Below are 66,944 nucleotides of genomic sequence, written 5' to 3' on the forward strand. Positions count from 1 at the left end.
TCCAGCCAGGGAAATGCTCCTGTGGTGAGGTACAGAGTAGTTTGGCATCGCTGCAGCAGTGCAAAAGCAGAAGGGTCCAATTGTAGTGGTCAAAGATATGTTTTAGACTAACACTGTATCCTCCCCCCTTTTCCAAGTATGCTCTCTCACTTAAAAAAAGATCAGATTTTTGTTTCAGAGTATGCTCATTTATAATCTGTATGCCTGAGAAGAGGTCTAAGCTTACATTAAAATGTCCTTTTCTGAGCTGGATGGCCCAGCACCAACAAGACAAGAGTGTATATTTCATGTGTGTCCTTTGGTACTCCCATTGGCTTCCATCCTGCAGAAACCCTGTCAGCTCCAATATCCCCTCATCTCACGAAGGGAAAGGTAGCCAGAGAGGCAGAAGGACCACATCCTTCTCAAACCACATATGGCAAAACAGCAGACACCACAAGCTCAGAATCATCACTGTGCTGCCCAACATCCACAGATTTCCCTGGTTATGAGTGTGTGTTTTGTGGAAAAGGAATGTCAAATCTTGTGACTGTCCCTATAAAAGTGAATAAAAATAAAAACAAAATATTTTTATTTATAACAATTATAAACCAATAAAAACATCATGAATGGTATTAATTCAGCCTATAATCAAATGCATACACTGCAATTTGGAATTAAAAATTGCCTTCTTGAGATGTAGAAGTCTACTTTTGCTATCAAATTGCTGGATAGAAGATGTTTGAAATACACCTTTATAATTTTTTGAAAACAAAAGTGCTCATTACATAAAACATTAAGACAACAGTTGTGTTTGCAGAACAAGGAAGGCACCTGCCCTGCATTGTCCAAGGTACTAATTCAAGGTGTTAATTACTGCTAACATGGATAATGATGCTGCTCTAGGCGATTTCCACCCAGCATTTGGATGAAAAATTCAGTTTGAATCATAATCAACGAAAGTATTATGTAAAACTGCTTTACTGCAACTGCATACTTCACTCAGTACATATGATGATGTTGGTTTTAAAAATAGATTAGGATATGTGTAAGAGTCTACTAGGCTTAGGAAACTGTTTTTATTACCAAAACCTAATAGAGCAGCAGATGGTGAACTGGCTCCAGAGAAGCTGCAGAATATTCAGTACCCTTTTTTCCAGCTTTGCCTTTTCATATGAATCAGGACTTTATCTGGAAGAAGAGGGTGGAACAAAATCTATTTTCCCAACTAGTCTTTGGATTAATGGAAAGATAGAAGAAATAAATGATATTATCCCTCATCTCAGAAAATATGCCAAGATTCTGAACACTCTCTCTGGGCAGAATAAACTGGTTTGCTTCTCCAAAAAGGAAGGGAAAAACAAATGCTACTGGGGCAGTCTCCTGAAAAGGCCAGAGGTTCAGTATTGAAAGAAAAAAGGAGTTGAACTTACCAACCATCAACCATTCAAAGATTTTTTTTCTCTGTTGTGATTCCTGGTTTAAATACACATAACTTAGCCCAAAGCAAGGTAGACAGATGAGGCATTTCAAGATTTTTGAAGTCTGCATTTGTAATACAATCACACAATGCTAATATTTTTGCCTATTTTCACTGATCCTGTGAAACCATCATCAATTTAGCTGTTTTGCCACATCATGCAAAGTAACCATATGTATTCCTCTGGCAATTTGTTTCTATCTTCTTGGCAGGTTTTAAATTAACGCTTATGATTAAGAACTGAAAATAAGGTAAAAGGACATGGTAAGCTTATCATGATGCTGAGGTAATGCATTTTGACAAACCTTCTGCTATTATCCATTTAAGACTTTAAAACAAAAGCCATTACTTTCCTATGGCTTCAGAACACAAATTCTCCAATGCTGTAACGCAGGTTTGCAGCTGGAAATCCAGATGATAGGGCTGAACATATCAATGGCTGGCAATTCCATACATACTGGAAAAAAAAATTGATATAGTCATATTACAAAAAAGGAATTGCTGTAAAGAAATATTGCAGATTCCAAAAGGGCATAAATCTGTAACTAAGGAAAAAAGACACCACCTTTCTCAAGCAGCAGAAGTTTGCTGGTGTTAGATGTGATCTATGTAGTCTTGAGAAGGCAGCAGCAGTACAAAAATAACTACCACAGTCTGGAAAAAAAATCGCTCTTCCTCCTCTCATAACAACATTTCTTTTCTGGGTTCTTAACAGCAGAAAACTGTCAGCTGCTGCAATCAGTACCCAGGCTTTATACATCTCTCTCTTTTCAATCCATCGCACAAAATGAACAATACAGTTCATTACATGGATTAATAGAATTTGCACCACGTCATACATGTTTCTGAGCAACATAAACTGCTACATTCTCACCAAACTTACTTCAGCAGGTCAAATTCAGTCAGGAACCTTTATGATTTAGTCTCTGGTTATACGATGAGGGTAAAACTCTTCCAGTTTTGAATTTTGAAATTTTGAAGAAGGCTAGAAAAGTGACTGATAGAGTTGAATGTCTTAAAAGAATTACATTAAATAAAGCATTACATTATTCTGAGATAAATATCAGAATCTGGTAACATAAGAGACCCACAGACACAGTCTTCAGTAGGTATTATTTCAACGTAAACCTTTTTGTGTCCCTGAACTGCTTTTTATTTTTTAGTACTTTTCATATATAACCCTTTTGCATTTAACTGGAATGCAGTCTCCACCATTTCTACACAGCATCCCATCGTTTGTTAATTCTAAATCTGTTTCTCTGCTGCCTTCTCTCGGTCTCAAATGCTTATTCATACTGACAGCACTTTCTCCAGGAGGAGTGGCAGTATCCCATCACTTCCCTGCCACGTCTGCTTCCATGCCCCTCCTATACCCAGCACCAGGAGGTGGTGGTGCATCCTCCTGCACCTTGTTCTCTTGTCCAGAGGGCTCTGAGCTCTGCTCAGTGCATGCAGCACAGAGACAAAGCCTGTGTGCCTCCAGGAGCAGAGTATTGCTGAGACGAAGAGCTGAAGACACCTTTCATTTGCAATGGTGTTGCTGACTGCTTCAAAACAAAGAAGGGCTTTTCCAAGGCAGCTGTGGTTGGAGTGTGCTGGCCAGGATGTTGAATATTGAAATTGTCTGCCAAGATAGAGAATTACCAGAATTTATCTGAGTGTGTGACGAATAGGAAAATGTTTTCTTTTGCTTTTTTTGTTACTTGGAGAGGTTTTTGGAGACGGATTTTTTTGGTGTCTCCAAGGGGATATGATGTAGTAAAAAAACCCACCTCTTTGCTATGATAATTCAGTTTTTTCTCATGCTACTTCACAATAGCTAGAGCAGTTGGATTTAAACTTCCAAATAGAGTCTGCACCCAAACAGTGACTCAAACAGCCTATAGTTATGACATAGCTGCAATAACAAAGGAATTGGATGTAAATAAATAAAATGCAGACTGCAAACACAACTTCGGTCTGAATGGTCTTGTCATATTTCATACCCTCATTTTAATGCAGTGCTAAGCAAAGCATGGAAATGTTTACCTTTGTGTGATCTTTAATTCCCTAAATTTATGTGGAATCATGCACAGATGCTCTGGAAAGCAGCATGGAAAAGCCTGGCATTTTAATTGATCCCAGAGCCTCTTTCCTCACAGCCCCTGCTGCTACAAAGTCTGCTTCTTGCTCCAAAGGTTTGCCTGGTCACGGCAAGCAGCCAGGCAAGGTGCAGAGATCCAGGGAAGGAAGTAACCAATCAATTTTTTAATTTCCCTATGTAAACAGCAGCAAATCAGGATGGATTTTGAAATCTCATTAGTGGGAAGTGAGACGCATTGTGCACATTTTAACATATGTATTAGCTGTATGCAGTGGCTTGCAGACAGGAATCATAAGCCATTGGGTTTGTTTCATAAAAATATTTTTTTTTCAAAAGAAAACCTGAATATGTCATTTAATACTCTGAATGCTTTTTGGAGGGTGGGAGTGGAAATCATTTTTACTCCTTCGTCACTACTATCCTATTAATTTTAATGTTTTCTTGCAGTTAGCTAATTATGTTGTAAGTAATACACCTTTTTTATGCTTGAAAGGATAAATATTGGCAGAGTTAGGAGGATGATATGTAGAACAAGGCCCTGATTTTAAGAAGATTTATTAGAAAAGGAAGAACTTTACATTTGTCCTCAAAGATTTTCTATTAGTGTTGTCATGGCATATGAGTAAAAGTCAGTCCAAATTCATCACTGTCATATTTGCAAATCAGTGAGTTGTACGATCCCTCTGCACCTTCCCTGTAACAGGCTGGTTTGTGATTGTTTCTGGGCTTTTAAGAGGTTGCTTTGCAGGTTTGCCCTTCTGTGACAACTACCAACAAGTGATTTTTCCAAGGTATTCCATGCCCCCTGCTATGCCACCTTAGTAACTTCCATGGGCATGAGCAGATAATTTGAAAACACTAACTCGTTGCTAATTTCAATAAAAATATACATTCTGCTGTGCCACTAGTAATGAACTACTTCTGCCTCTGAGGTCCCTGCTGCCTTAAGGTAGCTCAAAGCTGGATCCAGGTAATAAAGAGTCTTACATAAAATATCTGAATTTATCATAAGATAATACAAGAATTTGTTTCAGTGATATATTTGGAACTGGAGAACTGATGCACGCCTCAAACTATTTACTCCATAAAAATTAAAAATAAATATTATATAGACATAAATAGAAAATAGACATAATTAGATGTATATTATTTATGCATATGCAGTAACTTTGCAGGGAAAAGGCTTTCAAACTTTTAATGGGAAAATATAAATTTGCTTCAGCAGTTCCTAAGAGAAACCCTTTTGGCACAGTGAAAGGATTAAACATGGACATTAAAGATTTCAAAGAACAATTAATTTTTTCAAAAGTCTTGAAAAGAGAGAGAATTCCGAGACATACTCAGCTACATATAAGCTTTGCCACTGAGTCAATGCTTTCAATTAAGTTCTCATGGCAGAAAAAAGAAATAATATCATTAAGCATTAGCTATAAGCAGCAAAATACTTTTGTTTGCATTACTTAGCTCTGATTGACACTACAAAGATACTAATTTGATTATGAGGGTCCCTGAATGTTGCTTTATCAGGCATAATATAAAACTGTTCTTCTATCCACACATTTTCCTGTCCTGCTGTCTCAGTCCTTGCTTGGAGAGAATGGGGAGCATGTAGGAAAGGACCCTAGAAGGATTCTCAATAGGCTGTGCTGTCCTTGACTTCTTTGTTCTTGCCTCCATTCAAATTGACAACCCAGAGATAAAATGTAGTAATTTTTGCTTGTAGATGAAAATCCAATAGGGAAAAATAGACTTCCTTGTCTATTGTTTAGGAGACCTATGACTTCTTGAGTCTTCAATCACTATCAACTCCAACTAATTTTCAATGCAAAAGTCAGATGAGACCAGTGTCTCAAGGACACCAGAATAGAATATTTGCTCTTTGTCAAATAGATTTGCAAATAAAAATATTTAAAAATTTAAAATTTAAAAATAAAATCAAAACGTTCAGGTTAAAAATTCTTTTGAATAAAAAAAAATTCCACACTAGCTTTTTTTTTTTTTTTTTTTTTTTTTTTTTTTTTTTTTTTTTTGCTTGGAAGTATTTCTTTAAAGTGAAAGAAAGAGAAGATAAAAATATCTTTTACTCAGAGATCATACAGATGTCACAGTTCAGGCATTTATTTTATTACCTGTCGAATAGCACAAAAACTCTGGTATCTTTGATCAGTTCTAAAACTTGCAGTCCAAAAACTGGTAAGGATCTTAAGACAGAAGTTTAATTTTAAAAGACCAGGGTTTTTTTTGCAAATTCATTGCATTAGTCTGGGGTGTTGTAATGAGGAGTAAAACCAAAATTAATTTGCTTAAAAAAACAAAACTTCTGCAGCAGTTTGAGGACCTGTATTTTAGAGTTGCTCCCTTTCCTATTACAAGTCCAGCCATTAAATATTTCTTCTCTCCTACAACTTTTCACACCAGTTTCCCAAATGGATTTTCCACCTCTCTGCCTTTTTGTCCCTACTAAAACATTAATTTTCCTCCCATTTCATTGTTTGCAACTAGAGAAGTGAAATAATTGCAGATGTTCCCCTTTTTTTCCTTGTGGTAAATAGGAGGACTCTTTCCATGCTGACAACATACTCACAAAAAGCTGGACTTTACTTGTTTTAGCAGACATTTGCTTTTTAAAACTCTCAGAGGGCCTGACCATATGTTCAGCTCACATTTATACAGCCTGATTAATTTAACCCATTGCAGTCTCATAACTGGCTTGAGAAAATAGAATTCATAAGTCTGGCAGGCCTGCAAAAGTAATTCTATAAAACACAAATAAATTCGCAGTGTTAGGACACTCAATATAGGTTTTCAGTTTAAAACATATTTATATTATAGGAATCACATAAAGGGGCAGGCCAGAAACAAAAAAAAAATCCATTTAAATAATTTTGCAAGCACTGGAGGTCCTTTGCAGCTTTGATACAGCAACAGTGGAAAATGGACTGTCAAAGTATTTTTATTGATCTTTTGGTAAATGATGCTTTTCTTACAATGATTTATTTGATTCATAATTGCAGATGTCCAAAACAGTAGCATTTCTTGTGTCACCACCATGCCATTTACGTGTTCTGGAGAAGTCCTGGTTCCTCCCCAGCACTGTTAGCAGCATTTCTTCAGAGAAGGGGAAAAGATGGTGCCAAAGTTGTCCTTGTTCTTACAGCTTTGAGATGAGGTGAGAACTTTGCCAACAAATGATTCAGAAATTGTTGGAACCCTGGAAGTTGGGAAGTTTAGGCTTTCTGTTCTAGCAGGCACTGACCACCAAGAAAACATTGCATTTGACCTGAGGCTGTGGAACAGCCCTTGAATTCTGAAATTGAGTGATAGCACTGGGATTGTGAGTGTGTGGTTTGAACAGAAGTGTGTGATACCACAGGGTGGAAAACTTAGATTTAAGATTTTAGTATACAATAATATATACAGAGCAAGATGGAGGATTTTGGATGTTGGCTAAGTTCTTCTTCTTTCAAACCATCTTCTTCTGGGTTTGGGTGATGTTTTCTAATTGGGTGAAAAGGTCCTCATTGTGGACCACGGGTGGTTGGTTATTGGGTTAAAAGCAAAAATAATAGAGGTGTCATCTCATTATTGGACTATTAGTGCTTAAAAGGCCTTGGAAAGAGTTAGAGACAGAGCCATTTTCTGCCTTGTTAGCTAGAACTCATAGTTTGTGAGACTGTACTGTAGATAAGAGTTAATAAACATCTGAGTCCAAACACGAGAAAACTGCGTCTCCTGTGCTTTAATCCTGGCTCTAACAGGAGAAAAGCAAGATAAAAACCTCACATTTATTGACCCTTGAATCTCTCTTTTCTATATGTAAAACCTTTTGGGCTCAATTTAAACAAAGGATATATGTCAGTACGTGGGCTGGGGAAGGATCTCAGTCAGCTCCAAAGCAGACTGAATTAAACACCACAGTTATTACGTGGCTGCCATTGTCCCAAAGTAGGACTTGGCACTTGTGAGTTTATATCGAGGGAGGCAGGCTTCATATTATGTGAGACTATTTTTATCATCCCAACGCTGAGATTTCCCAAAATATGTAGTCCTGGCCTTTGTTTCTTTCTATATACTAAGTGGAAAGAGAATAAGCTGACACCAAACACTTTAAAAATCCTGTCTTTCTGTTAGTTTACTTATTCATGAGAATACAACTCTGTCATGTGGAACTGAAAATAGTGATAATGTTGTTACTAGTTTCAGTAAAACCTGCAAATTGTGCAGGCTTCACAAGATGCAGGCAAGAACCATCCTTTGCTGAAAGGGTTCCAGGAGAGGGGGCAAGCAGGTGGGAGAGAGAAGGTAGCATCTCTGACAAGTTCCTCAGATGGTAAGAGACTTGACTTAATCCCAGTCCTGACAAAAAGCATACTGAAGCCAGTTTAAAATCTTGCTTTTTGGATTAAACTCAGATATAGAGGGATAGGATGAAATAATTTGTTTTTACAAGTCTTTTAAATTAAAGTGCACTTCCACTTACTTTCCTTAGCTGAAAAGGACAGTTGGAATATGCTGCTGTACCTCATTTTGGACAATGGCTTTGCAGGCTCTTTTGTTAGATATTTCTTCAAGAAACAAATGAGACAATAGTAACTGAAAAATATTTTAACCTCCTCAATACCTCTCATAAGTGAAAAGCAGAAAATCTATTTCATAGGAATGTCTTCTTGCAGAACTTCATCTAAAACTCTCATTTTTCACGGCTAAGGTTTCATTTTCTCACTTATGCCAGCAACTAGGTAACAAATCTTAGGTACATGCTCAGGTTACATTTCTCTGTTTCTTGCACATTTTTTATTCATTGACTTAATCCTCAAAGTAGTTATGCCAGCAGAAAAGCACGCTATCTTTCCAACTTATTTTCTCAGTGACGGTAGATAGGCATGACAGGGATCTGGTCCCAGCCACTCACACATTGAAGTCAAAAATGTTTTAATTTACAAGACTGTTTGAGTTTTTTTCCTAGCTACAGGAGAAATTGGATGAGACATGTCATTTAAATAGCATTCACACCACCTAGGTTTGGAGAATCGATTCATTCTACTCCTATATATGAGTATTTATACACTCAAATTGGAAACAAATCAACTCGGAAGTTCTCATTTCCTCACGGGTAGTATACAGGGTGATGCAAGATGTGCTTCCAACCTATGACAGCTGCACACAACTATCAAAAATTTTGGTAGCAGCAGTATTAATTACCCTAGATTTTTCTTGGGGCCAGCAACTGCCTGAAGCACTTTGTTCTCAGCCACAGACTGAAAGCACAACACATCAGGTGTTCAGCAGAAGGCAAAGCACGGGAAGAAAAAGGGAAAGAAAATTATTCCCCCCACAAAACGTTTCTGTATGAATTTCTTGATATGTGAAAATTATGGAATATGGATGCTGCCTCTTATTTGGCCAAGACAGCTAAGAGGAACAGTAATTTTTTCAGAATTCCTTCAGAATCTCTTGGGGGGGGGGGGGGCATTCGTCACCCAAGATTTAGGTTGTTTAAAGTCCTTGGCCCTCTAAAAGCCCCGAGTCACGTCGGTATAAAAAAGCAGAGTCTTTAAGGTCTGTTTTCAGGTTTCTTGTGTTGTTTATTATTTGGTATCTCAGAATTTTCTCTGCTCCCAGCCAAGGTCCGGACAGCGGCTGGGACACGAGGAGACTGCCCCCCGATGGGATGTTCCCTTACATTTAGACATTTATAATGTATTGGTTATTTACTATTTTGTACCAATACCTAGTGCCCACACTAAAAGTGTCATTTCTACTTTGATCCAACCCACTCTAACTACTTTGTGCCATCACCACCCCAAAAGATGGAGGACAAGGAAGAAGGAGAAGTACATGAGGTACGACCCAAATTCCACCATCTTGTCCCCATTTACTTCTATTCTATAAACTCTAAAACTACTGAATTCTGTATCGTCTACTGTACTAAACTACTGTTTTCACATCCCGGTGATTTGCAATTCCTTTCTCAGTGCCAGAAGCCTCTCCCATGGACGAAAATCAAACCTGGTGTTTTCCTGGGCTCTGTGCTAAGGTCTCTGAGCCCCCTGTCCAGGGCTCAAATTCTTTCCTCGGGTCCCAGGTCATCCAAGGGGATGTCCTGGACTCCAACAAGAATCCAAAAGCAATTCTGCTGTTCTTGTCATGACTTGTTTCAATATATCATTATATTCTAAAGGAAAAACTTCTACCCTTGCTGATCATTTGGCTCACCGTGATTATTCTTCAATCCCATAATAGAGAGCAGCCCAACACTTCACAGGAAGTGCTATTGTTGGAACCCTGGGCACTGAGAATTTCAGACTTTCTGTGCTGTCAGGCACTGACCCCCAAGAAAACACTGCATTTCACCTGAGGCCGTGGAGAAGGCTTTCAAAATTGAATGACAGCACTGAGATTATGGATGTGTAGTGTGAATAGAAGTGTGTAATATCACAAGGTGGAAAACTTGGAGTTTAAGGGTTTAGAATATAGTAATATATGTATTTAAAGCAAGATGGAGGTTTTAGGGTGGAGGCCAGCCTTCTTTTACACTTTCTTCTTCATGGGTCTGGGTGGTATTTTGTAATTGGATAGAAAAGTCCACATTGTGGGCCACAGGTGGTTGGTTATTGGGTTAAAAGTAAAAATAATTGAGGTGTCATTTCTTAGCTGGACAGTTTATCCTTAAAAGGCCTTGTAGAGAGAGAGAAAGAGATAGGAGCCATTTTTAGTTTGTTGGCTAGAAGTGCTGTAGAACTCACAGCTTGTGAGACTGAAATGCAGATAAGAATTAATAAACATCTGAGTACAAATGCAAAATACCATCTCACACATTTAATCCTGAGTCTGACAGAGAAGAAGATAAAAAAGCAACAAGCTATGACCGGTAGTTGCAAAGTCTGCTTCAGTGCAGTGGGTTTTCTCATTACTGAGTTGTATCATAGTATCCCACAGCACGTAAACCTTGCTGTATGGCCCAAATGCAATATTAGTGATTCAATACTGCTCCACACCTGGCTATCTAAATGCAGATCTTGGCTGAAATTCAGTTCTGCAAGTGCATGCCTAAACAACTAAACAATTGCATGCAAATCTTGCTAGGTGCAACTTCAAATATTGCTTAGAATATTGAAATTTTAAGCCCTGATTCTATCTCCTCCCACTGACTTCAACAAAGCAGGATCAGGGAAAAAAATTACCAATTATATTTGATTAGTAAATCTCAATCTGAATTCCTACTCTTCCACTGATCTCTAGTTTACTTTGTGGCTTTTAAATCAGATTATTTTTGCCAAGCCTTTCAGAAAATGCTTTTGGAATCCCATTTCACTGTCATCCAAAAGGGTGGAGCAAAACCCTGACAAATAAATTGGCTGATAAAAACATGAGATGTTTTTGCCGATAATCCGTGAGATTGGACTACAAAAGAGCATCAGGGTTTATGAATCTACCATTTAGAGTAATAAATGAGGCAAAAATTTCTACCAAAAATCACTAATTTGGAAAACAAAAATACAAGAATGTTTCACGCCACAGTACCAGAAAAGCTTTGTACACTTTACAGGTGAATTTTGCCCACAGATAAAACAATGAAAAGGGTTCAAGTAATAGAATGCTACTTTTAAAGACAGTATTTTCTATTAGAGATAAAGTTCAGGAAATCTCTGTTAATTCATCAGGGGTTTTTCAAGACAACCCCTTATAATATTTATAATCTACTTGCTGAGTATTTTAAATCACTGATGAAGAAGTGGGGGCAGGCATGAAGCAGTTCCACAAAGTTGTCTCTAATCTCATCAGTGAGTAAAGTCTTAAACAGAGGAGCCTCAAATCCAATCGGAACATACAAAGGCTGCTCCAAAGAGTCCATAATCACCACACCAGCATAATTTATAACTCTTCTAGAGTAAAAGCAGAGAATTTATATATATATATATGTGTGTATGTGTGCATTTATATATGTGTATATATATATACACGTATATTTATAGGTATGCATATATTTATATATTGTAGACTAATATATGTATATATATACATATATTATACATATATTAGTTTATAATAACTTACAACAAAGAACTATTAGAAGAATATATGTCTTTAACTTTTCCATTTGGAAACCTAGTTTACAACGCTGATAAGTATTCACAGAAGTAGGGCTCAGCTTAACCAGGTGGTATTTTTGATCTAAGACTGATAAAGTAGAATGAGAAAATGTGGGCTTTGACCTCAGTTTTGGTGGTGGTGGTAGCAGCAGTATTCTTTTCATTTGTTCATTTGTTTTTACAATTTCTAGAGACAATTTGGCATTAATTTGAAATAGATACTGGGTAACTTGGCAACTGATCCCTAGATCAATTTTATGATCAATCCCTATTTTCATTTTAGGTGTGGGGACAGGCATGAAGCCTGTCCTAAAATGAGCACACTGCACCTACCAGTAGGGGTGGGAAGACTGAGCACTGGAACAGGCTGGCTGGAGTGGTCATGGAGGTCTCCCACCTTGGAGATATCCAAATGCCATCTGGACAACATCCTGGGCAGTTTGCTCTAGATGACCCTACTTGAGAAGTGGGAGAGGACCCTGTGACCTCCAGAGGTCCCTTACAAACTTCACTTCTCTGTGATTCTGTGAGTCAAGTTGGTAGAAGGTGAGCAGACCCTGGTAGAATGTTTCCTCATCGTTTGTGTTATGGTGTTGTTGCAGCTGGATACTGGGGACAACTACAGTGCTATTGCCTCCAAATGAGAAGGATGTAGTAAAAATTAATTTCATCTCAAGCAGCATCAATAATACAATGTTCTCAGACAGCATCAATAATGCAATGTTCTCAGAATAGAGCATGTTTGGCTCTTCACCTTAAAAAGGTATTCTGCTTCACCCTGACCACGAGTTTCTTTCAAGCTGGCAGGACTTTGCTGGAAGCTCTCTGGATACTCAGCAGATCTTCTGCATTATGTATGAGCAGAGCTTGCAAACAAAAACTGTGTAAAACAAGTTAAGATTTTTTAAATTAAGATAAATTTTGAATTTTTGATACTGTTACATACTTCAGGGAATCCAGACCCTTGGTATAGGGTTAGTGCATCTTTGCTTTAATCTTTATTTTGGCATTTCTTCTGATAGTCAACAATGAGATACTGTGATTCTCACTGAAGAAAAATTGCTTCTTTAAGATTAGTAAAAATTGGATCTCAAATACAAGTGTGAAACAGGATGAAAATATTATCAGTATTACAATATAATCACATTTAATAATCATGGAGCTGTGGTTGCAATCTCTACATTTCCCATTGCCTAGGAAAAAAACTTCAGATAATATTACAAGCAAAATTTAAATGTTCTATACTCCCATAATAGCATCATTTCTCTTTCTATGTCTTGCCCAAAATCTCTTCATCTTCAGCAAGTGTGTCAACGCATAAAGTTAAATTCAGAAGGTCATATTCAAGTTTTATTCTGCAAAAATAAACAGCAACAAAAGCTGGCAACACAGACTGATTTTGGGGCACATATTAATGCAGAGTTTTGGATGAATACAAATTGTCACAAAATGTCCTGGAAAGACCAGTGTTTCTGCATGTTCATGAGGTTGTCAAACTAAGGCAGCATTAACATTGTGTAGTGTCCAATAATTCTGTTCTCCCCATGGACAACAACTGTGCAGAAATAATTACTTGGCAATCACATGCACTTCATCACTTCCAAATTAGATTTTAGTGATCTACCGCTTTATTTCCAGAGTAATCTAATTACTACAATGGAGTTGCCTTCACCTTTTTTTTTTTCTTCTTTCATTTGATATTTATTGCCACAGATGCAATGTGAGTTAAACACAGCCAAGAAAAACATGATTTGGGGAGAAGCAGTTGGATAATGTGTTTTAAAATATAAATGAAAATGATCCTTTAAATCTCTATTCCAATGTAAACACATGCAGTAAATCAATGGTATATAAAAAAAGAAGAACCAAAATGTGTATCTAGAGAATTCCTTGAAGTAACAGATTTTGAAAGAAAAAAGTTCTGATCACATAGAAATATTTCTTTCATTTTTAACAGTACCATTAAAAAATAATTCTGAAAAAAAAAATCAGTCACCTTGGAAAACTAAAGAAAATTTGGTGTCTAATGAAAGGCAATCAGACTGGTAAAAGTTCTAAAGCACAAGTCTGATAAGGAGCACCTGAGAGAGCTGGGGGGCTCAGTCTGGAGAAAAGGAGGCTTGGGGAGACCTTCTCTCTCTACAAATACCTGAGAGGTGGAAGCTGGTGGAAGTTGTCCTCTCCTCCCAGGTTGCATATAACAGGCCAGAAGAAACAGCCTCTAGTTGTAGCAGAGGAGGCTTGGACTGGATATTAGGAAGAATTTTTTTCACCCAAAGAGTTGTCAAACATTGGAACAGGTTGCCCAGGGCAGTGGTGCAATCCCTGGAGAATTTAAAAGATTGGCCTCAGGGACGTGGCTTAGCAGTGGACTTGGCAGTTCTCAGTTAAATGTTGGACTTGATGATCTTAAAGTTTTTTCCAACCTAAATGATTCTCTGATTTGCTCTGTTGATACCACCAGAAGGATAGTCAACTCTGGTTTTTCCTTCCAATAGATAATTGGCATGTGAGAATTTCAGCTGCTTGTGAGCTCTGGATGGTTCTTGATGAGGCATTGGCCCACATTGATCAGGCTGTGACTATTCCTCACAGTATTTCATCAAGTGCTTAAATTTAAGAACACAAGTCTCTGGCTACTGAAAGACACCTAAGAAGATACTCACACAAAAAGTTATAGTTAAAGGACTAGCTAAAGCAGATGTATTTGGGTATATTTTTCATGCTCAATGTTCTGGCATATTTTGTTCTTTATTTTCTGGGCTGGGGAATCGGTTGAATCAAACTTAGTGAAATTAACACCAGGCCTTGCAGATCCTCATTATTTGTACAACAAGCTGGTGATTATTATTGAATTTTTTGTCCTCTTTTTATGGGCTTTAAGAAAGATGTTTTTTTTCTGAGTAGCAAGGCTTGGTGCTTCTAAAGTCCAATAGGATCATCTACTGGATGTGTGTGCAACCACCACTAATTTTATTGGACATTTAGGCATTTAGGTAACTTGACTATACTCAAGTCTCAGTATGTCTTTTACAGATAAATTAGGTCCTGTAATGCTAAAATAAGCATTTTTAGCATAGGATTGATCAGTTTTTACAGAGTTTGGACTTTTTTTTTCAGGAAAAAGGATAAACAGTGTTCTTACTGATATATTTTCAATTAGAAAGAAAGGTAGCTTTATGTTTAAAACACATAATGATGTGTTGTCCAGAAGCAGAGTTCTCCAGTGCTTGGACCTGTGATATTAATGCACTGAAATATTATATTGTACTTATTTGTGAATGTACAGCTAAAAAAACCAAGGTGAAATTAAATTCCAGAAATCAGTATTCTTGGTAGACTGGGTATTTATTTCCACAATGTTCAAAACCTAATGCTTCAAATTACACATCCTGGTTATTGGCTATGATAGCAGAATCCATGCATCTCTCTTTTGCCACTCTAGTGCCTATTCTAGTCCAGAATATTTCTTATGCATATTTCTTCAGAGATTCAGTATCACCAGAGTTTCACAGCTCAGGACTGGGAAAACAACGACATTCCGTATTATTGCCACACGTTTTTTTTTTTGGATTTTCACTCTACTCTCTTGTGCATCTTCTGCTAGACAAAGGTATTCTCTGACATCCTTTGGGTTTGGTTACTTACTGAAAAGGACACCCTCCAGGGCTCAGCTTACTCTGGCTCTTGTGTGTCGTGAGGCCACAGAATGGAGACTGCAAGGCTGAGACCATCAAGGTGAACCTTGCAAACTCGGGAATACAGAGCAGATCCTCATGGATGAGGGGCTGGAGAAACTCTCTGAGCAGTACAGAAAAGCTACAACTCCTTTTGAATGGTAAGTACACTCCCCACAGCTAAAGATATTTCTTTCCCCCAACACTGAGAATAAAAATCCTGGCTTTATCATCTAAGCTTTGCTATTCCTAAAAGTGGAAACAAAATCTCATTCTATTAGGTGCTCCCTTGTTTGCAAGCACAGCTGAATCAGCATTTGCATTCAAGTTTAGGTTGCAGTATTACCACTGCAACACAGAGAAGCAAGCAAGGAAGTCCATATCTGAAATCTGCCCCAACCTTTTTAATGAGCACCTCTCATTTCTGGCAGCAATTTAGGATCAGATTTTCATCCCTCAACTTAAACGCTGATACAATCACATTAATTGCAATTCTATCTAGAAAAAAAACAAACCAGTCAGAATCCTGTCTCTAATCATAATTTGTGTTTTCCACTTTACACTTGATCAATAAAATCGAATGCCACAAACTCATGTGCTCAAAATGTCTGTTGGCAGAATTAGCAAATTCATTTGACTCCTGTGGGAAGAACTGTGAAAGAAATGGGTTTTAACTCTTGCAAGCCTAAAGTCTAAATTACACTTTCTGGTATGATATACCTAGAAGCAGATATTTTCTCATTAGACATGTTTATTAAAACTGGGCCAAAATCGTGCAGACATTTTGGAAGAGACTTGTACAACATAAAAGAACACTGTTTTAAGGCAAGGGAAGTTAATGCAATCAGTCCAGTACAACCAAACATTTTGGTGCTCTCTAGTGGCAGAACATCGAGATGTACAATAGCTTTGCTATTTATTTGCTATTTAAAATCCTGGAAAAGACAGAATAATTTTTTTTTTTTCTGGAGGTACAGGTAAGTAAATTGCCCTGTATTATATTTGCCTAGTGTTCCCCTAAGTGGGGAGAGTGAAGCATTCCTAAGTGTCAATAAGAGACAAAGGAGCTTTGATTAGTGATGTCTTGTAGTCAAGAGACTTCAGATTTAAGGCTTCAACCCAACACAGGTGAGGAGCCACTTAAATCTAAATCACACTGATTTATACTCCAGAACTCCTTCCTCTAGGAGTCTGTGGGCTTTGCCTCTCCAGGTTTTATGACTGATGGCTACTAGTACACAGCTGATGTTACAGGCACATGCAGATGTGCATATGTAGATACACTTGCATTCAACCATGCCTATAAACACTTACATTAATAATGATATTAAATATTAATTTTAAAAATCAAATTATTTTAAATTAATGTTAATTTAAAATTAATAACATAACCAGCCAAAGGACTGCAAGAGAGGAAGGGAAAAGAAAACGTGTCTGCATACCAACCAACAGTAGCCCAAACGTTCATTAATTAAACAGCAGAAAAAGTAATGAAAGAGAAAGCAAAACTGTAGTTATTCTGTATCTGCTCAAAAAGCAACAAAACAATAAGCCATTATGATACCCTGAAGCTTTAAAATTCAAAAGTAGTGACAAAATTGCACTAAAATACTGTATGTGCAAGACTGCCATTGCTAACAGAATGAAATGTTTTTTATTAAAAAGTCACTTGCTTATCTTTAATTGCTAAACGTGGAGCTATTAAGAAGAATATATTTCAAATGTATTCAAGAATATTTCAAACATTTTGAGAAGATGAAGAGGGGATGCTCTAGCCCTACAAGAAAAATGGAACAGAATTTCTCAGCTAATACTCTGTCACATGGATTGCACTGGACCCTTGTTCATATACAGGGAAAGTGAAGGGCACAAAGATGAAGTGACTTGACCAAATTAATTTCACTGCCTAATGGCAAAGTTGGATTAGATCTGAGTTTTTCTGAGTTCCTCTCCAGTGCTTATCCAATAAAGAATCCTTCTCAGTGAAAGTACACATCTTATCCTGGGAACATATGGAAAGGTGTTTCTTTATATGGAAAGTATATTTACAGTAATCACTCCAGCCCAGGGTATTTTACTAAAGGGTTCTGAGACGAACTCATGTTTAGAAACTGCTATATGACACAAGATAGATGCTGCTGTTTGAGAATATTAGATGAATGTGTATTAATATAATTACTCAGGAGAGTAGTTGCATTAGGACAAAATAAGCTGTGTGACCCAAGCTGAGACATTACATGACTTGTCCCTTTTTCTTGAATACATAGACTTGATATTCTTTCACTTGCTAACCTCTGAACTCTAGGTACTGTTCAAAGTATTCTGGTTTCTCTCTGTTACTCATGATAAGAAAAAAATAATTGACCTTCTAGATCTCCTTAAATATCCTACCACTAAAGCTATAAGTCAGGAAGACTTAACTTCATGAAGTCTATGAAAATTCTGAGAACTCGCAGAAATGTATAAACCTAGAGATTACAATAAATCAGTCAGAATATAGGACAAGAGCTAAACAAAGATTCCCTGCTTGAAGTACAGAATAAATTTTAAAGCTACTTGCACGCACAGAAGTCAGAGCAGCTGATTTTCCAGGAGTAAATATAAAGACTGCCTCTCCTACATCATTGCTCCTGAAGATTATGTCTACTTTGTAATATAAAAACATGATCAGAACTTCTGTTGATGTATGTGAACCAGGTGTGAACCAGCTATTTATGTGGATAATAAGAATAATATAATTTGCCTGGTTCCTGAGGTCTGTATCCTGTAATGAACGCCCATGGCACAGCATCTGCAGTGTTGTCAGTACCCAGATTACACTGTGGAGCTCTATACAAGGTGCAGTCAAAACTTTGGACTAAAACACTGGTATTATCTTCACAGAGTTTCCCATCCTTTCAGTTTCAAAATAATAACTTGCACCTACCCAGCAGAGGTTCATTTCAGGTACTCCTGAAAATCACGAATGCATCCACTGAAACCAAAGGAATGCTTCAAAACCAAAACAGAGGAAAGTATGACTTGTTAAATTGCAGGTCAACCAAAAGAATTTCATTTCTTTGCCCAGATAATTACAGACACAAGTTTGCTATCATGGTGTTCCTTTACAGCATCATGGCCTGATACTTCCATCAAAATATAACTTCAAAAGGGAAAAATCTTCATCAGTAAGTTGATTTTGCCAGTCAGATAAAAGTTGCACTCTTGTGTTATTTTATGAAATTGCAGTTGTTCACAATTGTTTGCCTGCCTCAAGTTCTCAGAAGGTATGAAGTGACAAAAAAGTTTCAAGACCATTTTGAGAGGACTCTTGAATATATATATATGCATCAGTAACTTAAACCCTTCTAAATATAAGGTTTTTCTGCTATTCTTGTAATTCCTGATCATGGAACCTATATTGCCTTTTCCTGTAGAAAGTGGGCAAAAAGAAGCAGTGGTCATATAGGACTTTCTCTTTGTCCTACACTACCCTATTGTTCCCCATCTTCCATATGGTTTTTAACTGGGGAGCAGAACAAGCTGTTTGTTGAACTTGCCTCACATACCAATTCCAAAATAATATTTCATGCCATCTGGACTTTGCCTACAGGTTGGTAGCCATCCAGACTGGTGGGAGGAAGTCAAGGGCTGGTGCTCCACTGGTGATGGTATGAGACAAGCAACAAGTGCTTTATTCACAGAGAATGAATATACCAACTATACCTAAAATTTGCTGCTTTTAGAAAATGCATTTCCAAGCTGCTTTGCAGGCTCTGAGAGCACCATGAGAACTTGCCAGCTACAAGAACAAGGGAATATGTCCTACTCAGAAGGAATGTATGACTTCACCCTAGAGTATTTAAAAACAATCAGTTCACAGAATGGATCAGAAAGTTTAAAGAAGGAAGAGGCTTTGCATTTGTACATGAAAAAATGAAGAACATTACTTTTCTTATTCAACAGTATTTGTGTTCGTGGTAAGAGCTGTTTCAAAGCACATTTAAGCACATTTGTCCCTCTTCTGAGATTCAGTGGAATAAAGAAGTTAAAGCAGTCGGCCCAAGGTCTATTACTGTAATTGGTTTTAACATAATTTCAGGCTGGGGAATGCCCACAGGACAATTGAGTGTTCTCTTGCTTCTGCTATGCAAGTGACATTTTTCACTGCTTGAGGATTGTAAACTGCACAAACATCCCCTGGATATCTGCCCTACTCAAAAAAACTCAGTGAATTCCCTGAGCTTCTCCTGTGTGGAAAACATCTCACCATCCAGACATCACAGTAGACACGAGTGAAAACTAACAAAAAGATTCTCTTTGCTTCTGTAAGGCTTCGAGGTAGGAGAAGGAAGATCTGAAGACCATTGATTCTATTTTTACTCTCTTATGTGTTTATTTAAAAGGAAATAGAAGTCATTATTATATTTACTATATTGATGAAAAAACTCAATTTTTTTTCCTTTGCTAAAGCAGAGGAATGTTTTCATTAAAAGAGGCTTTGAGCATGAGGGTCAGGCCTAGTGACAAATTCAGGTGTATACATATTGATTAAATGTGAAAATACTGCTCAGGAAAAACAGAGATGCCAACATCCCTAAAGAAAAAGTCCCAGATGATTACACTTGGAATACTGAAACATAATGAAGAAAAAACAATTATTCCTCTTTTTTTTTTTTTTTGTAACAAGAACTAAAATAAGCTTTTAAGAACATGATCTCCACCCTGAATAAAATTTCACGTTAAATAAATGTATATTCTACAAATATTCACTCTATTACTTGGTATTTTATCACATGAGTAGGAACATGCCTATTACATGATAATGTTGAGAAAAGCCTTTCTTCCCCTTTTTGGACATGACTTCAGTGGAGGTGAGACTGTGCTCAGCTGGGGTACTGGAGCCCAGCATGATTTCTGGTTTAATAACCATGGCTTCATTTTACACTAGGAAATGTCTCAGGTTGCATTATTTTCCATTTCATAACGCTGCACTACTGCCTTTTAAGTGGCTGCTCTTTCATTCCCAGAGTGTTTTGCTTTGGGGGTTCCAAGTCACAGATTGATGACCCGGCTCATTTGCTTCTGCAGGTGTTTGTAATAGGAAGCTACAAACTTTGTCTGGCACCATCTAATTGTGCTGGACAGACAACCCAGGAGTGGCTGCTGACTCTCTGGAGAGGACAGTGCCTGTTCTTGGGTAGCTGCAGGATGAGGAGTCCCTCAGACTGGGGAAGCTGACCCTGCAGCAACAGCAGGAAGCACCAGGCAGGAAAACAACCAGATAAACTGAGTTTTCTTGAGGCCTTCTGCCTGTATTTATTTTTGTCATCTCCCAGAACAGGGAACAAAACACTAGAAAGAATACAGAATAATTTCACATCACATCGGAAGCAATTTTAGTCAAAGACATTAGAAATACATTAGACGAAAATTACATAAAGGTAATTTAGGATCCAATCTGACTAATTTAATTACAAAAAGACCCCTACGGCTCTGGTTAGAGTTGCAGAATCTAGATATATCTAGGCAAAAGGAGACAGTAACAAGAAGTGCAAAACTTAAAAGGAATATTCAAGTGCAAAACCAAGCCCTCCCTCACCTTGTATTTCACCCGATGCCTGTGCTCAACAAAGCAGCAACTCTGTCCTCAGCACCTGCACTTTAAATTCCTGCCAGTCACCTCACACCAGAAGTCAGTGAATTTCTAAAGGCCCTAAGGCAGAGGAGGTCCCACTCCAATATCAGCATATATTGTGATAAAAGAACTGTGTCAAGGCAGCAGAAAACAACATTATCCAGAACACTAGTACAGAAGTCTGTGGGTACAGAAGAGCTGTGATTTCAAATCACCACCTCAAGAAATCACTGATAATTTAAAATCTTAACAAAACATAGTAACCAAAGTGCAATTAGCAGAAGGCAAGTTTATTTCTTAAGTACTGACAATAAACTAGTGAACCATTTCAGGTAACAATGCAGAATCATTAGTGAGCTTAAACCAGATGGTATCTCATTTTTAGCTATAGGCAAAATGCCAAATGACATGACTAAATAGAACAAAATCCCTACAGTATTGGATTTTTGTGCCGATTGAGCACAGAGACTGAAAGGCAGGAACATTTTTAATAACCTTTCTTTGACAAGCTTAAAGCCATTTACTGCTGAAGCCTGTCTTCGACATAAAGCCAGGAGAATAGGCCTCTAGAGAAAGCTCACTGCTGCACAGCTTCACCTTCCAGCAAAACACATTATGCAACAAAGACCCATAATACTCACTTCCATTAATAAAACAGACCCTGACTGGCTATTGCAGCAGCGACCTTTCCTTCCAGGCTTCTATAGTATTTATTGGCTGAAAACTTGTTTCTATGAATAGCAGTTGTCTGATTTTAAAGCTGAAAATCTTTTATCTGTTTCAGGGAGCAGCATTTGCAAAGGCAATGGCATCCATTCTGTGAGAAAAGAAAGGTAACCCAAAGTAATGAAGTGCCAAGCACCAGGTGGCATTGAAAAATATTCATTTTGCTGATACAGCAACTTTCATTAGAGAACCTTATTCAAATGCAAAGGCTCTCCATATGAAAGAATTCCAGACATGAAGGTTTCACAACACTTTGACAAACACTTGTATGACAGATGGGCAAGTCAATTAGATAGCAGGCCAGGCTCTGGACTTCATTCTGGACTGCTGTTTTTTTCTTTGACACTAGGAAGAGGGCAAAAAGTAGCTCGATATCTCTCCCTCTTAGAATGCATGTGTCACTGAGATGTCTCCAAATGACCTAAGTGTCACCCAGCTAGCACTCACCTGAGGCAGGACACCATGGGGACATGGGAGCAGCAATTTCCCAGCTGCTGCATGGCCTATTCCAGGCTGGCAGGAGGAAGGCTGGATGAGAACACCATCAAAACTGCTGGTTCTCAGTAAGGCTACAATATCCACTAGAACTTGAGACCATTTTTGTGACTTTTTGCACTTAAAAGACCAGTTTAGCAGGTCGTATACAGGCAACACTTTAGAGATTTAGGGCAAAAAGATGATTTTTTTTAATCCAGATATTTCCCTTCCAATTCAAACCATTCGATGATTCTACGACTAGAACATTCTTGCACAGTGCTTCTTTACGGTGGAGCTACGAGAGCTCAGCAGAGTCCTACCAAAATAATAAATTTGACTCCTACAAATGTATGCAGTAAAATATAAGAGAATCACAGAATTCACACAGAATGACTAGGTTGGAAGAGATCTTCAAGATCATTGAGTCCAACCCATGCCCTAATACCTCAACTAAACCACGGCACCGAGTGCCAAAATCAACTGCATTTAGGCAGTAAAAAGCTAAGAATACCATGATGAAAAGAGGAAGTTTCGTAGACCAAAAGTCAGAATTATAGAAAAGATGCAGAAAGGCTGGAGAGGGTCGAAAGGAGGAACAAAAAGTGTCAAAGGACAGTGGCTCTGCCATTTGAGGGAAGGCTGAGAGAACTGGCTCTGTTCAGACTCGAGAAAAGAAGATTTAGAGACCTGTCTCCATGCCCAGTGTTTCAAGAGTGGCTACAAAGAAGATGTAAAATTGGAAATCAGTTTTGCCAGATCCTGTGATTTTAGTCAAAAATCTTGAGTTATTTAGTGATTTATTGTTAATTTGTTAGTTTGTTTGTTTAAGAAATACCAGGCTCATATAAGTTTATCAAGTGAGAAAATTTGTTTTTTTAAACTTGACCTCTGTGTGTAGGAAAATAAATCTAAGAAACAGAAGCCTTAAGGCTTTAGCACTGAAAGGGAAGCTGAAAACAGAAAATGTATCAGTTTGAAATACTTAGGCATTTAAGCCAAACTTATATCCAGGATTTAGATTATAATCTTTAAATGTTAAAACTGCAACTATAGAGCATTAAATATAGTAATAAATATAATTATGAGTAATAAATATAATTGGAACAGGACTTTTTTTTATGCTGGGAATTTTATGCAGTTTATGTACTATTAATCATTCTACAAGCATGGAACAGGGAATCCTCAAAATTAATGTGTTAAAATTGGGGGAGTTTCCCAGTAGAGGGTCTAGCACCACTCAAAACAAAAATTAATATGCTAGCAATAGCTTTACTCCTGTGAGCTCCAGCTATTGACAAAATTTTCCAACAAACTGTGCTTTGTTTTAAAGGTTTTAGTGAGGAGGAACACTTAAATAAACGTTGGGCATTTCCCTTTTGCATTAAGGATTCCAACATGTCTCAGCTGTTTCATTTTCTTTTCAGCAGCCCACAATGTCCCTGCTATAATATCGATGAGCTCCCAGGTCTTAGGTTCCTTTTAAGGGCACCGAGGCTACTTTCATTCAGAGGGAGTGAGTGTTTCATTTAACCCTTACTGCATTAATAGGATACCCAAACTCCCGCCCACTCCCCCCCATCCACCTTCAAAGGCAGGAAACACCTCTGTAAAGGTTACCAATCATTTATTTCATAGGGTGCTTTGTTTCAGCTGTACACAGAAAGCTTTCTTGATTCTGCCACCCTGGATCAGAAAGGGCAACATGTTTTGCTTTTCAGTGTGAATGAAAGGGATTTGAAATACTATTAGATATTGAAGCAGTACAGCCTGATGTGGCCCCAGAAATGTAAGCATATGCACAAGAAGGATGGTGGAATCAATTCAAGTTTTTCCACTCCACTATGTTATTGATCACCTGCTGTAGTGGAAAGTGTAGCAGAACATTTTCAGATTCAAATGACTGCTTTATTTTATTAATACTAATTTGACTTTTGATTCATTAAATTACATAGGCGTACTGAATTTCATAGGATCATTTTCAGAAAAGCTCTTTAAAGACACCACCTTCTGTATTTGAAAGTACCTCAATAATAAAAGCCATTTAATTTTCCCAAAAAATATATATTATACTGTGCATGTTTATGACATATTTAAATTTCTCAATATTATTCACAGTATCTGCTAACTTCTGTGTTCATGACTACATTGTCTTGTGATTGAGATGTTGCTGTATCTTAGCCAAATGTCAACATTATTTGGGTGAAAAGGGACCTTTGCTGACCATCTTGTCCAGCCAGTCTGTCATGGGCATGGACATCTTTCACTAAGTCAGGGTGCTCACAATGAACACAATAAAACCAGAAATCAAGGGCAAAATGTAGCCTCCTTAACCTGATGGTGGGTAAGCTGACTGTGGGTAAGATAAGCTTCACAGGACACAGAATATCTTTTACCAGTGGAATGTCAGAACAAGTTCTGGCATTGGGTCTGAAAGTTCATCAGACAGTACAATTACAATTACGATTACAATTACGATTACAATTACAATTACCATTACAATTACATTGCTTGTGGTAACCTACAGTGCAGAAAACTAGGTGTCAGCAATGCCATCCCTACCACAGCAAATGTCCTGCTCCAAAGAGAATCCACGTGGAGCTGCACTGCTGTTCCAGAAAGGTAGCTAGCTTTATATAACTTCCTTTTTTGGAGTTTGTTGACTGGTTGAAACTAGGCTCTAAATACAATGGAGGGTTTTATCACAGGCAACTGGCAAAACAGGAGTCCTGATCAAATGCTTTGATGGGTTCTGCCTTGTGCTTATGGCTTCCAAAGTGCCAAGGAGTTCTGAAGGCTCTGCTCTTCTGCATCTTTCCCTTTTAAGCACACTTCCAACCTCCATTAGCATTACAACAGAGTAAAGGAACTTATCCCTGTCTCCTTTGCAATCATAATAAACAGGTTATTACTCTCCAGCATTATGCTCTTCAAAACCCTCTAAGGTGCAGCTGCAGAGTATTCCCCACATCACATTAGGAAAGTTTAAGAAAAATCATGTAAATGGAAGCCTTAAACACAACCCCAAAACAAAAGCCCCACAACAACAAAAGAACCAACCAACTAAAAATTTTTGTACCTAGTAGAAGTGGAAAGTACATAAAAGCAACATAGCTGTTGCCAGTGACCTCCTGAACAGTAGCTTTTAGAGAAAGAGAAGGAAGAAATAGGATGAAAGATAGGCCAGGCTTGCATCCACCCCAAAAGCTGATTATGTGACTTGGCAAGTAAGAGGAAGCATGACAAAGACTTTACAAAAAATTTAATGCTTTAATGCAGGAGCTACATAGAAGAATTTTGGCTCCTAGGGACTCCCATTTCCTTGTGATCCCATTATCCTTCCTTCCAGTATGGGAGAACATGGTCCTGCTTCTAACTATACTAAAATTACAACAACAAAGAGATAACCTGAGTATTTTACCTAACTTTCTACATCTCAGGCATTCAGACAAGAATTTTAAATATTAAAAGTATTGGAATTATCTATTTTTTCTTGGGTAATATTATAACAGATTCATTTATCCTGTTATTTAAATGGCTCCACTCTGATATACTGAACTCCCGAGGTCACAAACAAGAGCTTTTGCAGTAAATTTTACTTTTCCTCTTTCCTCTTCAAAATGTAAAGGAGTATAGAATTCTTTTATACCTTGTGGGGGTTTTTTTTCCCCCAAATATAAAATCTGTTGGTACTGCATTTCACAGATAATGCTACAAAAATGGGAAAGGCTGGAAAATAAAGACATTTAAGAAGGTGCTGCACTACCCTATTATTGTGGAGGCTCCAAAAACTCCCACTGAAGAATTTAACAGTATTAAGAGTGTCTTCTGGAAGAGGGATTTGAGATAAATAACTTTGTATTGTTTAGGGAAAGTGAACCTTTTCTATCTCCTGGGTTTCTGCACTAATTCTTTTCTTTCAAAAACAGGTTGCACGAGTACATGCTGTCTAAGATATTTCTCAGTGGCAAAGACCTGGAATGACAGGAGCTCTGTTCTCTGCCTCCCAGAATATAAATCTGCATTAAAAGATCATTTAGTCTGTTCACTCCAAGTATAAGGTCTGTGGCAAAGGATTCAGCTGTCTATCTGGTAAATGTATTAGATGTCTCATATTCTCTCAAAATGGCCTATTTACCAATGAAGCTGATTATGAATCTTAGAGTGGTAAAACACAGATTCAATCCATGTTTCAATATCATATTTATTTATCAATTCAATTATATATGGCACTAAAAACCTCAAGAATCTTGAACCAAAATGTTAACTTCCATTTTTCTTTACTGAGAAAGTATGTGAACTACTTCATATATCCTCAACCTTTTCCCAGATGAAGCTGAAGCTATGATCTACAGTTCCATTCTTAATATAAATTTGTTATTCTTTCCTCTGAAAAAGTTGAATTATTGAACTTTTAGTCACCTGTACATTTTACTATTATGAAAGAATAAATTACACCTTTAGTTTAACCAACATGCAAGATAAATCAGAACAGTAATCCTGAAAATAAGATTTTTTTACGCCTAACAGATATTAACTGATAAATTCATAAAAGCTATAAACATAAATGCTAGTAAATGGGTTTTTGTGGATTTTCATGCATTACTATGAATATATACTGAATCTGACAAGATGCACCTAAGCCCACTATTTACCCCAATATTTTAGCAAAACCGATTGTTTCATTAATGAATAGTAGTTTTGTAACATTTAAGGATTCCAAAGCATATTGTAATAAATTAATCTGGAGCCACAAGCCCTCGAGGGAACACAGAACATATAACCAACTTTTTATATGTTAGGAAAATAACAAACCAACAGACATTAAATAGCGTGTTACAACACACAGCTAGTTCCTACAACTGCAGAAAACACAGACTTCACCTGTATTTAAAACTGGGTTTTCAGAACATAACTCAAACACTCAGAAAAGGGTTAGTGGCTACCCCCCATGCTTATGTCAGCCTTTGCTCAGCAGCTCTGCTGGCCACCAAAACAGCTTGCCACACAGAGCTCTTTTTTGCCATGTGTCCACAGCTATGGAAGACCAAAGTCCCACATCAAGAAAGAGCTGTCTGTATAAAATGTCTCTGAACAATCACAGTCAATAAATTGCCTCAAGCCAATAAGGGCACAGCATGAATGAAAAATGTACAGGTGTGGAACAGATCCTAGCACAGGAGGAGACTCAAGCAAGTGGTGAGTGGAATTTTCTCTACATTTGGCAGAATGTTTATAGAGAAAACACCATGGAAAGTGAGGAAAAAGTCAGAATACTGAATGTATTTTCCAAGTACCTGTGCCAAAAGCAGTAAAAATTTTGATTATTTACTTTATAATGCTTGTCATCGGTGCAAGACCGATGGCAGGCCTAAGGCAATCATATTAATTTTAAGCATTATTATACTGTAAGCATGAACCATTACTCTTTCCTGTTTACTCCAGTCTAATAAAGTAATCTTATCAGTATAATAAATTATACCATTTATCATTAAACTATTAATAAAAAATCATTATTTCTATTAGTGGACCTATAGATTAATGAATGAATCAATAAATCCCTACATTTCATTATACATTATGGATATATACACAGAGCAACTTGAAATATTTTTTTAATTAATAAACACAAAAACTTTTTTAACCTGAAAACTAAAAACAAAAGTCAAATATGAATTAATATTTTTGGCTCTACACTTGATCTTGGTGCTAGCACAGTGTGTCTCAGCAGTAAGAGGTTTTGGAAGGGAAGATAGGATGTTGGAGCAATATCTACACAAGGTAAAACCTAATAGGCTGGACTGTGTTTGAAAGTGTCCTATAAAGATAAGATCTACCTCAGTCCTTTAACTAACAATAAAGAAAAAAAACTGTGTTTCCTTAACTGAAGGAAACAAAATAAAAAATGAAAATAAGCACAAATTATGAGTTATGAAACCTGCCTATTTGCATTGTCTTTAGTCAAGAGGTGCCACGTGAATAAGAGAGACAGGCCTGGTGATAAAGCCAGAAGATAAAAATGACTGTTTGCCAAAAGACTAGATTGCCAAAAGTCTATTAGCAAAAGCAATGTGATGCGTGAGTTTCTGCAGGAGAATGAGCCCAATACAGTAAAAACTAAATGAAATTCTGCCTACATCAGGTGACTGACTGGCTAATAGAAGAAGATTTCTCCTACCTATATTGCCTACAATTCATTTCTGTAATTCTGCAGATGATATATTATCAATAGCAAGAGTTATGAAGTAGTGTTAAACCCAGAGATGAACATCAGGTGAAGGAACAGCATTTGAGGGAGACAGGAAAGCATAGTTTGCTAACAGATACCTTGAGTCTCCCAGATGTCTGAAAAGAAAGAGTACATCATCAGTCAAAACAAAAGCCAGTTCATGAACTGTTAAACCAGAAACTGAATGCTCTTGACTTCATGCCAGAGAGGATGCAGTTCATCACAGCTCCACATACTTAATCTCTATCATTGCACTCAATACTGTGAAACCTTAGAACAACCCTTCTGCCCCAAGGAGTTGATCATTAAAATTAACAAAAAGCAAGTCAGGTAGACAATGAAGTTCAAAAATAACACACCATATTTTATGACACAGAGGTATTAAAAAAATTGTAATTTGATATTCAAACTAAGCACTAAATTATTTGGGATCTTAAACCTGCAAAAATGAAGAAATCTGTGAAATATTAAGATTCTAAAGATTCTCTGATGTAGAAACATGCCAGCAGGCAACTCGAAGGGAGTGATACATGCAATTGCTATTGATTTCAGCTATGCAAGGGTGACCCACAGCTGCTTTCAAGATACCCATCCTTTTTTTGCTTTAGCTCTGCAAGAGGCCATGATCTTAGTGTACACAGACCTTCTAGAAGCAAGATTCTGTACTTCCCATTTAGGGTGTTACCACTGAAATCCTCACCAGGCCATCGAGTAAGGAGAGAAATGATTTATTATGGCATACTCCCTTAAGAGGGCAGCTATCCTAAAAGTTTCAATGAACAAAAACTGGAAAGTACTCTGTGCTAGAAATAAGCCCACAGCTATCATTTTCTTGTTCCTTCATCACCTCTTGCTATAAACCCACTGCAGATATACACATTTAAGATGGCTGCTCTTTACAACTCAGGGTGGATGGTGACACAAGACAGTTTTCACAGATGTCAGATCACCAGCTATGAAAGGAAAAATATGGTTGCAATGGTGGGAGAAAAAAAAATATCTGCAGGCCCTACTTTCTTAACACTAGATTACTTCAACAAGTAAAGAATTCCAATGCTATTCAGAAACTTTCCTTGAGTATAAACCATTCGTAACTGCATTCACCCAGCTGCATGCCAGTAAGCTCATAATTTTAAGATGTTTGTAAAAACACAGTGCAGCTGGGAACCTTAAAGTATTTATAATGCAGCTGAGAGACGAGAAGTTATGAACAGTTATTTGTAAAGCTGCAGCCTAAGCAGAGAAATGCCAGGCAAATATCCCTCAGTGACTGCCTACTAGCCCAGTGGCAAAAGGAATAATTGCAATGTTTGACATCTGGAAGATAAAAGAGATTATTCATCTCTTTCCAAAAGGCTCAAAACTAAAACTTGCTGTACAGTGATACCTAGAAGCTTAAAAACATTTTGGGGAATTGTTTTTTAAATGAATTTCTGTTCATGATTTTATTCCAACAACCTCAAAGAGAAGAATGATATTTCCCTTTTTTTTTTTTTTTTTTTTTTTTTTTAAACTTCATTGACCCATATTAGGCCTGAGTTTGGCCATCAGACTTTAGCAGAGTAGTACAACAAACATTGCAGTAGTCCACACAAAGAACTTGCAGCCACACACCACCTTGCTGGTTCCTAATATAAAAGTATTGCATGGAATTGAACTGTGAATGGGGCACATTTATGCCAGACAGATACACACTGAATCTCTGGTACTTCAGCAAATAATTTCATAGGAGAAGCTACTAAGGAAGGAATTACGTAGAATACTAACCACAGTACATCTTAATGCATATTTCTCATAGCCTCCTTGTGTGATACGTAATTTCTGACATGAATTACTGTAAGCTTTTTCTTCCACTCATTAAAAAAATGGTCCAAAAGCCTGAGCTAGAAAGATAAACAATGATTTCCTGGAAATGGAGAAATCCAGAGCAGGTGAAAATGCAAGATGATCAGCTTTGACAGACACAATACGACGTGCTCTGGTAACCGTCCTCCCACACACATCCCCGGTGATTTAGCTCAGCAAGTCCGTTCATTTTTCACGTCCAAGTGCCAAACTACTGCAGAATAAATATTACACAGGTTTTCAATTTGGCTTTTGTGAAAGAGGGAAAGGTCTGCTATGCAGCACATAAATGCCAGAACCTCAAAATAAAATCTCTGAATATTGCTGACAGAAAATCAGCGCCTTTCAAAATCTGAGGCACCCAAAATTCATCAGTTACTCTCAATAACTTTTCCCACAAGTGTTCATCAATTGTAAAACCAATCAAAACTTATCAACAGAACTTATTGATAATTAAAAAAAAAAACCAAACAAAGCACCTACAGACAGTAACATATCACAGTGCTAAAAATACATTTCCTGTTTTTGAAGAGTTTGGGACTAGGAATTTATCTACAGAGTGGTAACCAAGATACAGAGACAAGTGTACCACATTTTCTTGTTGTGGATGCCTGCAATTATCAGCTATCAATAATATAATATCAAATGACTTTCCAGATGGGCTAAGAGTGTCTGTCTGGTCTGGTAAAGAGTCTTAGATAAATAAATGCAGCTTATTTTTCTGATGAAAACTACTGTGGACTTTCTATTCCTAGAGTAAAATCTCTGGTAGGATAAATGTAGAGATGCTTATGGCCTACCTTTTTCTTTTTGTCTTCATTCATGCTATTACGGTACAAGCAGCAAAGGTGGCTTGTCCAGTGTTATCCTTCACTAAGAATATTTAGGACTTACCCTTCAATTTTACTTCATTTTCAATAGATATCAAGCTCTCTTCCATTTACTAAAATCACTCCTCACAGGACAGAGTTGTCACTTTTCTGATATTCACTAAAAATTTCAATGCCTGTCAGCTGCAGGACCCCCACGTTGGCTCTACATCAGATCTGACTGGTCCCAGCCTAGAGCTTCTCTCACCAAAAAAGATGTTTTGGAAGGGATAATAGGAGACAGAGTTTGGGGCAATGTCTGCACAAGTTAAAACCCAATAGGCTGGGCTATATTTGAAAGTGTCCTACAAAGATGAGATGTACCTCTACCAACTGGCATTAAACAGAAGATATAATAAAGAACCTTCAGATATTATGTCACAGCAACCTATTGGTATGTCTTGATATATAAAAAAATTACTACCACTACTACTACTACTACTACTACTACTATTATTATTATTATTATTATTATTATTATTATTATTATTATTATGTTAGCTCTATCAGGTTACCATAACACAATTCAAACATCCTATTAAAAGGCAGGTTAGCACCACTGTTTGTCTTTATGTGGCAGTCTAAACAGTCTTTAACTGCCTGTCTACTTTTAATCATATACTTTGATTCTGTTAAATTTTATTAGCACAGAACAACTGAAAGAGAAATATTACTTCCAGAAGTAATATTTTTCCATAGAGAAGGTGCTTAGAGTGGTACTCTTATAGAAGTACAGCTAAGCTTTTAAGATAATAACAGTGTAACTATCCTAGGTCAATATTTTGATTACAAATTAAAAGCAGCTTCACATTATTTAAAACATTTTTTTATTAGAAACATGAATTATAAAAAAAAAATAGGAATCAATTTAAGGGAGAATAAAAGCATCTGAAAAGAGTTTGCAACATTTAATTATACTGAAATAACTAACTGAAAATTTACGTGTTGTCTTAGTCTGTTGGCCTTTGTTCTGGGTGGGAATGTTCTAACTGTAAGAAATTCTCTGCAAAAAAAGGTTCTTTCAATCTGTCCCAGTCAGTAGGGTCAGCTGAAGATATTAATGTAATATATTTCATTATCATCTTTTACACAAGATTTGTTCCTATGAGCAGTATTAACTGTGCAGACAAAAGGCATGTGGAAAGGGCCATGTCTTCTCCTCCCACTGCAGTATGAGCAGCTACTGTGCAATGAACTTCAGTTGTCTTCCTTAATTCATGAGTAGTAAATGTCACAGTATTAGTCCACTACTCACTAAGACCTTTCCAGACAAAATTAAAAACATTAATTTTTACTATTCGATAGGGAAAAAAGGATACTACCTGAAGCCTACAATGAGCCAGATCATGAACCAGTATAGCTGTAGCCTTTGTTTGTTGCATCAGGGGTTGTTTTTCCTAATAGGGGAAAACATCTCCCTGCATCTGGAACATATGATTTGTCCACACTGCATTTGTAGGGCAGACTTAAGCTCCTGTTAAACCTAATTAATCTGCACCAAAGTAAGCTATATCTGCACAGCACAGCTCTTTGTGACAATGTGCATTTTATTATCAATACTGAAAGCATAGAAAGTTCAATGCTTATTAGGTCCTTGTTTATAACATTTTCATGGACACTTCTCCATATTAGCCTGGATAGTCTCCAGTCCTCTCACACTGGTTTGTGTCCCAGGAGAAGAGATCTTTCTGAAGCCGTCCAGAATTCAGATCTCAAACCCTTTTAAAAGAGGTGCAAACTGCCAGAGCTTTCTCATCAAGGCTACCCATAAAGCAGAAAATACACTGCAGGAGCACCCTAAAGGCTCATCACATTATGACACCCAAATAAAAAGGAAGTAATTTGGAAATTAAAAAATAAAACAAACCCTTTCAATCTGCCAATACCAGGAGGAAGCCAAAAGTTGCAATCAAAATTGAGGAGAGAAACTTTTTTATTGTAGATTTGAAGCAAATAACTGTGAGTACTACCCACAAGTCCCACCCATGCCCAGTGGGCATAATCCATCAGAAGAGAATCCATAATGACCCAGCATTTAACAATGCTGAATTACAGAGGAAAAGAAAAACCCAACAAAATGTAAATTTAGAGATCACTTAGAACATGGAAAGCAAACACAGACGTCATAAAAATGCATAAGATTCCTCTGGTGTGAGTAAGAGGAATCAGCTACTCTCGTTCTCACTTTGCTCAGGAATTGGCTCAAAGAATACCATAAAATTATGAAAAAGCGCAGAGGCCATTTCTGAAGATCACCAACAGGCAGGCTGGCTTCATCAAAAACTCAGCAAAGACACACTCTTTCAGCAGAGCAAAACAGCTTCCTGGAAACCCCAGACCACAGCACTGCTCAGCACGAGCTGCTGCTCTCCTCCACTCCCAGTGCAAATCAGCACCCACCTTCCCAGCACCCAAACCTAGCAGCATTCCAGCATGGATATTACATGTAACAGGAACTTGTCTTAGTTTGGAAAGACAGGTGTTTGCCAGGGAAAGGCAGAGCTTCTCTTGGAATGTCAAATGTAAACCCCCTCCATCTGAATTACTATAATTTTGAAATGAAGGGACTTTCAGGAAAAGTTATGGGACTAGGAATAGCAGTTCTTTACTGGGAATATTAAAAATGTAGTAGCACAAAAAAGCAAATGAACAAAGAAAAACACTGACAGAGTCCACCACTTGACACCCAGTTAGTCAGGTGATGGTAGCAGTCAAACCAAGTCCTCCTGCAGTGACAGATGTGGTTCTGCTGGAATAGAGATGATCCTGTAGAAAGGTCCAGTGGTGGTGAGATGGGTCCAGCCTCGATGGCCCATTAACAGCAGATATCCCCTGGAGGGAGGATGGGTGGTGGAAGAGATAAGAACCCTGCCCCAGCTGGTTTTAACAGCTGGACCATTAACAGAATGGGCCCATTCTGCACCCACTCCCTCCACCCCAAGTTATGATATGAAGAAAAACAGCTCTTCAACTGGTTTCAACAGATGAGAATAGAATACATCTTGCATTGCAACTCAAGACACAACTACAAAAAGCTTAAGGAGTTTCAGCTTGTACATGAAGAAACTGTTTGCTCCTGACTTTTTGATAGCTTGTTTTCAAAATGCAATTTCATTATGTTTGCACATCTAATAGTTAAATACTCTTCAGTTTTGGATTTGAAAAAATATTTTTCAAGTATTGAATGCTTAATAAAAATTTCATAATAAAAATTATATATACTTCACTATCTTAATGTTTATAAGTGCAAAAATATTCTTTGAAAAGTTATGGAATTAATAAGGAAAATATTACGAGTTTAATAAAAAGAGCATGTAATATTGCATAACTATATCCCTGTAGGCAGGTAGGAATATGCAGCACTGACTGCATGGTCTCTCCATTCTGCTTGAGGGATTCTCATGTTACATACAGCATTCCAAATGCCTTGGCCCTTCTGCCTCTTAAGCACTGCTGAATACCTCTTTGTTTTCTACAGCCAGGGAAAGGAGTTTCTTTTTAAAGTAACTAACCTCTCTGAATTAGGGGATGGGTTTTCATGAGTACAAAGAACTGCAAGAATGTTTGCATTACTATTTTAAAAAGAAACACGCAAAATTTTCAGATAAACATTTTCAAGATAAATAACATTTTCACATATCCACTCAGGGAGAGGTTTGTAAAGAGCTCCTGTACTCACTCCAGCAAAACAGTAGGTTTTAAAACAGTAAGAGCAGTGCTCCCCACTGCTACTATATCTCTTCTGCAGAGCACCTGACTATTAACCAGCTTTTCTATTTTTCATCTGTTACAGATTCTGTTTAGAAACAGAATTTGTTTTCTGCTTCACCCTCTTGTTACATTTCAAAGAGTGGCAGCCTAGCAGAAAGTCTTTAGGTTTTGATTCATTATTATGATTCAAATAGTATGATATCTTAGGAACAAGACCTTGTCACAGAAATAATTTCAGGTAAGATCCCTATAAAACCTAAACTTAGCAAAACTTATCTATCAGCCTTCCAAAATATACTCAGGAAAAGTTAATCAACTCTGTGTGTCATGTTAAAACAAGCAGAGAAGGAAACATTTTAATTAAAGAACTTGAATATTCAAATTCATCATAGCTCTTGCAGAAACGAGGGAAAAACCCAGCAAAATTATTGTTCTTGGTTAAGACCCCAAGGACATAAAATAAACAATATTTAACAGGGCTCAGTTTTCATTTATCTTTGAAATAACGAATACTAGAATAATAATGAAATGTCATAAAGGTCTCTGTGGTAGCTGGTAAAAGCAATATCATAAATTGCCTAGTAAATTTTGATTCCTTAACTGTAGGTATGTTGAATTAGTGGCCTAAAATACCTGTGGTACAAGTCTCATTTTCCTGCTTGTATATCCACCACACTTGTATGCCATGGGGTTCTGACTAATGGGCCAGAAGTTCTGGCTCAATGATCTGCTGTAGCACTGCAACCTCAAAATCCTTGGACATTACCTTAAACTGTGCAGTTTTACTCCATTCTGCAGGTCAGGGCAGTCAATAGATAGATTTCTGTGACTCAACAGTGTCAGCATTCCACTTCTAATTTAGGTCAATGTATTATTGTTTCCTGACACACAATAACAAAATACAGGAAATGTAATGAAAGCAGTTGCTTGCTGTTATTGGGCAGAGAGTTGGGAGGCAGATTCCAAACTATTAATTCCTTTCCATACTGGTACCAATATCAGCAGAAGAAACAGGGTTCATGCTTGATATTTCTTTTCTTTGAAGCATCAGGTATTTTACAAATAGCAATTTCAGAGCAGATAATATTACGTATTTCCTATTAATGAAGATCTACAGCACAAGAGGAACTGATGAGCCTGCTTACAAAGCATCCAGGGCAGAATGAAAGACCTGAGGCCATTTTCATGAAGGAACCCTCAAGAAATCAGTGAAAACACCACTAAGTTTCTGTGAGGATTTTCAAGTACATTAGTGAAATGGCATTTTCTTTCCATAGCTTTATTCTCCTTAGATCTCGATTACCAACAATTCTTTGTTCTAAGAAAACTTACTGTAGGTGTTATGGTTTAACCCCTGCCAAGCACCACACAACCTCTTGCTCACTGCCCCACCCATGAGAGCAGCAGGAGAATCAGAAGGGTAAAACCTAGAAAAGACACGGGTTGAGATAAAGACAGTTTATTAGGGAAAGCAAAAGCTGTGCACAGAAGCAAAGTAAAACAAGGAATTCATTCACTACTTCCCATGGGCAGGCAGGTGTTCAGCCATTTCCAGGAGAGCAGGGCCCCATCACGAGCAACAGATACTTGAGAAGACAAATGCCATCATCCCAAACAACCCTCTCCTCCTTCCTTCTTCCCCTTTATTCATATCCTGAGCTTGATGTCCCATGGTCTGGAATATCCCTTTGGCCAGTTGGGGTCACCTGTCCTGGCTGTGTCTCCTCCCACTCTCCCAGGCACTCCCAACTGCCTCACCAGTGTGGCTTTACAAAAAGCAGAGAAGGCTTTGGGTCTGTGCAAGCCTCACTTAGCAATAACAAAAACATCTCTACAGTATCAGCCTTGTATTCAGCACTAATCCAAAACACATCCTCACACCAGCCACTGTGAACAAAGTTAACTCTACCTAAGCCCAAAACAGCACAATAAGATGGCAAAACCAGTGTCGGTATGGTTACATACAATGTGAGCCTTGTTCCCATTTTATTTGTGCAAAATTGAAGGTCTTCTTTTCTTTTTCTTTCTTTTTTTTCCCCTAAACCAATAGTTATTGCAGGAAAATGCAAACAAAATATGCTGCTGCTGACACTAACCACCTACTGATTTTACAGCAGGGAAATGTTTCAGATTCTGTTTACCTAAGAACTGCGTGGGGTGTGTTTGTTTAGGTGTGAGAGAAAGCTTAACTAAAAGAGTTTATCAGCAAATGCATCTAGTGGTATAAACTCTGCTACAAGTTTAAAACAGAAGTAAAGGTAGGAAGAGCCCACCTTTATGAGATTACACCTCTTTCAGCTGTAATAACACACTAGTGGTCAGAATGCAAATTTTAAAATATAAAACAAATTTTAAAAGTGTCAGTCCTGAAATTCTTGAACAGATTTTAGATCAATGCTTTGTGTCCCAGGCAGTTCTACTCCTCCAAAGGTGTGAAATAGAATTGAACCTAGTCTTCTCTTTTATTCATTAGATCTATATCCTTCTCCAGTCACCTCATGCACTGTATTTTTTCTTAACGCAAAATGAACAACTTTGGTTTTAAATTACAAAACAGAATTTTAAATATAAATCCAGGAAATAGTGGACCTAAGCACAAAAATGTACTTTTTAGAATAAATATAAGAAAACAGAACAAAAGTTACTGTTCAGATGTTGCCCCTCTGAAATGACTACATCAATAATTCTCTAAGACAGCCTATCTTCTGCATCTTTGTAAAGGACTAGTGCAACAGAAGAAACTCCATTCCTTCCCAGTACTTTTCATTTCATCTTAATGTATATCCCTTTTCCAAACTCTTGGTGAGGAAAAAAAGAAAACATAAACCGAACGCTTGAACAAAGCATAAACCACTAACGTTGCCATGAGAAAAAGCTGCAGGTTTCTCCTTTCCCAGACATATGTTCCCACATCCTTTGCCCTAGCACACACACTTGAGCTAAGATGTGCCAGGGCAGCAGAGCAGCCCACTCAAGTGAAAACACAGCCACACAAACCCTAAGAGTGGGCAGGTGTGTTGGGGCTTCGGGCACGAACAGGACAGCACTACTGCTAGATGTTCCTTGAGCTTTTATTGCAGCATCAGTCTCATGGCAGGGTTTTACACAATTAAAGGAGGGCAACAGACCAGGTCTACTGGCAGCAGCCAAATATCTCTTTGTTTGGGCATTTTAAAAGTTTTCTAGCCAATAGCATATTGCTAAAGCTTACAGACAATTGTTCTAACAAGTCACTGAAAGCACATATACACCTGCTTGGGACAATGCTTGCTTGTATGCTTTCTATTGACAATAAACAATATTCCATTATTAAGCTTGAAACTTCTTACTATCTCACTAAACATATTTTTCTGCGGCCTTAAAATCTATCCTAGCCAAACCTAAGACTCAGACCACTGTTTTATGTTCTTGCTTGCTGTACTATTGTAACTTTTCCTATTTTCAAGCCTTGCAGTTACAGCTGATTCTAAAGTCTTCAGCTCTTTCTGGGGCCTGCTTCCACAGCTTTCTGAAAGCCTCATTACCTTTAATATTTCCCACAGGCAGGCAGGCCAGGCTACCTCCTTCAGCAGCAACAAAGCTGGCAGGTCTGTGGAAGCTTAGCTTCACTGGGCTGGAAGCAGAGCCAACACGAACCCCTATCCTCCGTGGAAGAAGAGGAGCTGGGCTGCTTCTCATGAAGACACAGCAGGCTGCAGAAAAAATACACCAAAGCTATGCTAGAAAGCTATCCAAAGCTATAGATAATACACTGAACTCACACAGCACCTAGTGCCAATTCCCAGATGGATGAAGAAGCTGTGCATTGCTGGCCTCTTCACTACTATGCCTCAGCTCCATCTCTCTCAGCTCAGAAACTGACAATCCCAATGTTGGAAACAATCAATCCTCTCATCCTGTCATTGTCTGGAATAGATTTATGGTTCTTTGATGTCCAGTAGTGTCAGTGGTTTTGTATTAGTGCGGTGTTCTCAAAAGAGGAAGAACCCTCTTGCCTCCAGAACCCAAAGAAACAAAGCCTTAATGGAATGATGCTCAGTAACTGTTTTGGAAGTCAGTCAGTGAATGTATTTTGAAAAATGTCCATGCAGAAATAAAAACTGATGTAACAGTAAAACACAATCTCAAAAAGTGCATCCAAAATTATCACATTTTCTATTTCAAGAAGCTCAATTCTAAGAGAGTTATTCTTAGCATAGCTTTGTGGGATATCTATATTAGCTGAAAATTCAGTTATTGAACCATAGAAATTCATATTGGAGCAGAAGAGATAGGCTCAAATTCTATATATGCCTGAGAACACCAGCATGTTGGGTAGTAACAGAACTGCTTTGTAATGCTGCCTTTCATCAGTAAAGCTAAGGAGAAAAAAAACTAAAACCAATGACTGCCCCATGAAAAATTAGGAGAGAAGTATTTTATAAACCTTTGTTAGTTTAGCTGTTATGAGGCTATTGCCTAACCACTCCATACTAATTTTATTGGCTCACAGCAGATATAATTTGAAAGTATTATGTTACCCACATAAACCATGCATATGGTTCAGAATGTCAGCTTAATCTGTCTGTGGGAAGCCTAATGGATGGTTCCAGAACAGAGACGGTGTATATAAATTATGCAAGGTATTTTCTAATCCCCATAATATTTCAGTGAATGGGACAGTCATTATGTAACAAATGTCTCCTACTCCTTCCTGACAGATGGGACAGGAACATTATTATTTTTCCCTGTTCCTTCAGGGCAGGTCATTCTCTCAGTTCACTACAGTAATGTTGCCACTAATTCCAGAGGCTTCATCATTCACCCATATTTCAGCATCTCATTGTGGTGGAAAAGCTACCATTTTCCATTTTTTGTTCATATGAAGTTAATTACCTTTTACCACAGGAGTGTCAAAGGAATAAGCAAGTCACCAAGATGAGGTCTACAACAGTGCATGTGATGAACAATTTTGTTGGTAATATCAAATGTCTATTTGCTTTTTCTTAAGAATTCCTTGTGAACCACTGTTAAACATTCCAAACATCTTAGTCTCCTCTTTAAACAAGGATAGATTTGCAATCAGACCCAGGCATATAAATACCTGCATCGAGTGGACAACTGCCACAAACTCCCTGTATCAGCCTGCTGCACAATTTGATTTTTCTGTGCTTCACTCAGCAGACTGACACCAACATTATTTACTTTCTTTAGAACTTAGTAAAAATATATAATTTTTGGATAATAACTCTTAATTGAGTGGGTGTCACACTTAAATCAAGAATTTCACAATCCAAAACCATGTTGTGGCAGTAATAATGCTGCTTTAAAAAAAAAAAAAAAAAAAAAAAAAAAAAAAAAAAAAAAAAAAAAGATATATCCAGAAGTACAGGCAGGCCTACAGACTGAGATTTTGTAAAAATTTATTAAAAATAATAGAAATTGCATGGCAGCTCATATAATTTTTTTACCATTACATATCATAACCTCTCTTCTCTCAGCCTATTGCTTCAGTTGGAGCAAACAATTTTAGTCATGCTGTATGCATGTGACAGAAGGGGAGACTGAAAGAATCAACTTTTCCAACTCTTGAGGTGACAATTCACACTACAAAATACAAAGCTAAATACAATTTCTGTAGTTAGAAGGCAGGGGAAAAATTCATTTACATTTTGGGTTTCTTTTTATCTATTATTTTAATGCTGTTGGAAGAAAACTAAAAAATTAATGTAAGTGCATCATCTCTGCCAAAAAACATTAATTCTCAATAGCTTCTGAGAACCTAAATCCTTTTCAAGATGTCTCTTTTGTTAATACATACACTGTTTTAAAATAAGATTTGTGATTCAGTAATCCATTTCATAGGCCAGCTACATGGGATGAAGTTTGCCATCTTCCTCACCTCTGATACCTTCTAAAAGGAGTAAGAATTTGTTGACTTGTGGTCATCAGACTCAGTGATGGAGAAATAATACACTGTGATTTCTTCCAATTTATTGTGCAGAAGTAAAGCTATATTTCTATAAATCTTTGTCTTGATTTGATATTGCTTATTATTTGAGGAGTCTTCTCAAATAGTAATAACCATGCTAATGTAGTTCTGGCATGTGATATAGCTTTGCAAAGGAAATGCAAAAAGGACCAAACAAAGTTCATGGCAAAAAGCATTTGGAATCCAGGAGCTCAAATAATTTAGATCAGCATATCAGTTAAATTGTTGTGAAACTAAAACACATGCAAATGTTTAGAGCTTGTGCTCTAGTACAATGCACACATACCCAGAGAAGAGGGCCAGTTCACTGAAGCATTACAAATCAAAGTGCAATCACTTTCTTGTCCTTAAAGTGCTCTATGAGGAACTGAAAGGTTAATGAGCAAGGTGGCTTTAATTGCTTTTTTCTAAATGCCTGGCCCATAAAATAAACATACCTGCCTTTAAAAGCTCCATATTCCAGACTTTCTACAGTAAGCATTCTCTGTTGGAATTTTCTATTCATGGAATTGGACTATAAATAGGAATATAATATCTCTAATACATTGCAGACACCATACTCTTTTCAAATACCCTGACTTTGCTAGAGGCTTAAATGACAACGGTGAAATATCTTAGATACCACTGGGAGCAATTTGTCAGTGCCATGCACAGGGTCCAGTATTTTTTCCTACTGTAATTAGTGGCAAGTGCATGCTCACCGTTACCTGAAAGTGACTGTAGTAATTCCAGATTCAAGCAGACGTCCAGGGACTAGTGGAGTGTGCATGTGCATATGTTTGGATAATGCACCTTCTTAATTGCTCCTTTTAGTCCTTTGCAATTTATTTCATGTTTGCGACACTCTTGAACTGGCAGTGTCAGCAACACATTTTTGACATCACTGAACACAGAGAAGAATTATTTAAGCAATTTTTCCCCTTCTCAGACTGAAAAGGAATAAAAATTGTTGTATGTAGGAAGCCACAGGACAAAGATAAAATCTTTGAGGGCTTGACATAGAAACAAGGTGTGAAGATGAGAATTTTATGCTACTAGAATTAATGCCATAAGAATCATTCCTCAGTCACTTAAATATTTTTTTTTTACATGTAATAAATTTCTTTCATAGGAATGCACAGTGCTACACATTTGTATGGTCTTCAAAAAATAAGTCCAGTGTTTCTTCCTGCTTTGGAGGGTATATTGTCCATTACACTTTGCACCAAAATTCATGCTCTACCTATCTCAATTACAGCCAGCACCACAAACCCAACTGCTTTCAAAAGGAAGCAGTATTAAGTCTGATCCAGATAAAACCTTTCTCACATTTATTGGATTGACTCCAATAGTCTTGAACAATGATAACATCAAAACATTACAACGGCAGTTTTGACATTATGAGCCACACATTCCACACTGCTCTCTCGTGTTCTACACTATGTTCACTGCTCAGAGATCAGGCTCATGAGGTGGGAAACAGCATGTCAAATTTCATAATGGGGAAGTGCACACACCAGCTCTTTCTCTTGCCTTCCTCATTTTTTTCCCTACCAGGCCACATGCTTGGTTCTACTAGCCAAAAAACTTTTGCTTGAAATAAAAAAGCACATTTTAGGAACACATAAAGTCTCTGCAAAGGATTGCAATTAAGCAATGAAAACCACAAAAGGTGTTGATAAATTATTCCATTAACTTGACAGTCCTATCATTACAGAAAACAGAATCTTTCTTTTAACTGTTTCAAGCTTTCATTTCTTGCTACTAGATCTTGTTTATGCCTTTTGGGTTACATGATAGTTTGATGTACAGTTTGAAGGTGGAGGGGTTGTCTCCTTACTGAATTTTGACTCATTTAAAAATAGGGGAAAGTCCTTGACTACTTCAGCAGTACTAAGAAATTCTAGTTTTACATTCTAGAAATTATTTTCTGCATTATGGTCATCCTTGTGTTCACTTGATTATCTTTGAAGCTGAACAGGATTTTTTACATATTTAAGAAGAATGAAAGAAAAGGTGCTTTTGCTGCATCAGGGAGACAGCAAACCTTTTAACAAAAAAACAAAACACTGGCAAATTGGAAGTGAATTCAGTGCTCAAACCTATTTAAAGTAAAAAAGTGATGGGTTAGATTATTTCACCGCTATAATCAAAAACTGCCATCATCTCACTCAAAAGCATGTAGAAGATCTAGACATTTATTAAATTATTATATTTGTTTGCATATCACTTCCAATGCCTGAAGATCCCCTGCATAGCTGAGAAGACCCTTAGTTTCCTATACATACTTCATATTTTATTCCTAAAACCAAAGCTTGAACAAGGCGATTATAAAACACCTGAAGTCAGCGACTTTCACTTCAGCATTAAGAATGATGAGTCTGTGAGAGACAACAGTTCACAAGTTATTTGTCAATAGTAAAATGATTTAAAAGCCTTTTCTCCAAGGCATGGCATCTTTTCCTAGCTGAAAGGGCAAGGTTAGGCTATTGCAGCGTTAAGCAGCTGATGAATGACCTTGTTTTCACACTTGTTTTACGGATTGATCATGTCCAATTAATTCCTAGAAGAAATCAATTGTTCTTACCTAGCTCATTTACATTAATAAGAAAATATTAATGATTCCACTGCTTATAAGTATTGGAAAGAGAGACTGCATTCACATTTCAGCCTACTGGTCTTTAAAGAGGATTCATTATCTCCTCCTACGAGAACAAAACAAATACAATTTTTTTCCCATTTATTCAGCACTAAAACCAAGTATTTATCTAGGTATTTAACTGATTATTGAATCATATGGCAAATAGTTTTACCTTGTTAGCTTACTCCTATGGGTGTAATACTTACTATATGTGATAGAAAGCACATGATAATTTTCTTCCATTGCTAACTTCATTTTGAAAGAGCCATGCACAGGAACCCAAGATCACAATTTTGATTTCCTGTTCTGAGCCCAAAACCCCGTAAGAGGAACAATGATACAAATGAGCAGGTAAAAGCAGTACATATTTCATTGCTGGAAATTATCCTTAGGAAAACATTCAAACAATCTTTGTTGTGGGATCTAAAACTCATGACAATCGCCAAAAATCTAAATAGCACTTTATCAAATGCTGGGATTTGTATGTTTGTGAGCTACACACTATGAATAGCCCATATCTGAGCAATCAACTTGGACATTCTTCCCAGAGGAAGAAATATAATAGGAAGGTGCAATTCAAGACAAGATTCAGAATTTGATTGCTACGTTTTCTGTTCAGTGCATACTGCTATGATTTCTGGTAAAATGTACTAGTTAAGTGTTACAGTAAATTGATCACATAATACGATGGAATTTATCATGTAATATAAAAGGAATTTAAGAGCTGCATACCTACTATTATTAATAAAATGGGCCTGTGGATAGAGACACTTAGAGGATATGGTTTATATTATTACCTGATTCTAGATTACGTTAAAGAGGTGGTAAAATTAGAACTGCAAGGACAAAATAAACTTTCACTAGGATTTTTCCTAGAATTGGAAACTTCTGACTGGCTAACACAACTATGGGTGTTTACTCCCTGTGTCTCTTCTGCTTCTAGAAATGGCCCTTGAGCTTGGATTCTCCCCTTGGATCAGAAGTCCAAGCATATCTGTGCAATGAGGCTCTGCTGCCACCCTCTGTGGTATCCGAGATGAATCAAAACAGTAAATAAAATGCCAACCACTCTAAGGATTTACGGACACAGATAGCTAGCTGTGAAAGAACTGACACAATGGAAAACTACTGGCTTATAATAAGTATTTAAAATAATATCAGGAACTCTAAGGTAGTGGCACATGAGGAATTAAAGTGGTGTTGGCACGTGAATGACTTTAATATTGAAGTAGTAGCTACTTTTACCAGCTTAACATCTTTGTAGGCTACCTTTGGAAAATGATCAAAAGAATGCACCTTAACTGTGTGTTTATCTCTAGTCTAGTTCATTGCTAGTCATTTTCTTATCCTAAGACTTTTTTAAAAGAAGTACATAGGGGAGAACAAACACTTTTTTTTTGCTATTTATTTGCTATTTTTTGCAAACATGCTATTTTTTCCCAGGTTGTCTAGCATCTCTTAATCTGAAACTCAGTAAGGTGCATAACTGATTAATAAAGAAGAATATGTTTGGAAAAACAACATTTAATTACTCATCAGACAGATACAATACTGAGAGCAAACTGCCTCTGAGAAAGATTTATATTAATTACTACCTGATAAAAAGCTAGTTTTCCAGACCATACTTGTGATTATTCAAATCTATTTTATACCAGGGCAGATACAAAGCTGTTCCTTTGGTCTCACCTCTGTGAGACCAGCCCCTGTTTAAATAGTTTCCTACCCTGCACAGCTACATTTCTCGTTCACTACTTTAATATTCTTGCTTCTTAAACCACTGATCAATGTGGTCATTAGAGCACAGGGCAGATGAGTGCTTTAGAAGAGCAGTCAACATCAAATCAAAACTCTTCTGATCTTTTTTTAATCACAAAATTACCAACCTAATGCTGTCTCCAGCAGTAGCAAAGCCATTCAGTTCTGGTGAAGAGGAAATCTACCCTTTCTCAATGGGTCTTCAAAAGTGAGCAGCCTTCCACCGTTTCTCCTCACCCTTTCCACTTGCATTCTATTTATTTTTTTGTGATTCTACCCAAGAAATAAATCAGCTTCTCAAGTACAAAGCGCCCATGCTACTGCTGTTTGCTTTATTCTGAATGGCAATGGTGCTTTATTCTGAATGGCAATGCTGGCAAAGAGTGCTTTTCCAGCAATCTGCAATGGGTCATTCATCCAAACCGTCCACAAGGAATAGAATTTAGCTTTAAATCTTCCATTTTTCAAAAATGTAAGAACTAAAATTGGCCATACAACTTCAGCTTTCTAGTTAAACAGTATCTGAAAATGTTACTTCCATGTGATTAAAATATTAGTCTGCCTTTGTGACCTAATAAATATTCTCTTACACATGAGAAGAAAAAAAAAAAGTCATCCTTCATGCTCACTGAAAAGAACATGAGACCTTTATTCACCTGTTGGGGAAAGGGCTGGAGGAAAGAAACCTTGTGTGAAAAAAAAAAAATCAAGCTAATGCATTGTCACCATCAGGCTTGCATATTCACCTGAATAGTACCAATTTGCTAATATTGTTTTCATAAATAAGCAATTTATTCTATGTCATTTATCTTTATTCTAGTACCTGCATGCATACTGCAAAACACTAAAACATATAATTTGCTTTCCCCTAGATTTTGCTTAGTACAAGGGAACAGATACTTCACAAGTCAAAGCAGAAAAAAGGTAACTTTGTATCCAGACATCTCATAGTATGTCACTTGTGGAGTTACAGTTCTGTTTGACAAGGAGTAAATTGTTTTTTCCTTCCTTGGGGAAAAAAATTAAACATGGATAGCAGGAAAATGTCATAGCTGTTAACTGGGCAATTAAGAGCCTCCTGACGCATTCCACAATCCTTACCAATCTTCTAAAGCACAAGCATAGCAGTTTCTTCAATCATCATTTAATAAATAGCAGAGATCTGCTTCTCCTCATTAAGGAGGGAGGGGAAAAAAAGAAAAAAAAAAGGAGGAAGGTGATTGTGGAAGAGGCCTTAGCCTGTCATTTACAGTATCTTGCTTCTCATGATAGCTGAGGTTGTCAAGAGTTTGCACATATGAGCTGCAAATATATCGAGGGAGGAGGTTGCAGACATCACACTTTTTCCTTTCCTGTTTACACTTTTATTAAAAATGGAGTTCCAGAAAGAATTCATCATTCGCACAGCTACCTGGAGAACTCGACAAGCATGCTGAAATAACAGGGAACGTGGACCAGTGTATTTGTTCAATGAATACCATATGGATTTTGGAATTTGATAATCAGGGGTCTGGCATCTCTTTATAATGTATTTGGGACAGATTGGAACATTTTTTGTGTAATTGCTACAACCAGGTGCTTTTGTCTCACTGAGGTTAAACTATCTTTTACTATCCCAGAATTGGAAATCAGTGTATAAGGTTTATAATGGCCTGTCTCTTGCCTGCCTATGCCCATGATTATTTCTTTACTTTATTAAAAAAAGTCAGTGATGGGCCTATTACTAGCTATGCCAGCAAAAGATTCTGTGGTTGCACTTAGTTAATAAAAGGTGTAATAAACATTACTTGAAAGGAAAGATATATGTCTTCATGAATTTTGAACATGAACTGAATTTTGTAACACAAAGCTTACGTTTATCAAAAAGCAAAACTTTAAATACTGCAAGAAACTCCTTTTATTCTAGAAACAGTTAAGCAAATTTATACTGAACATTCTGAGTATAACTAGGAAACATATCTAACCTGACAAGAAAAACTAAAATTTAACTCTCATTGAAATTTGTCCCAGAGATTCAGGTACCTGGGAACAGTAGGTTTTAATAATTGAGGTTTGGTTTGATACTATAACATTTGTAAGGTTATTGCAATATTTGATAATGGCCCTTAATGTATATCTGGGGAGAAGCAAATAACTTTGGCTAGTAGCTTTGGGTATATTATTCATCAGGAACCTCTGATGGCAGAAAGTATTCTAACAGACAAAAAAATCTTATGCCTGTTAAAAGCGTTAAGAGCAAGCTCAAGTGCAGAGTTTCCACACCAAATGCCAAAACTACATAACACAGGGAACTGTGGCTAGACAACATAAATTCAAACTTCATGCTTTACACTTCTAAGCAGTTTTAAACACTGACAGATTTCAGACAGATTTTTAGGCAGATTTTTTTTTTTTTTTGATACCACAGAAATACTAATTCAGCCAGGAGTTCCACTGACACTGGTATCTTTGAAGACTGACCCCTTCCAGAAGGGGCAACAACTCCATTTACGAGAGAGCAAGACAACTGCTTGTTGTACTTTTAGAATATGTTCATCCACAGATCTCCATAACATCATTGTCTCACTGATGTGACATAGCAAGGAATACAAGGAAAACAGTTTTATTTTTTGATAGGTTAGTAGCATGTCCTTCTAACTATATGAAGGTTGCTACCCCTGAGTATCTCTTCTGTTTTAGAATAGATGTAGAATAAGAACTTATTTATACCTGGAATTGCTTCTACACAAGTTCAAACAAGCATAACTTCTTTTCCCAGATAAACAATATTCAATCCTTGTATTAATTGTTTCCATTTCAAAACCACAAGACTATTCCCACTCTGGTTCTGCCATACAGAAATATCTCCCAGAGTTATATACACTATTTCTTGTCGTAAGACATCCTACTACTCTAATTAACTTCAATACAGTTTATAAATGTAAGAGCTTGTTTGTTTTAAGCTTATGAGCATAAGTGAAGAATCTTCTAACCCCTCCTAAAAGGCTTTTGCAACAAAAGAAAGAGATGTCTCAATTGATCTTGAAACTGTAAGAATATGGCCTAGAGGAACTCTGACAGATCCTGCACACAAAAGATTAATGAGTAACTCTTTTGGCAGTAGTTCCATATGTTTGCCTCATCTTCCTTGACTATTCTCTTTTTACAGTGCTCACTTCTGGTAATACTAGTTTACTTCTGCATTACAGTACTCATTTTAATGAAGGTGGAAAGATAGAAACTACCCTGTTCAAGCTTTCTTCACAGAAGTAGATAAAATAACAAAGGAGGGAAATATTACATATATAATATATCACATATTTTATACCCAAAATTATGTTTTGTGTAGCTATATAAAGTTTTATAAATATAATACATATTATATATACATACAATGAAATAGTTTGCTGTTCGCTCACTTTTCTGCTTCACAAAGCAATGAATTGTGTAACAAATTATGGAAATGGGAAGAAAACCACATAAAACAGCCTACATTTTACCACCATTTTCTTAGGAAATACCTGCATCTCATCAAACAATATAGCAACTAATAGACTTTTATTTTAGAACTCATCAAGAAGCTTTCCAGTTGGCTTCCTCTCACTTTCTTTGCTGACCCTGGGGCTAAGTCATGTGCAATAGCTATAGAAGCATCAACGTGGCCACCAGAGCAGACAGCCCAATGAAGACCCCTGCTAAAGGAACTCTGAGTTTGTGTTTTTCACATTTGAAACTCCGCCCTCCCTTTGAACTTTTGCTCAGCCTCCAACATTTAGAAAAATGACTACAACGACCATCTCTGAACCGCCATATTTTCTAAACAGAAAATGACTCTATATTTGAAGCAGAAAGGGTTTTCTTCATTTTATTAGATATAAATCAGCAAGTACTGAAAACAAAGGCACTTTCTGTGTTGACCAGAAACGACAGCACAATTACAAGAAAACACCAGGCCTCCCTGAAAGACTTCAGACCCAAACTCAGAATCATTGTGATCAGTAGTCACAGTAATATTTGGTTTTCAACGAAGTGAGGTGTAGTTCCTTTGCCTTTTGCATCAAATAAAGTTAACCGCATCTCCTTGACTTTCTAAGTTTTCACGTTGCTTTTGTGTTCGTGCATTGGTAGCCTACTTCCATCAGCAGGTCACCCCACACACTCAGGCCACTGACTTCAAAGTCTCCATCTTGTGTCCTCAGCAGTTTCAGAGCAGCTTGGGTCTGCTCTTTAAGCTGTGCAGATCCCTGACAGAGGCAGCTGAAGCGCTCCTTTAAGTCTTCCCAGGACACTTCAGCTTTGTCAAGGCAACTTTTAACCCACCGTCCCTGCAAGGGGTCATAGTGCAAGCGGCTTCCCCAGCAGGTCAAGAGGTCCAAATACGATCTGCTTAACTGCGGATAGTGACCAGCGAGGAAGGCAAGACGGGAACACGGCAGGCAAAGGCAGAAAGCAGAGAATCGCTCCTGGTCGCCCAGCAGCCAGGAAAGCAGGAGCCCGGCCGTGGATCCGTCTCCTGCAGCACTGGCCGGTGACCCGTCTGGGCTGCTCCCATCCCGATCCGTGTCTCCGGCCTGCCTGAGCAGAGCCAGCGCGGCCGCCACCACCTGGAAGGCGCGGGGCCGGGGCAGCTGCTCCAGAACGTGGCACAGCCACCGCCGCTGCTCCGCGGCCTCCCCGCCCTGCTGCCGCTCCTCCCGCAGCCGCCTCAGCAGCAGCTCTGCCTCTGCCTTCGGCCGTGCCTCTGCCAGCGGCCGTGCCTCAGCCGGCAGCCGTGCCTCTGCCTTCGGCCGTGCCTCTGCCAGCGGCCGTGCCTCAGCCGGCAGCCGTGCCTCTGCCTTCGGCCGTGCCTCTGCCGGCGGCCGTGCCTCTGCCGGCGGCCGTGCCTCTGCCTTCGGCCGTGCCTCTGCCGGCGGCCGTGCCTCTGCCGGCGGCCGTGCCTCTGCCGGCAGCCGTGCCTCTGCCGGCGGCCGTGCCTCTGTCGGCGGCCGTGCCCCTGCCTTCGGCCGTGCTCCTGTCAGCGGCCGTGGCCCGGGCGGCAGGCGCGGCGGCGGGCGGCGGGCCCGGCCCAGCAGGCAGGCCGCGGCCTTGCGGCGGGCCAGCAGCTCCAGCCCGCGGGGCTCCGCGCCGCCCCCGGCACCGGGAGGCTGCAGAAGGCTGAGGAGAAGGCGGCGGCAGGCGGCGGGCGGCAAAGCGCGGTTCTCCAGCAGCGCCAGCCCCAAGAGCTGCGGGCAGCGGCCCAGGGCGGGGAAGCCGAGCGGAGGGTACGGCCGGGAGCGGCGCAGCCGCCGCCCGAGGGCCTCCCGGAGCTGGGGCCGGGCACGGAAGCGCTCATGGAGGTGCTGGAAATAACGCGCCCACTCTAGAGCCCTGTCCAGGGTGAGCGGGTCCCAGTCCCGCACCAAGGCGGAGCGGGACACGGCCAGCAGCGCCGGCAGCTGCTCCACCTGGCCCAGCACGGCCTCCATGGGCAGCCGCGGGCGGGAGCGGGGCCGGGCCGGAGCCGGGGGACGGCGTTTGTATACAGCTCCATTGGCTGAGCGGGACGTCAATCCCTGCGGAACCAGGGTTGGTAACGGAGTCGTCACTCGCCTTCCGGCCCATCAGCCGCCCGGAGCGGGAAACTGAGCCGGGTTAAAATGATAAAAACCGGGCCGAGATGAAATTACAAACACCGAGCGTGATAATCTTTTTTTTAAACTAAATAATTTCATTCTCCTCTGGGCCCTTCTTCGTTGTCCTCCTTTGGACGCTCTGCAGTAGTTTTGTTTATTATATTGTGTCACCCCAAACCAGGCAGAGGACGCGATGAGACCGGAGCAGAGCAGGACAATCACCTCCCGCCGCCGGCCGGTCTGTCTCTGCTAAGAGGCACAGAACAATATGTAGCATATTGTGTTTCTTGCCACCCCCTAAAAAATCAACATCTTCATGAGCAAAACCCCCCTGCCCTACCTTTGGGGCATTTCCCCATTTCCGTGGTAGCTCAGACCGGGGAAGGCAGCCATGCCCGAGCCCAGCAGGGAGCAAGGCTGCCTATAGCTACCCACAGCTCAGTGTGCTGCCAGGGGCTAGGCTCACCCTTCTGCCCCACCAATTAATGAAAAAATAGCTCATTAGCGATTCCCCAGGGCATTTGGCCTTCTCCGAGTACCAGTGCCAAGCCCCTGGATGCCTGCAGGGATAAAGGCAGACACCTGCTCTGGCTGGCCGGGCACCAGCGCTGCTGGGATTTCCCACACAGATGCCCCAGACAGCGTGGTGGAAACACTGTCACAGGTCCTCTCCGCAGGGACAGGAGGGGATGACTCCAATTTCACCTCTGCTAGCTGAAGGACAGATTTACAGGGCAAGCAAACTAGGCATGATTTGACACAGCCTATGTGTTGGGGGTGACTGTTCTCAGGTACTTGCCTAATATCCACTGCCTCAAGGGTTTCCACTCAGCTGGGTTGTTGTTTCAAGTTTGCTTGCTTTTCATTGCTTGCATTTTATTCTCACACAGCTACAAGAAAACTATGTATATTTTTAGAACTTACCTATTTTGTGTACGTATTTCTCCTCTGGGAGGAGAAAGATGATTAATGGTGATGTTCACCAAGGAAGTCGAAGAGATGGCAACCTGTGTAGCCAATCTTTGGCCTTCTGATCAAAGTGTATACAAGATGAAGTCAGAAAAGTAAAGAGAACTTTGCTGCAGACCTTTCTGCTGCCTGCCTTGATCTTTCCTGTCCCTAACAGTGACACTGGGTTACAGGTTCTTTCCCTCCATCCTCATCTCCCTGCAGAGCTACACTCTGTGTTCCCTCAGAGTGTGGAAGTGAGCAGGCTGGCCTGGCTCCTGGCGGTTTCCACGGACGCTCCCTGTGCCCCTGCTCCTCAGGGTTACAGCATCTAGGTGATAGGGCTGGGAGGTTTGGATCCTCCTCTGGAAATTTGCCAGCCCTGTGGCACAGTCCTAGCCACTGGAGCAGGTTTGGAGGCAGCAGTGGTCTGGTGACTGCCTGCTGAGCCCCTGGTGCCTTTGGCTGAGCTGGGCTGCAGCAATGCCCAGGAGAGGAGGGTGGACACCCTTCTGACCCACAGCCTGCCAGGACATGGCCCTGTGTCCAGTCACAGTGGGGACAACACTGCCAGCCTGCCTGAGCAACTCCTTTAGCAACACCTGGCATAGCAAATGAGGTTTGACTGGAATGTACTGCAGGAACCAACAATAGAAACCAAATATAATGCTGAGCTGCCATACTGTACTCTTTGAAAAAGCATTATGCATTCTCATCTATGGTTGTGTTAAGGTATGGCAAATGTTCCTCCATTACACCTTTTGATTGATAACATACCTGGCAAAGAAAGTTGATGAGGAAGTAAGAGAAGTGTCTGTTAGATACAAGGATCTGGGAAGTCATTTTCACAGCTCCCTGAAAACAAGCCCACTTTTCAGTGAGGCACTGCAAAGCTGTTTCAACAAGCCTTGCATTTAATGTGACTTTGCTGTGCTGTTTTATCTAAGCTGAGAAGTCAAGTAAAAGATGGAGTTTTATGGAACTAGTGAGTTTCTTCACTCTGCTTACAGAGCCAGTAAAATTCACCCTGGCAGGAAATATCAGGTTTGAAGCAAAAATGGTCAAGGTAGCCAGAAGTCTGGATTTCATTGTTTTATTTTCCTTCCTTTCAGAAGTCATGTTGGCTATAAAATTGTTATACTATTTCTCCCGAACAGAAATTTAGGATAACTGGCGTATAACTCCAAAATGGTCTTTCCTTAGATAAGGGGGTGTTATTGTAAATTATAAAAATTAATACATTGAGAAAGAGATGTATGATCATCTTCCATATTTTTGGCACTGATATTCACTTTCTAACTGTAAGGAGATTTGTTTAGCTGCTTCAAATTCTGTGCTAGGCATACTTATTATTTTACATGTAGTGAAGACTCTAAACTTGTGAACCATTCTTGTAGAATTTATTTCTATTTCTGCAACAAACTCTGTGGAAAACTGAGGTTATTAGTCAAGCCACTACCTGGCAGACTATATCACCCCTTCTATATCTTCTGGGTACTTAGATTTATTTTTTTGTGTGTCAGTGTAATCTCTCAATATCTCAAAAAAGAGCAAGGCTGTGGTGGGGTTTTGGTATAAGAACAGATCAAAATGCATAATCAAGGTGTTGAACCTACTAATTTGTAGATCAGCATGAGCATCAGTTTGTACAAAAGGCCTATCTGTCATCAGGAGAATTTCCCCTGAAACCCCTAGGTCCTGCTTGTAGTGTGTCACTGTATTACAGCAATGCCCATTTGTGGAGAGTTAGGCTAGGATTTTAGTAACTGGTGTCAATGGCCATCACTTTTGCAATGCACTGGAGTGAAAATTGATTGAAACTCAGCATTTTGAAAGAATGCTATATATAATATGTCACTGAGATATCCTAAACCTCATTTTAATTCACCTATGTCTGGCTATACCAAAACTGATTTTGTTTTTTTTTTTTTATAAAAAGACAGGTTTTGCTGCCTAGCTCTATTTCTAATTTTGATACTAAGAGTCAGAACTATACTAGCAAAACTGCTAAGCTGGGGTATAGCTCTTCAGTGTCATAGACATAAACGTAAGTGTAATTGGGTGGAAAATGGAGTCACCTTTTTCTGTGTGAATAATCAATTAAAAGTGAAGTTAATTCAGACATTCAAAGTTTCGTTGCACCACATAAGCCTTGTTAAATGATCATTTATGCACTCCAGAAAATGGTTGCAGTTGTTGTGTGTGTATTAGCTCCAACTAGTTTTGCCTGAGGTTGTTCGAGTTAATGCATTTTTAACTGACATTTGCTGTGGGATAAGAGCATGCATTAATGTTGCTCAGCTGATGAATGGTAGAGTACTGAGCTTTATGCTTTGGTCACTTGCATTTTTTTGTGATGATCTTTAGAGAGATTTAATTTGCTGCCTATTGTGGTGGTGGGCTTGATAGGTCACAGCATGTACTGATTAGTTTGCTTGTGTGCCTTTTCCTTTAGGCTAAGAACACTCTTGTCTAGTGAAGTACTTTTCTTATAGGATCAGGTAGACAAATTCATCCTTCTGAACCATTCTTCCAGGTTGAACCTAACCTCCTTTTTTTAGGTACCTGTCCTAAAGAGCTCTTTTAGAGGTCATCTTATCAGAATGCTCTGAAAATAATATTCTGTAAAGCTTGAGTCATAAAGGCTGGCTGTGGCTAAAGGTTTGGAATTTTGATATACAATACTTTAATACTTGTATGAAGTGAAGCATACTCAGATTAAGCTTAGTCTAGCATCACAGGTTCAGTATTGAAAGACAAAGTGTAAGAGTATTGCAAGAAAAAAAAATGTTAATATTTGAAGAATAACAACTAATTCTTTCCTGCTTGTAGATTCTGCATATTTCCATGACACTTAAATTGCTGTCATGCACAGGAGTTCAGGGAGATCTCATAAACACATTTTCATGTCATATTTGGGTATATTTTTCATTTACTTATAAAGGTATATAAAACTATATGCAAGACAACTATGTATAAAACTATTTATATGTATGTCTACATTCTAATAATGGAAGTTATTTGGATTATTCACCTTCATTGCCTTAATATCCTGAAAACATCTCAGAATTGTCAGATACCACTCCTTTGCTGCTGTACACAGTATCTTTACAAATAATACATGTATTCAGAGAGAGCTGCACCAAAACACATATATGCACATGCTGAGTAGACGATTCTTTTTTTGAGGGTTTAGGCTTTTATGTATCTGTTGTTTCCATTTTCATGTCTCCAAAGCTTTTATGTGAATTTTTCCAGCACATTTCTCATTATTCTCTTGACTTTTACTCTGCTGAATGGCTGCAGCTTCCAGACATATAACCTGAAAAGTCCTGGGAGAATTTACATAAAAACAATAAAACCAAGGAAATGGAAACCACAGAATGTATACATAATTTTTTTTCAGTCTTTGCTAAGAAGCTCATTGGTTAATATTTACAAACCAATCTGATTTTCCATTTTAACATCCTTTTCTCTGTGAAGTAAATGTGGGAGAGTGGGATGGTAAGAATCATTCCTGAAGAGGAGCTTATATGTGAATCTCATTAAGGTTAAAAGATTTTACTTTTCTCCATCCTAGTATATAATGAAGAACATTCCATTAAAAAAATCATATAAATGTCTGAATCAAGCAAATGTTAATGCAAAGCTTTGAAAGGATTTTTCTTCCTGCTTAATAAAATTGTAAGGGATTTTTTTTGTTGTTTTATTTATGTAAATACATATAAAGGAATACTGGATTTTGTTATCTGCACTCATAATGTCCTCTAAGAGCAGATCATTAAAACTCATACAGCCAGTTATAGGATCAATAGTACAGTGAAATAATGTTGGTTTCTATTGAGAGCTACTTCCTAATAGCAAGTTGTGTACTTGTCTCAAAAATGCCTCTAGCAGTTAAAGATTTTTTCTAACTCTGGAGTTTTTAACTTAATGGTGTTCTTTAAGAAGTTTTTTTTCCACTTTTTATTGAAAACAAAGATACTTAATTAATAAAAAGGCCCAGAACCCGAAATGTTTTGGTGTTGCAGTTTCTATGTGAGTTAGGTTTGTGCATGTCATATCAATTGCATATTATTTTGGTGGACTTGATTCCTATCCAGTGCACTTAAGGGTACGTGTAATGGCAAAGAGTGGAGCTTTTGTGTATAACCTAAAAGCATGACAATACAGGTAACATATGTAGTACCATATGCTAGTTCATAGCTGGTCCTGAAATGTTGCTATTAGCTTTCCCATCTAACAGTGTTGCCTTGTACTTGTAGAGAAGAATAGCAATGGGTTAAAAAGAAAAAGGCAGCAGAGAAGAGATTCTAGCACAAAGGATATTTGCATAAAACTAAAAGCCAGCAAAAGAAAATTCTTGTGCAGTTTGTACCTGTGGATGAGGTGATGGTGATGGGTGAAGGTGAATTCCTTGAACTAAAGGAAAAGTCTAAAAGAAATGTCTGATTTAGTAAAGGGTTTTTTGGTGGGTTTTTTTTTGGGGGGGAGGGTAGTAGGTGTGGGTTTTTTTGTTTTGTTTTGAGTTTTTTTGGGTTTTTTTAAGTGGCAGTAGCCCAGTATTAAACCTGGAAATAATAAAATTCATATTAATTCAATTTGTTCCAACAAAAAAAGCAAAACCACTACTCTTAGTAGAAAGCACTGTTGAAAGTATTGTCATGTTTCTTGGTATCACAATAGCTTTTTGCATTTTGAGAAAAATATATTGGTTAACTTCATCAAGGAATAATTACTCTCTAAGAAATGTATTTAGATTCTATGTGGAGAAAATTACACGAAACAATGAAAAAATCCTGTGTCTGGTTTTCTCTCTGTGGAATGCTGATGCTCATCAGCATTTGAAAGACTGTGAAGTTCTGTTAACTGATGACTTACAACCCTTGGGGGCTGGAATTGGTTCCCTTGCTTTTTGTAGAAAGAGTTGGATCTAATAGTTCTTAGAAAATGGCCAATATGGATCAAGCCTTGCAGACAAAACTTGCCGATGATTGACTGTTCTAAACCACCTAAGGGAGTTTTAGGCACCTTGCCACAAGAGCAAGTCAATGGGAACCAGATGCCTAAGGGTCTTGAGAGCTCTTGAAAATTTCTGTATTAAGAGAGATGATTGTGTCCAAGTTAGGGATCCTCAGTCATGTGGTGAAAGCATCCTGTGCATCTGGCAGCAGTCAGGATTTATATGGGAAACTCAACAGTTTGTAATCTGGGTGTAACTCACCTAAAAAAGCAGTGCATAGATGCTATGAACTATAGTACAGAAATGATTTATCCAAGGAAATAGTCCAGAGCATTTCCATGGAGTAATCTGAGTAATTTTTTAATCTCAAGATGCAGTTTGGTTCTATTTTCTTTAGTGGTCTTTGCTATCAAAACAGTGATTTGTCTACAAATGAGAGGTAAAAATTTTCTACTAAATGAAATTATGAAATAAAATTACTTGGGCTAAATCCAGGTGTTAGTTTACATAAAATCAGAACAGTTTATCTATTCTATTCAAAGGACTTGGGGAAGAAGAAAGGGTCATGTCAATCCCTGTCCTGTTGACAAAATTGAGATACATGTCCTGATTCAAAACTACCATTTCTCTTGCTGGTGTGCAAAGAACCACAGAAGACATGGAACTGGAAATGTAGAGACTGCCTGCTAGGATGCACTGGTTCCTCAGAGAACAGGCTTAGAATGGGCTGATACTCAGAACAGAAAATGTTTATTTCTCCTTTTGCTTACAATATATTCAGGGTGCTTTGTTTATTTTTCTGGGTTTCTAATAGCATTTTGTTCTTCCTAGTTTCCAAGTTCTTGCTTTTGAAAGTTTTTGAAATCGCTTCCATGTGAAAACTTTGCAATGTGTATATTTAGGCTTCACAGCAAGCACATAATGTTCACATTATACAAAAATTACTGTTTCTAGGTAATTTTTTCTGGGAACAGATGCCTTCTGCCCAACATGCTACTATAGCCAGTGCATCAGTGGATCAGGTAACTTGAATTAACTAGTACTTGGGAAGCATTGACAAAGATACTGGTGCAAAATAACAATATGGATCTTACTTAATTTTAATTTTTTATATTACATGTGGTTTACATGAATTAATTGCAAATACTAACTTCACTCCAGTTCCAAGCATATGCCAATTATTATATTAATGGACATAAGTACAAATTTAGTCCACAAGGTTTGGTCACGGATTTCCCACTAAATTTGTCTCCAAAGTGATTCAGCATCCCAGTTCTTAACAGCTCATTGAACATTGTAACTGGTCTGCCACATTCAGCAAGATCAGTGGAATTGTACCATATCCCTGGAGATGGTTACGTTGCACTTTGGAAAACTGGAAGACTCTGTAGGCTTTTATTTAATTTTTTAACTGTGTTTTCAAGGAAAGCTACTCCAGACTCTCTTTTATGAAAACTTATGTGTTGTGGGCCTGGTATTCTTTGCTCAGGAGTGCAATTCTTTGTACTTTCACAGAAGTGTAATCTCTTGGCTTCATTCACATTTTTGAATTTGTTATGACCTGCCCCAGAAAAGGGTAGCCTAGGTTCTTGTTAATAGATCCCTCGGGGTGAATTAGAGTGAAATGACCCTGAACAATCAATGTTTTTATATGTGTTGTGTGTGCGTGTGTGTAGAGTTTATTTTATAACATACCTCCTATGAAAAGGAGGTATGTAGCTTTTTTGTTATTATTATCTACTGCAATAGAGCAATATAAAGATAACGCTTCAAAACATGTATAAAGAGAAAAAAAAAAAGTGTAAGAGAGGAAAGATACATAGTCATCACCCGTGGATCAAGCAAGGAGAGTTGATTGTTGCAATTTCACCATCCCTTGGTCAAAGTGATGGTCACAGGCTTGATACATCAGGGGTGGGGAGAGCCCATGAAATACAAAGTTCAATTGGTTAAAACAGGCTCAGATCCAGGTGCAGTCCTACGCTGGATGCTGTGACACCGTGGGTCACCAGGCACTTTGGGGGTCTTTGTTGGTTTATGACATCTTCCAGGACATGACAGCTCCTCTCACAGCAGCGTAGTTTTGCCAGTTGTGGCCCATCAGAGGGATAAATACATTCAGGTCTACATGTGAGTGTACCAGTACTTTTTCCAGGGGAGTTTTCACACCTGAGCCAATTATGTAAAGGAGCAGATTGGCATGAAAAAAAAAGCTTGAGGGATCTGCTTCTTATCAGCCTCTTCTCTTATTTGGCACAAAACCCAGCTTGTAGGTCTCAGCTTGTGCATCTCCTCTGCACCTGGGCAATTACTTTGTGCATGGTCTGCAAAAGCACCTGTTGCTTTTGCAAATGGCTGGGTTTTTGAGTCATTAACTAGTAACATTCCCGTCTCACAGCATTTCTTCTGATTTGCCTTTTATAGTATCTCAAGGAGAAGCAGGCAGTGAATTCAGCCTGTTCCTAGGATATAAAATATATTTATGTATTCTACTTAGGCTACCTGATTATTACTAGGTTAACAATCTAGTTTTTATTATTGAAGTAACAAAAATTAAAGTTAGTTTAAGAACATTATAATTTTTATCTCTGTCCAGGAAGACTTCATGTATGTTACAGCAGATGTGTATCACCAGTTATGCCATGATAGATCACTGCATAATTTTGTTTACCATTCGGGGTTTTTTTTCCTACAGCTGAAAATCTCACATAGATTTTCATCCATAGCTATGAGGGTGGAAATGGAGGTCCTTATGATGGATTTATTGTATAAACAATAAAAACACTTACATATATTAAGACTGCAGTATTTCAGATTACTGTTTTTCCCTTTGTTGTTGTTAATGTTGTATGAAGCCTGAGGGACACAGATGCACAGTACCATATCTGTAGTAAAATCCATTTGGAATGACCAGCATCTGATACTGTCATATCATTCAGATAACCATTCTAAATATTTATTTTTAGTTGTTTAGTCTACTTGGTTCTTATTTCTTCTCACTTGTACAATATTTTGTACAAGTGTTTTTTTCACATTTGTTGAATTATGTCTTGATTTAACTATTTTGTTGGTTCTTTGCATGGGATTGTGCCAGATGAGGAAATGGAAATGTCCTATATTTAAAGATCACACAGAATAAATTCTAAGACTGGAACTATGACCCTGGTCTTATTTGTAAGCATGGCTATAATGTTCACAAAGTTAAAAAACTAGCTTTCTGTCTCTATCTTTCTTTCTTCATTGTTGGTTTGGGGAATTGGATTTTGAAGTTGTTCTGCAATTTGATCTTACTAAAAGTTTCCCAATGCATTTCAGCAACATATGTCATTAATGTGGGGAGCTGAGTAACCAGTCCCACCGTTGCTTGTAATTCAGCCTATGACAGGCAGCAGGAAAGCAGAAGTTTCAGCCAGCCTCAATTAGGAAAACATGCCCAAGGCATTTGGCTATAGCATAAAGAGAGATACATCAGGCTCTCCCAAGAGGAAAACTAAATGTGTACATTGTTGAACAAAACCAGCTCCTTATTTTGACATTGATATGTTTAACAGAATAAAGGATCATTCCCAATGAAGGAAAGGATAAACTGGAAAAGGATGATCTGTGGATTGCAGGTGCTGAAGTAACATCCTAAAAATATAAACACCAGTCTTTTGTCAGACAGTTAGCTATTCCCTTATCATGTTTCAGACTATAATGCCATGAGCTGGGAATTTTCTCCTGAAGGAAAACTGTCCATACATGAAGCGTAAAGCCACAGAGATGATTCTGCTGTTGATCAACCTCTTCACAACAAGAATGCTTATAAAAGAGGTAATACACTAAAAAAGAAATATTTGTAATTTGTTGAATCTTCAGTCTGTGACATCAAAATGCTTAATATTGCCTCACAACCCTCATGACATATACTTAATAATCATGTTATAGATTGTAACTCTGAAGCATCTGGAAGATTAAATAACTTTCCTTTAATAACTTAAATACTTTGAAATCACACACAGATTTCTTGTCTTGGTATGACAGCAATTGATAACCAAAGCCAGGATTATTCCCAAACTGCCTTATTTCCCTTCTCTTATTAGCATTTGACCAGATATGTGGCTTACAGGATAAGGAAGAAGGAAAGGCAGGGAAGGGAAATATGTGCAGGATGCTTCTGTAAATCAACTTAATAAATCAAAGCTATCTTTATACAATTTTTGGTGTCCACTGGTATCAGACTACGTTATGAGATTATGTTTTACGAATGTCTATTTTACAGATGGGAAAACTAAAATAAAAAGTGATTTAGCAAAACTCCTAGAGCAGATACGTTTGCAGAGCTGGGAAAAGGAGCTGAATCTCCCAACCCCACAAGACAGGAATAACGTATTAAATGAGCTGGCATTCACCCTGTTTCACTTGGCAACATAGTACGGTGCAGAGGGAATGGTGTTCTTTCCATAAGGAATGCTTTGATGATGACACTGTAATAGAAGAATGAAAGGGAATGCTGGATTTGAAGCATTCCTTAAGGTATAAGATTGCCTGTTTATACTGTGAGTTGGAAAAAAAAGTCCTGGAAAAAAATAGCAATAAAGGTGCAGGTATCCACAATAGCTTCTGAGGAAACCTAATTTGGAATGTTGATGGACAAAATATAGGGTTAAGGGATAAATGCTGAGCAGCTGTGCCAGAAGCACCAGGAAAAAATTGGGAGAACTGTGAAGGCAGCATGGGAAGAAACTCAGACTTGCAGAAACCTAAGTGTGCACCTGATTTTCACCTGTAAGGACCATCATATCTCTCTTCCTTTATATATACATAGATATATATATAAATATTATATATATAACATTTATGATATATATATTATATATTATATATAATTTTGCTAGTCAGGCAATGGATTTTAAATTTCTTTGTTACAAAGGCATGTTTATTACAAATTACATGCTTTTTGACTGTGCATCACTTTGAATAGGGCAGAATTTTTTGCTTCACAGATGAAGCAATGTGTACTTGTGAACTTGTGAGATAGCCAAAGTATGTTCTGAGTTATGGGGCTTTGATACAGAAACAGGATCCTAAACTGGACTGCAGAAGTTGTTTCTGTGACTAGGGGAGCATAGTTTGATGAAATTTTTTTCATTAGGTAGTCAGTAGGAAAGAAAGACATATTTGTCTCACATAAAATACCTCTATATGTCACATATTTGCTTAGGGATTGACCTTAGCATTTTCATCTAGAGGTATCATCAGATCAGTACCTCCCCTCCTGAAATATATTTTTCCCCATCCAGTAAAATATTACAATTATGTCTCTGACAAGTATAGACTGAAGTGATCTGTGAAAATATCAGTGTGGTTATGATGAAGCTATGAAGACTTTGAATTGAGTCCATACACTTGTCTGTAAGAAGAGATTTAAAACTATGTCTATACTTATCTGCAGTTCTTTCAGATTTGGAATAACTGTTGATAATTTTGTTCTTATGAACTAGGCTCAAAAAAAAAAAAAAAAAGCCTCATCTGATTTTATTAATGGGAGTTTCACTATAAGGGATAGAATTGGGACCTGGTTTACTATAAACAAAACTCAAGAAACTATTTTCATACAACGCCCAATAACAAAGGGAATAAGTTAAAGGGAAGGACAATTGTAGCAATGAATCTCTATGATTAAAGGGAAACTTAGATCCGTGTCAAGAGAAGGAAGACATCCAAAGCAAAAAGAAAAAGAAGGAAGGCAGGAATTTGAGCAGCCATGGGACAAGTGGGTGGGTAGGCATTGTTACTCTGTTAGAACATTTTCTGTTTAAAATAATCTTTGAGTTCTTGAAAAACTGATTGGTCTTCTGCTATTCTTGGTCTGGAAATTTTCAAAGTTTCAAGAAACTGCAATGTGTGCATTGTAAATTGCAGAACTCTTTGTAAATTGCCTCCCAAACACCGCATTCATTTGTTAATTCCTATGAAAATTAGTTTATGTATTTTGATTCAGCTACTATAAAAGAAGAAGCTGATAAAATTATTCCAAAACATTTACAGGAAGACAGTGTGGCAGTGATAGATGTTTCGATCACCTTCTTCTCACTGCTCTTCTTGTGCAGTCAGCAGCTAAAATCTGGTGCTTCTATGTGACCTCAGCACCCTAATTTAATAATTTGTCCATTCCAAGTAGACACCAACCCCAAAATCTAGGTCTCTTGCAAAGCATAAGAAACATGAACAGAGATCATCACTTCATTTACATTTGTCCTGACCGATATCTCAGTTAGATTAAGTTGCTATATGTCTCAATCACTTTAAATTGCTCCATTGTCTTGTGAGGAAAACAGTGTAGTGTGAGCTATAGTTAGAAAAATTTAGAGTTCAGTATGTGAGGGTATCACTGATTTTACTCCAAGAAAGAAGGAAGGTGTTATGAAGCCTATCCAATACAGGTAGGGATTTTAATCATCTCTCTATCAATGTACTAACTGAGGTTTTAAGAAAAAATATTTAAGAAAAAAATTAATAATAATAATAACTGTCTGCTTCATTTATGTTTAAGGCACTGTTTGCTTAGGGACAGATTATTGTGCTTTGTCAAACAGAACACATTTGGCCTGGTAATTATTGTGCAGTTGTGCATATCAACTGCATGCTCTGTATCCATGGATAAACAGTTAGGACACTCAGCCAAATAATGCCATTCTGTATAAATCAGAATTGTGAGCACTTATTCTGTAATATTTGTCCCAGTGATGTACGAACTATAGACCTGGATCTTCTGAGCAGTCTCTGTATGCTGGTGCACAGTACATCAATCCAGGCATCTCTGTGATGACAGAAATCTGTGTTACTGAGTCAAATTTCATCCAGGTGCTTTCCAGGACACTAATGAAGATTACTCCAAAAGATTAGAAGTAGGTAGGTTTTAGTAAATACGATGTAGAGGAGACTGCTAACTTGTATTTGGACTTTTAATGATGAAAATTGGCTTCTTTTAGATTACAGCACTCAGTTTTATATTTAAGATAAAAACCAAAAATTCATTAAAATTGCAATTGTTTTTAGTTATATATAATTGTATGGACAGAAAGTACAGGTCTTGCCTACTAAGTTTACAAAATGGGAGGACAAAACATACTACTTTTTTGGTAAAAGAGTTGTTTGAAGTTTGTTCACAGAGCTTTAACATGAGATTCCACTGCAGGTTTGATAAAAGTTCACTTGACTGTGAAGTCACTGTGTGTGTTGAATTGAATTATAAGAGGATGGAATTGACTTACAGCTTGTCTTATTTTCATGGTAATGAAAATAGTAAATGATGCATAACTGAAACAATTTTAATTTCTACCCATTTCATTTTTTTTCCACTATTCTTAAAATTGCCATACAAAGAACACATTTTAACTGATATTTACACATCATATTCCAACTGTTTCAGAAAAAAAATTAAAATAAGGTGTAGCTGACACCAGTTGCTGCAATATATTTCAGCAAGTTCCATAAAGTTGTATTTATTGATCTCAGGCCTGCAAAGCTATTGACTACACTCCCTTTATTAAAAGTCAAGGAAGACGTGGAAATTTTTGGCAAAGTAAGTACTATAATATTGGGGTAATACTGGATGATTTATGAAACACGTTCTGCAGGCATTGTGGCTACTCATAAGCTAACAAACTGACTCAAGTACCAGCAACTTTTAGTCACCTCTGACTCTATTTTTTTGAATCTTAACTTCTGTGGCATGTTACTGAAAGAAAGAACAAAGCAAACCTATTTCTGCATTCCAAACTGATTTGATTTTAAGTTAAATAATTTAATTATATAGTCCCTTTAATGGCAAAAGGCAAGAAAATCAGCAGGCATGATACTCTTAACTCAATGTACACTTCATGCAGCATTTCTGCTACTCAACTCAGTGGTTCTCTCCCATCTCTTTTCTCTTACCTGATCAAGGTGTGTGCTGTTTAATGTATATGCTTTAGGAGTTGATACAGAATTGAGCTGCCAGTCATTAATTACAATGTATCTGTTATATTTGACTGATTTTTTCCTGGTTAGTTGTGACCAGAAAATTACACACGGAAGAGGGAGAGTTTGGGAGATTTGGAAAGTTATCAGCAAAGTAGGATCGACAGATGTGACAAGACAGATGCCTGTATCTCTGCCTGCTGAGAACTTCATCCTCTACTCTACATTGTCTTTCTCTTGGTCTCTTTTCCTCCTCCCATTCAGTGACTGCTGCTTCAGCTCCCTGGGCATTGAGAAACTTTTGATGGAGGTAATTTTTCTCTCTCATTTGTAAATTACCTGCAAGGTACCTGTATAAGAAAACCCTGACAATGTCACGGAATGATACAGCACTCACAGGTCATCAGAGGTGGTGATTTTAAAAGGGCTGAGGAATTAGACAGATAAAATGGGCTATTATGGTCATCCTTGCTGACCTCCTGCTCCAGAATTCAATCTCCAAATATCTATGCATCAAGGTTTACGATGTGCAACCAAGTAAATCTTTCAGAATATTTTATCCTGAATTTTTGTCCTAAATCATAGAAAGCTTATGACATCTATTGACAGAATTTTGTTGCATCTCAGCCATGTACACACATCTATTATGAGAATTAATTTTAACACTAGGAAAGAAATGGTATCTAGATGACAAAGTATAGAACCATTTTATTGTGGTATTAATCCTGTTCAACTTTCCTACATGCACATGTGACTTCCAAATATGCTCTATCTTCCTCAGTCACAGTAAGTCTTCCCTCTCCCTCTCCTCTCTTGTGTCTGTCTTCAAATCATTGTTTATTCATGTACCAAGTCATCCTCTTATTTGTTTGGAAGTAGACTGTCAAAAGTATTATCAAAACTTGTGGACATAGGAGGTTGAAAGTGTGAGGACCTAAGATGTGGAGGACTAATGAAAATGATAGCATTTCACTTAGGAAAGTTTTGTGTATTTCCTCTGCTAAAGGTAAGTAAGGCTGTTATTGAAATAAACTTATGTAGAAAATGTGTTTCTGCTGGGGCTCCAAAGTTCCTGTGTCGATTTTGAAAGCTGAATTCTAATGCTAATGGATGGAAGAAGTATGAATCTCCATTCGTTCATAATTCTGATGTTGCTACTGAAGCTTTCATGCCATTCACATAATGGACATTTCAGATGCATGCTTGGCACTGTGTTTCTGTCCCTTTTGCTTCAGTAAGATTTTATCTGTTAGTTTTTTTGTTTTTCTGGACTCTTGTACCGGATGTTACATATTCCTTGTCTACTATCAACTCTCAATAGAAAAAGATACATAGATAAAGTATCTATGAATACTCTCATAATAATGGATTCTCCTTTGGTCCACACTGACCATATAAAGGAATGCACAATCAACTTCAGCTTCAAAATCTTACAACTGCTTTTCTAGTCCTTCCCACTGATATCTATGCAAATGCTCACACAAGGTTTACTGCATGGCATCTGGAAAAGCCTCAGCTTAACTCCCTGTGAAGAATTGCTCCTACACTTAGTAGGAGTTTTGTAACTTCAAGAGAAGCTTCTAGTTAAGATGTAACTGTTGCTGTTGCTTAAGGGAATGTTTTTCAGCTTCTCTAGAAATTGGCAGGACTTTTAAGTACAAGGGGCATTTTAACAAAATTTGTCTTCTCATCTCAAGCTGGTTTTTATATTGAGTTGACATAAATTGGATTTAAATTGCTGCTCCTTATTAAGTAACAAATAAAATCTTTCTCAAGGTCAGGTAAAAAAATTGTAAGATAATCAAGTGCATGCAGGAATCAGCTCATCAGCTCCAACCCAGTACATTTTTAGGATGCATGCATTAGGATGCGTTTTTTTTTTTTTTGTTTTTGTGTGTTTTTTTTGTTTTTGTTTTTTTTGTTGTTGTTGTTGTTGTTTTGGTTGGGGGTTTTTTGGGGGGTTTTTTTTTGTGTTTTTTTTTTTTTTTTGGGGGGGGGGGGGGGGGTTGGGGGGTTTTTTTTGTTTGTTTTTTTTCCTGAGCAAAAAATTGGATGAGGCAATGAAAACATGCCCAGGAGCATTAAAATTTTGCTAACTGGATCAAAACTAGGAGGTAACTTAATTCTGTGCTGTTACTCACATGCTACATGGCTGGAGCTCATCTTAGTTAACTATATGAGCATGCTGATGAATTGCTCTCGTGTAAGTAGCACTCATCACAGCAGTTAATAGTCCATCAGAAAAGCCTAATAATAGTATAGGAATACAATCAATAACAATAATACATTTGATTGGCCAGGAGTGAATATCTGCTACTCAGAGAACAGGAATTTGCTTATAGTGCAATTTTGGAGAAATAGTCCAGCAT

The 66,944-nt window shown here is 38.0% G+C and overlaps 1 protein-coding gene across 1 annotated transcript; it reads right to left on the minus strand.

Moving 5' to 3' along the window:
- Positions 1-48,946: 48,946 nt before the first annotated feature.
- Positions 48,947-50,573, minus strand: FANCF (FA complementation group F). Its single transcript, XM_066322236.1, has 2 exons — positions 50,131-50,573; positions 48,947-49,908 (listed from the first exon to the last, which is right to left on the minus strand). Exons 1-2 carry the CDS (start codon positions 50,571-50,573, stop codon positions 49,206-49,208), a joined length of 1,146 nt encoding a protein of 381 aa, XP_066178333.1. The 3' UTR covers positions 48,947-49,205.
- Between the last annotated feature and the right edge of the window lie 16,371 nt (positions 50,574-66,944).

The sequence above is a fragment of the Sylvia atricapilla genome, chromosome 6 (genome assembly GCF_009819655.1).
Source record: "Sylvia atricapilla isolate bSylAtr1 chromosome 6, bSylAtr1.pri, whole genome shotgun sequence".
Classification (NCBI taxonomy): Eukaryota; Metazoa; Chordata; class Aves; order Passeriformes; family Sylviidae; genus Sylvia; species Sylvia atricapilla.

Bases quoted from the DNA above. Each gene is read 5' to 3' on its own strand.
- FANCF (XM_066322236.1), bottom strand. From the start codon at position 50,573: ATGGAGGCCGTGCTGGGCCAGGTGGAGCAGCTGCCGGCGCTGCTGGCC. The intron at 49,909-50,130 runs GCCGCTGACAGG...GGCACGGCCGCT, and splicing joins CGCCTGCCGCCCGGGCCACG to GGCAGAGGCACGGCCGAAGG.